The 72,089-nt window shown below is 42.5% G+C and overlaps 1 long non-coding RNA gene and 1 other non-coding gene across 5 annotated transcripts; one reads left to right on the forward strand and one right to left on the reverse strand.

Moving 5' to 3' along the window:
- The first annotated feature begins 40,057 nt into the window (after window positions 1–40,057).
- On the forward strand, window positions 40,058–59,630 carry LOC110300739 (uncharacterized). 4 transcript variants are annotated; one of them, XR_015048742.1, is made up of 5 exons: window positions 40,058–40,264; window positions 40,779–40,931; window positions 50,035–50,106; window positions 50,822–50,876; window positions 59,538–59,630. It is a non-coding gene; the product is annotated as an uncharacterized LOC110300739 (long non-coding RNA). The 4 variants fall into 4 exon arrangements; XR_015048743.1 differs by lacking the exon at window positions 50,035–50,106 and having other exon boundaries at window positions 40,779–40,944; XR_015048741.1 differs by lacking the exon at window positions 50,035–50,106.
- On the reverse strand, window positions 49,756–49,886 carry LOC115031813 (small nucleolar RNA SNORA17). The gene has a single exon (XR_003837474.2). It is a non-coding gene; the product is annotated as a small nucleolar RNA SNORA17 (small nucleolar RNA).
- Window positions 59,631–72,089: the final 12,459 nt, after the last annotated feature.

Consider the following 72,089-nt stretch of genomic DNA (forward strand, 5'->3'; position numbering starts at 1 on the left):
GGATTGAGCCTGGTTACCAGGGTCCAAGAGCCTGATTTTCCTGGTGTCCTCTACCCTCACTGGCTCTCCCATCTTTCCACTTCCTCCTCCTCTTGGGATTCTCTGAGCTCTGAGAGGAGGGATTTGATGGAGACCTCCAATTTATTCTCTCTCTCTCTCTGAGAAACCACCACATTGATTTCCATAGTGGCTGTACAAATCTGTACCCCCCACCACAATGGCGAGTGTTCCCCTTGTTCTTTACCTTCTCCAACACGAGCTGTCACTAAACTAGGTGCATTTGAGTTCACAGAGACTGAAACAGCAAGCATGGGGTCTACATGGGTCTGCATACTCTAACTATTAGCTTAGTACTTTTATGGGACTTCTAACTGTAAGAACAAGTGGGTCTCTGACTCCTGAGCCTGCTCTTGGGAACTTTTTTCTCCTGTTGGGATACTGTGTCCAACTTCGATATGATATTTTTACTTCATCTTATGTTTTATTTAGTCATGTTTGGTTGTTATCTCTTAGAAGCCTGTTCTTTATAATGAGAGACAGAAATGGGGTGGAACTGGAGAGGTGGGGAGGTAGGAAGGAACTGGGAGGAATGAGAAAGAGGGGGAAATTATAATAAGGATACAGTATAAAAGGAAAAACCTATTTTCAATAAAGAAAAAAATAACAAGGATTGAGGATATGTTAGAGGACTCGACTCAAATTACACTCTCCCATTTAGCGCCTCAGCCCCTATCCATGTGAAGATGTGTTTTTTCATATAGAATCCAAAGACTGAAGGACTTCAAAGTAAAGTACCACCATGAACACCACCACCACCACCACTCTCTACCTGTCAGCAGATTCTGACAGAAACATTCACACATCCCTATAAGAAAAACAATCACACTAAAAATTGTTTTCTGCCATCTACTTTGAGAATAAAGCTTCTAATATTTTAGTTTTTCAGGATTCCCATTACAGAAGGTATATACCCTTACTTCCCTGTCACTGGGCTTGTATGTATGTATGCATGTTTGTATGAGTGTCAGTGCACGTGTCTGTGCGGGTTCATGTGGAACCTGGAAGTTGCTCCCAGGTACCTTCCATAATCACCCCACGCCTTGTCTATCAGGCAGGATCTAGTGCGTGAACCCAGAGCTTATGAACATAGGGCAGCCTACCTATACAGCTTGCTCCAAGCATTCCCTCAGTCCTAACGGGACATCATCAAACCCCTCTGCTCAGGACTCAGGGAACTCTGTGGAAGAGGAAGTGGAAAGATTGTAAGAGTCAGAGGGCATAACTGATACCAGGGAACCAGAGTCTTCCAGACACAGCAGGGCTGATACACACATGAACTCACAGAGACTATAGCAGCATAAAACGGGGCCCACACAGGTCCAAGCCAGATGCCATCCTAGAGTTGAGAGGTGGAAAAACATAAGCTCCCATCCCTAACCAAGAAGCTATCTCCAACTGACAACTGCTAGCAAAGGAAAAACAGTTTTCTCCAATGGGGAGTCTCTCTGGGTATATAAACCACAGTCAAGGGCAGACCCCCATGTCTGACAGTAGATGGCCAACACAAAATAAACTCAATGGTATTTTGGAGATTTTTTGTCAGTTCAGTGACTTTGGAAAGGGGAGCATACTGCATGTCCTTTGCTTCTACATTCTCCTCGCCCTTAGAGGACAGCTGTGGCTCATTTGCCACACTGAGGCAAGCATGACCAACATATTCAGGTCACAGCAACATGAACTGGGAGCCACACTTCCTGAAGACAGTCTTCCCCTGCTTCCTCCCTCCATACTTTTATGTGAAAGAGAAACAACTTTGACCCCTATTGAGGCTCTGAGGTTTGTCATTTGAATCCTGCCCCAGACATTACTGAGAACCAGGCCATCAGTCTGGAGTATAGTCTCGACATCATGCCCTGAGTTAGAAAAACAAACCTGGAAATTTTGTGCCCCCCCCCAAAAAAAAAAACTAAACTAAAGGAAAAAGAGAATGAGCAAATCTATATATGTACAAGTGGATCCTGGGGCGCTGCCAAAAACCTTTAGTTGGAAACTCCACTCTGACACCTTCAGAATCCGGCCGTGGTTTACAGTATTGATTTTTCTCTTTTTGCAGCCACAGCAGCTGCTGGTTCATAAAATTGGGATGTAACCTTTTCTTCTTCCACGTGATTTACTCACTCGTGTGTGTTATTACTTGGCAAACAATTTTAGAATATGCAGATACATCTAAACTCTTTGCCCGTTTCTCTCCACCCCGCCCCCCATGCTGATTTCAGGGAACACTTAATGTCATCTGGAATATTTTACATGGAAATGAAGAGAGGGAAGAGAAAGAAATGTCATATAGATATGTGGTTCAGTAGCTTAAAAAGTCATTTCCTTGGCAAGGGGTCACTGGGAATGCTTCACCGAAACTATTTATGGTTGCATAATCAAACAGGATAGAGAAGACATTCAATGCAAGTGCTCTCCTTACTGGCTCTAACCCAAATATTTGACTTTATTCTCACCCCTCCCACTTACAGTCAGGGTTCTCCAGCTCTTTCACAGATTTGGATCCTGTCTGTCTTCATTCACAGTCAGAGGGAACCCTATTTGAAAGACAGAATGTTTGGAATGTGCAAAAAAAGAGGGTGTAATAAATTGAAATTTGAATATCCAATCCAAGCCCCACCCCAAGATGATGGTCTTTGAAGATGGAGTCTTAGAAAGGCCATTAGGTTGACTGAGGTCTGAGGTTGATTTCCTATGATGGGATCAGCCTCCTTGAAGAGGATCTGGACATCACTCTGCTATATGAAAACATAGCAAGAAGGATTCCATGAGACAGGAAGGAAGGTCCCACCACGATCCAAGCAGTGCTCTGGAACATCTGACTTCATCCAGATTCCTCTATGAAGGCTAATATGTTCAGAATGGCAGATCACTCTCAGTGACATGCAATGCCTCTGGTGATGGGTCTGTAAAAACAGACTGGCCTGGAGTCAGCTGAGGTCCCCAGGCACTGGCCAAGAGGGGAAAAACTAGAAGTAAAGAGGCCCACTGTGCAAAGATCTGCTTCTTGCCAGAAGGTAAGTTCTAATGTGTCAATGGAAGATGAAAACAGAGCGGAGATGGGAGAGAAAGGAAACTTTGTTACTCAAACAACATCCCAGGGCCACCTACCCCACTGAAACTACTAGTACCTAACCACCACCATGGGTCTTCCACTTGACCCCAGCTCCCTCTCCTGCCATGGCTGAACCAACAGAACATCTCACTACCTGTTTTATGCTGGATAAATTATTCACTCTTCTTGATCTCAGTTGCTCCATCTATGAAGCATTATCTCCAAAATAGTTGTGAAAATTAAAAGGAAGAGCTATCAAATGTTGCCCATGTGCCTAATGTACAGTCACTTCCCAATAGATGCTTGTTCCCTCTTGCATAGTATTCAAGATGATGTGGAATACGGACAAAACCATGCTGGATGCCTGCTGAAACTATTGGGGGTTATCTTGTGCAGAGCAGATCTGAGGCAAGAAGACTCTTGCAGGCATAACCCTTTCCTGGTGAATCCTCATGAGGTAGAAGACAGAGACAGGCAGCTTCCAGTGATCTCCAAACCCTCATGACTTGGTCTCTTCTCAGTGAGCCTTATTTAGTCCCACCACTGTGAGGAATGACAGTGGGGAGTTTACAAAGATAAAAGATGGCCTGATGCTTCAAAACTGATGATTTAAAATCTGAAACAAGTTATTTCATAGTGGAAGGATTACAACTTTGGCTACCTGAGCTTGCATTCAAATTCTGGACAGCTTTCATCCATTTATGTGTGCAGAAGGTTTTTATTTCTATGTAGTTAAGAAGACTATCTTAACTATCTCACAAAGCCAATAAATTTTAAGGAAAAAAAAGTTAGTAACCCTCATCAATCAATGCCAGGACAATGCTAGAACATGCTTTGACTTCCATCCTATCTTATCTGAGACCAGCTGATCCATCACTAGGAATCTGCTCTTCACCCAACCCAGGCATGACCCAAAGCCTACAGCTCTTTCAGACATGGCTATAGTTTGATGCATCTATTGCTCACAGTCATTCCCCATGGCGATGCCACTCATGAGGTGAGAAAAGTTGTGCGGCTCAGTGATCCCTGGGATTAGTGCTACCCTAAAAGATACCCGCTGCAGCTTCCGGACTCTGTCCTTCACATGAGGATGCACCAGGAAGGCTCTCAGCAGACAGGATTTTGGTTGTCACTTTGATTTTGACTACTCACCCTCCAGAATGCAAGGAACATTTTTGCTGCTCAGAACTAATCCATCCTATCAGCATAGTTTCACCATAGAAGCATAAGTAGATGAAGACAGACAGATATTCACATTTCCATGAGTTCATAGTGTTGGTAAACTTATATCCCAAAGTGTCCCCACCCCACAAAAGAAGATGAAAAGATAGGAAGGACCTTGCATTCAAACCCCAGAGAGGAGGGGAGCTTTTTCTCCTGTCCTTGCAAATTATATTTCTCTCTATTTGTCCAGTTCTATGTTGTTCAATCTCCTATGTAATATCACTTTCTGGGGTTCAAAGGCTCTTCATGGATCAGGCAAGCCTGCACAGGGGCCCTCCAGGCATAAGGCCTGACTGTGCTGGCTGGGAGTGGTTCTCAAGCATCACTGTCAGAGTGTTCTCAGGGCAGAGGGCAAAAAGCAGTGATTGCTGGAGGCCTCAGGGCTCCACTGGGGTTTATTCATGATCGTTAGTAAAGGAGCGATGGCAACCTCAAGAAGCAGTGCACAGGGCACTGAACCAAAGTCTAGAAGAAGTTTGTTCTTCTCTACAGAAAACTTCTCTGAGTCCATGAGGAAACCCATCTCTCAGGCCTGCAATGATTAAATGCTCAAGGAGGGCCACCTGCTTGAACAATGGCAGAAGTCATTATGTGACACAGGGTCTCCTGTACCCCCTCAAACAAGGAGACAGGAAAACTTATTTTAATCAATGAGTTTAAAGCCAAAAACGTGCCCATCAACATTACTAGAAAACCAAGAAATGATCATCCTAAAACTCAGTGTGGTAGTAAAACAGCTGCCTCCGTGTCTGAGATTAATTCATAAAAACTGTCCCACATATGAAGTAGAATAAGAAAAATGTCCACCTTGTAAGACAAGTGGGAGAATTAAGAAATTCAGCAAATACAAAGCTTGGCTCAGGTCTGGCACACAGTAGGCACTCAATAAGGAACAGACAGTGTGATCCTCATTAAAATAAGGTTAATGCTTATATACAAGGGCACAGAAGGAAAACCCTGCTCCTCAGACAGAGCCTATCCACATGCAGTGATACTGACTGCCACATGACATATTAAGGAGACTGCCAGTATTGCACACAAGCCTTTATAATATACTGGATGTGGACAGGGCAGGAAGTGCAGATGACAGAGCATGAAGCTTTAACCATCCTAGGAACCAGGCAGTGTTCCTGTTTTTCCCTGATGGAATGTCAGGTATAAACAGCTGAAGGAAGGGAGGGTGTATATGTCTCTCTACTTCAAGGATGTGGTCCATCATGGAGGACAATGTGGTCCATCATCGGAGGGGGGGAGGAGGTGACAAAACTCATGTTGCCCAAGATACAGCAAGCCAGGAGGAAAAGGTGATCAGTGTTCAACTACTTTGAACTCCCCCTTCTACTCTGTACAGATGCCCAGACCATGGCATGATGTCTCTCATATTCAAAAAGGGTGTTTAGTCAAGGCTTTCTAGAGAAACACACCCACAAACACGCCTAGAGGTCTGTGATTCCAAGTGGTTCTAATTTAAGTCAAGTTGTCAATGAAGACTGACCATCATGCAGGGTTAAACTACTTCACGTCATGCCCTAGGGTATTTACACATGCTGCTTTCTGGACCTGACGGTGTGTTGACCCAGGGCTCATAGTAGGTGAGCAAACATTTTCCACTCCAGTCTTCAGCCTTGTGCAGAACACCTGTTTTTGAGTGACAGAAGCTCATGGAAGACTCTGGAATGCAAAACCAAACAAAACTAGTGCCAGCTCTAGCTGTACCACTTTCTACATAACTCTGAGCACGTCCCTTAACCATTTCCCACCTTAGGGTTCTCTCAGCCACTCATTTGGAAGTAGCCTTACAAACTCCAGTGGAGTCATTTTCAATTGGTGCTAACTTACTGTACTCTACTTACTGTATAACTTAGCTCTACATACTTGTCCTAACTTGTCAGTAGATAGCTATATTTCAGCATTCACAGGATATTCTTACATTGTTATTCTGACATTTGAAACAACAGATTAACATCCTTCAGATGAGAGGACCTTCCCAATTCCACTTTTCTCAGTGTAATATGTACTTAAGAGGCCTTCTCAACACCTTTCAAATTCCCTGAATGCAACATTTGGGTATTCTAATCCTTTCTATTTCACCATATAGTCCACACAACTTCTGACCTTTCCCCTAAAGGACCTTGGAGATTGCTAACACAGAACCCTAGCTTACCTTGTATCTCCCTTAAATGTGTGAATGTCCTCCCTCCTCCCAGTGATGACTGTTGAGCATGGCAGAGTGGTGGCCAGCATGAGAGATAGTGGAATTCAAAGATTGGGGAAAGACAACATAGGAATAAAGTCCTGGCTCTTCTAACTGAGCCCTGTTTTCTTTCTTCATCACATTAACTGTTGACTGGGTAGACTCTGCAAAGGAGCATAAAACCTAACACCCAAGGGTTCCTGGTGCCAACTCAATCGTACATAGATTGGAAACAATATAGAGGGCTCAGAAGAATGTGTGAATCTGCCAGCACCATGTACCTGTTAGATACAAGAGAGGAGAGGATTGGAAACAGCTTGCTGTTGATGTACAAAGTGAGCAACCGCACACACACACACACACACACACACACACACACACACACAGAGAGAGAGACAGACAGACAGACAGACAGACAGACAGACAGACAGACCAAGCCTCGGCAGTCTCACCTCTGGATCAGAGGCTTACATACATCACAGTAGCACACAGACTTGAACTGCACTCTGGCCAAAAACGCTATATAAAGATTAAGTGTGTGACAAAAATTTGTAGCAACATCAGCTAATTGCAAAGTTGAGGAAGAGAAAGTAATTAAAGTTAGAGATGAGCCAGCAAGTAATTCACTTAATTGTAAGCACAGAACATTCCCAATCTGTAATCCTCTCTCCTTTTAGAGAAAAAAAAAATGTGGGGATGTGGGAATATATAGATCTGAACCTGGGTTCTGTCTGTGATCACTTGGGTTGATACAGGCTGCCCACATCACCTGCCACCACAAAGGGCATGCAAGCTTGGGTTGATACAGGCTGCCCACATCACCTGCCACCACAAAGGGCATGCAAAGCAGCATGGCTTGATATATTTTATGCTTGATTTTCAAACTGATCTTTTTTTCCAAAGGTAGTATAGGGATTCTACAAAGTTTGGTTTGAAAGGGAAATACATGACTGGTACTTCATGTAACAGGTAATCAATAAAAATGGCTTGTGAGCCAAGGTGACAAATGCATTACACAAACATAACAGCAAAACCAAAAATCCTCCCACAAGGTAGTGATTCACAGTGCATTTGAAAAAGAGAGGACAGCGGCTCAAACAGCTCACAAGGATGAGCAAAGAAAACTCATACTCCAGTGGCCTCTGTGTAACTGTAGGTCAATTTGTGTTGTTTGCTTTATTTTGCTTTTGAACTGTATATTTCTAGTAGTATCAATAAGAAAGAGAGAGAGACAGAGACAGAGACAGAGAGGGGAGGGGAGGGGAGGGGAGGGGAGGGGAGGGGAGGGGAGGGGAAGGGAGGGGAGGGGAGGGGAAGGGAGGGGAGGGGAGGGGAAGGGAGGGGAAGGGAGGGGAGGGGAGGGGAAGGGAGGGGAGGGGAGGGGAGGGGAGGGGAAGGGAGGGGAGGGGAGGGGAAGGGAGGGGGAGGGGAGGGGAGGGGAGGGGAGGGGAGGGGAGGGGAGGGGAGGGGAGGGGAGGGGAGGGGAGGGGAGGGGAGGGGAGGGGAGGGAAGGGAAGGGAAGGGAAGGGAAGGGAAGGGAAGAGAAGGGAAGAGAAGAGAAGAGAAAGAGGTGGAAGGAAGAAAAAACAGCCAGTGTTATTTCAGCCACTCAATATACAGTTGGGCACCTCTGGCCTCTCTTCCTTACTAGTCTGAAGCTTTCAGTGGCTGTCCTTACAGGACTTTGCTTTCTCATTTTGAAAATCCAGGGACTCTAATGGGAAGAAGCAGGGAACAGGCCTGGCTCTCAGTAGGGAGGTGTGTCATGTGTCCTCTTCCCACTGATGATGCAGAAAGCTCCTCCAAAGTCCAAAACTGGGTGGATGGATTGCATTATTAATTATTCAAGAAGCCTGATCCCCAAACCTCAGGATGTGATCTTACTAGGAAATGGCCCCAATGACTGAAAGAATGCTGAAGTAGCATGGGCTGCAGATCCTGTTGTTTTAATTGTGCATCCAGTAGCAACAGGAAAAAGGGAAGGCAGAGTGTTTAATCTATTAACAATATCTTTATAAGAAATACAAAGGAAGGGATGAGGGATATGGCTTAGTCAGTAAAACACTTGCAGCACAAACACGAGGATCTTGGCTCTCTAGAACCCACATTAATAAACATCTGAACGCCATGGCATGCAACTGTCAACCTAGCACTAGAGAGATACAAAAATGGGAATTCCTGGGACTTTCTGGACAGCCAGTCCAATCAAACTATAAAGCTCCCAGTTCAGTAATAAGGGGTGGGAGGAGAAGAAGAAAAAAACAAGAACAAGAAAAAGAAAAAGAAAAAGAAAAAGAAAAAGAAAAAGAAAAGGAGGAGGAAGAAGAGGAGGAAGAATGCATCTAACAATAATGGCAAAGACAGAGTGATGTTCACACAAGGCAAAGAATGCTAAAATGGACAACATAACACCAAAGGCCAGGGGATTCCTAGGGTAGATTCTCCCTGAGAGTCCTAATAAGGAACCAGCCCTAAGGATACCATGACCTTAGACTTTCAGCCTTCAGAACTGTCACATAACATAGGCCTGTTGATAGTTCCCTTGGTAATTGCCCTTTGTTATAGTAGCCTAAAAAATCAAGCACAGATGATTGATAGATTGATGGATACACATGATGGATAGTTAGATGGATGGATGAATGTATGTATGTATAGATCAAGAATACATGATATATGGATCACGAGTCGGTAGATGGATGATGGATGGGTGAACTCTGAATACAGAATATCTGAGTAGTCAAACATCTGTCCAGGAAAAGTCCCTCTCTCCTATTGAGGGTAGACAAAAACTTCAGTTGTATCTCTAAAGAAGTCTGTGTCCCAGTAGGTCAACACAGTACAGGGAACTGGGTCCATTTCAAAGCAAAGTGTCACTCTCAAAACCCAGTTGGAGAGCTGGTTGGGCTGAGGCAGGGGGCTCCCATATATGACTGACATCCTTGATGGCTGAGGGCAAAGGATACAAGGAATGTGATCTTCATCAGCATGAGACCTGGGGTCACCCTTTCTTCAGAACCACACTGAAGCCTGAGTGTTTCCTTTTCCAGTCTCATAAACTACACTTGGGTGTGAATGTCAGGCCTCACAAAACAATCAGCTTGACACATACATGTGGAGTCAAAAGAATGTATATGAGTGCTCAAATAATCAATCCTATGTGAAGGTTAAATCATGTGAAAACCAGAAACAGACCTCAAATAAAAATGTACAACACTAAATCTATAAGAAAACAAATATTTTCCTAACTACATTCAGACATATTTTTCAATTAACAATACCCTATAAAATAATGACTTAAAGATTAACATTGCTTTCCATTTCACAAATATTCTAAATGTTTCTATTTCCTACTGACAATCATAGAGGAGAAAAATATTAGTGTGAGAAAAGGTGAATACACTGCATTTTTCTTTAATAATACACACTCTAGGGAATGGAGAGTACATCTTCTCCAGGAAAGGAAAGAACACACAAACTGGTTATCCAATGCGAAATGTGGTCAGCTCTGAAAACACACACACACAATAACATTTTACAGACTGAGCAGGTTAAATTTAAGTGTGTGTATATGTGTGTGTGTGTGTGTGTGTGTGTGTGTGTGTGTGTGTGTGTGTATGTGTGTGTGTGTACATAATACATATATGTATGTAATCATTAATCAAATGAGAATATGACTTTGAAAGAGAGCAAGGATGGGTATAGGGATGGAGATGACTTGGAGGGAGAAAAGATATATTATAATATGAAAAATAAAAAGTGTAGTCACATGAGCTTGCTTCTCACATCTAAAGATGACTGACATCTCATTCTGAGTCTTAGCATTATGCCACACCTACTTCAGTTCAGGTCTTGCTGATTATCTTTGGATCCTAAGAATAAAACTCCACTGACTCAGCTCAGACAGTGCAGATCTATCTCCTGACCTCTAAACAGGGAAACACAAAGAGGACGCTGGAGGATGCTGGATCCTCGGGAGACGAGAGAGGGGTGAGCTCAAGCAAGGTAGAAAAGACAAACTCTCAGTAAGTGCATCTTCCCTGAAAAATCTATCAATTTCCACTTCTCCAAGTAATTCCTGCCACAGACCCTCAGCCAAGCTCTGGAGTTCTCCATCCTAGACCTGCAGGAAGCAGGCATCTATTTCCACCATGATTCTTAGAATAGTCTCCATAGAATGTGGCAATGAAATTTGCTATTCTGTGCCTATGCAGAATGTTCCAGCATACTTGGCATATCTGTGTTTCAGTAGTGGCAGAACTATAATTGCTTGGAAATGACAGGTGCTCTGTCCTCCTCACCAAATACTCCATGTGCTGCTGCTTCTTCTTCTTCTTCTTCTTCTTCTTCTTCTTCTTCTTCTTCTTCTTCTTCTTCTTCTTCTTCTTCTTCTTCTTCTTCTTCCCCCCTTCCCCCTTCCCCCTTCCCTACCCCCTTCCCTTCCCCCCTTCCCCCTTCCCCCTCCCCCCTTCCCCCTTTCCCCCTTTCCCCCTTTCCCCCTTTTCCCCCTTTTCCCTTTTTCCCCCTTTCACCCCTTCCCCTTTTCCCCCTTTCCCCCTTTTTCCCCCCTTTCCCCCTTTCCCCCTTTTCCCCCTTCTCCCCTTCTCCCCTTCTCCCCTTCCCCCTTCCCCCTTCTTCCCTTCTCCCCTTCCCCCCTCCCCCCCTTCCCCCCTTCCCCTTCCCCTTCCCCTTCCCCTTCCCCTTCCCCTTCCTTCCCCTTCCTTCCCCTTCCCCTTCTTCCCCTTCCCCTTCTTCCCCTTCTTCCCCTTCCCCTTCTTCCCCTTCTTCCCCTTCCCCTTCCCCTTCCTCTTCCCCTTCCCCTTCCCCTTCCTCTTCCCCTTCCCCTTCTCCTTCTCCTTCTCCTTCTTCTTCCTCCTCTATGTGCACATCACCTCCAGAACAAACGGTTGTTTTAATTGAAATCTTAGGTGCTGCTTCTTTTTTCTAACTCCTCAGACTAAAAATAAGATTCTGCTACATAAAGTAATGATGACCTTGATCAGATTGTTCAACACAATTAAGGGCTGTGATTTTAGACTGGATACACAGAAGATCCACATTTCAATGCAGATGTGAATTAACACAAGACCGTTTAACTGTAGATGGAAAACACATTAGAAGCAGTTAAGGAATATTGACTTCCAAAGGTAATGGCTGCATGAAAACTAGAAGCAGACCTTGAGGGGAACCATACAACACTGAAGATGTGGGATTTCTTCCAGAAGAGCAATGCCATGAAGAAGAGCAACTCCTGGGTACCATTTACTGAAATTTAAACATTGTATTTTTATGTATGCATGAGAGAGACAGGAGAGGAGAGATGGAGAAAGGGAAGGAGAGGAGAAAGGAGGGGTTAGGGAAAGATGTTAAGTACACGTGTATATATGTGGGGTGTGTGTGTGTATATGTGTGTGTGTGTACCTTTTGGGAATTAGCTTTTGCTTTCCACCTTGTTTAGAAGTACAGACTCCCTTGTCTAATCCTGCACAGCATACCCCAGGTTAGCCAGCCTATGAGCTTCCAGATGATTCTCCTGTCTGTGTCTCCCATATGACATTAGGAATGCTGTGATTACAGAATGTGCCACCACATTCAGCGTTTCACATGTGTCCCAGAGATTTAACTCATGTCATATGACTTGTGAGGTAAGTGCCCTCCCCAGCTAAGACATCTCCTCATCCTCTCACTTAATGTGTCTGTCAGTTAAAAATGATGGCATTGTGTATTGTTGGCTATGGCTGGTCTCGTAAATAATGATAAATAGAACACAACCAAGAACAAATGCCACACGGTTCATCCTATTTTGTTCCACCTATTTATGCATGAAGACCAGGATGGATGACTATCTTTGATTAAAAATACAAAAATGGGCATCATCTTGAGTGAGGTAACACAATCACAAAGGAATTCACACAATATGTATTCACTGATAAGTGGATATTAGCCCAAAACTTAGGATACCCAAGATATAAGTTACAATTTGCTAAACGCATGAAACTCAAGAAGAATGAAGACCAAAGTATGGACAATATGCCCCTTCTTAGAATTGGGAACAAAACACCCATGGAAGGAGTTACAGAGACAAAGTTTCGAGCTGTGATGAAAGGATGGACCATCTAGAGACTGCCATATCCAGGGATCCATCCCATAATCAGCTTCTAAACGGTGACACCATTGCATACACTAGCAAGATTTTGCTGAAAGGACCCAAATATAGCTGTCTCTTGTGAGACTATGCCGGGGCCTAGCAAACACAGAAGTGGATGTTCACAGTCAGCTATTGGATGTATCACAGGGCTCCCAATGGAGAAGCTAGAGAAAGTACCCAAGGAGCTAAAGGGATCTGCAACCCTATAGTTGGAACAACATGATGAACTAACCAGTACCCCGGAGCTCTTGTCTCTAGCTGCATATGTATCGAAAGATGGCCTAGTCGGCCATCACTGGAAAGAGAGGCCCATTGGACTTGCAAACTTTATATGCCCCAATATAGGGGAATGCCAGGGCCAAAAGAATGGGAATGGGTGGGTAGGGAAGTTGTGGGGGGGTATGGGGGACTTTTGGGATAGCATTGGAAATGTAATTGAGGAAAATATGTAATAAAAAAATATTTAAAAAAATACAAAAATGGGCTCCTAGAATTTTATAGTTTGCTTGAGCTGTCACACCTGTCTCAGTCACCCCCTGAATTTCCAAGAGAATGCACCGCAACTGTGAGAATGGACCCGTATTGTTTCCTGCAAAATGTAAGCGGGGAACATAAATGCTTGTCAACTGGCTTGTTCTGGCTGGAGCTCAAGTTCCCATCTCTAGTTCAGGAGCAAGTAGAGGCAGGGCAAAGAGAAACACAAACGTAGTGAAGAATCAGAGACCCTGGTTTTCCTGCTCTGACTCTGGTTCCCATGATGACTTGGCACAGACAGGCAATGGGACATGTACACCCATAAGTGGGAACCTTCCTGCTGCTCTCGGCCAACTCCAAGCCATTGATTCCGGTGGTTCTCAGTTTGGAGCAGTGCCAGTGAGCTTAGATATGGAGAAACTGGCCTTCATCAGATTGCCATGCCTCTGTTTGAAATCTAGCAACCCTATCAAGGTCAACAAAGGAAGAGGGCAAACAGGGGAGCTACCCCCACTGCCTACACATGGAGAAAACCCAGCTGTCTAGATCTCACATATGATATTGCTGTACATTCTGCAGCCTGATTCAATCAGCTTTAAGTTGGACTTCTGAACCTCATTATTTACTTTGTTAATCCAGAAGCACACAAAAATCCATTTCTAAATTTTTACAGCCACTTTCATTAAATGGCATTTCATGAACTGTAATTATATTTGCAAAATATTCTTTTATATTTTCATTACATGTTTATATTTATATAACATGTTTTTCTTTATTATATTCATAAGTACAATTTCTAAACATGATCAAGTGTTATTTCTAGTAAGGTATTTCATTGTAGTCAGTGTCTGTAGGAAGCCTAAGCAAGAATGTTCTGGAAAACACACATGGTATACATTCACTTATAAGTAGATATTAGCCCAGAAGCTCAGAACACCCAACATACAATTCACAGACCAAATGAAGCTCAAGAAGCAGGAAGGACATTCCTGCCCTTCTTAGAAGGGGGAACAAAATACCCATGAAAGGAGATACAGAGACAAAGTGTGGAGCAGAGACTGAAGGAAAGGCCATTCAGAGACTGCCCCACCTGGGGATCATCCCATATACAGTCACCAAACCCAGACACTACTGTGGATGCTAGGAAGTGCTTGCTGACAGGAGCCTGATATAGCTGTCTCATGAGAGGCTCTGCCAGTGCCTGACAAATACAGAGGTGGATGCTCTCAGCCAACCATTGGACTTAGCACAAGTTCCCCAATGGAGGAGCTAGAGAAAGGACCAAAGGAGCTGAAGGAACTTGCAGCCTCATAGGAAGAACAACAATATGAACCAACCAGTACCCCCAGAGCCCCTAGGGATGAAACCATCAACCAAAGAGTACACATGGAGGGACTCATGGCTCCAGCTGCATATGTAGCAGAGGATGGCCTAGTCAGTCACCAATGGGAGGAGAGGCCCTTGGTCCTGAGAAGGCTCAATGCCCCAGTGTAGGGAAATGCCAGGACAGGGAAGTGGGAGTGGATGGGGGACAATAGGGGGTTTTCAGATGGGAAACCAGGAAAGGGGATAACATTTGAAATGTAAATAAAGAAAATATCTAATAAAAAAGAAAAAGAATGTTCTGGAAAGAAATTCGCAAGCCTGCCAAGTGGGTCCCAGCAGACCATCTTTTAAAATCTGTTAGGGCCCATCCCAGTCTCCTTGACCCTGGCCCTGCTGCAAGGATACACATCCATATACACTGAGCATCCCTAACCCTACTCCAAACACATAACTGTTCAAAATGCAGGGAGCAATTAGCCACGAGTTGTCCATCCACAATTAACACATTTACACACAACCACCACAATTAAGACTCAGGGAACATCGGTTAAGAAGGAATGGAGAGATGATAGAAGCCAGAGGATGAGGATGTCTGCTTTGAGACAGCACCTCATATATATGGCAAAGAAACCTCAACAATATGGTTGCCTGAACAAGACCTGCATGATGATGCTACCAAATGATTTGTCAATATGGTCTTGATGGAAGCCGGCCCGCAGCTCATATGGACCTCACCTGGGAGGCAAGCCGTGGCTGAAAAGAGAGGGGAACTAGGTGGTGGAGAGAAAAATGGAGCGGGAGCGAAGTCTAGATTCCTGATCAAAGCTCAAATGTTTAATAGAAAACTGTGCTTATGAAGGGAGGGAGACCCATCCCCCACTAATCCATTCTTGGAGCCTGGAACCAGCTGCAGGTGATGTGCAGGATAGGGTGTAGTCTCTGGAATAGCTCAGGGGCCTCTCAGCAGGTAGCAGTGTCTTGAAGGAGAACAGAGGCAGTGGCTGGACAATAGAGTCATCTAGGCAGGAAGGCTCCACCCTAGGTAATCTCCCTAGTGGCAGCAAGGTCAAGGTCTGGATCAGCCTGTTTCAGGCTGGAGGGGTTACATGGTCTGGAGGATCTCTCAAGACTTCTTCTGTGGTGAGGAATTAATGGTTGCTGAAAAGAAGAGACTCAGTCTTGTCCCGGATGGGTTACTGATCCTGGATCCTTGTTCACTGATGGGTTACTCAGTCTCAGCCAGTCGGCTCTAAACATACACGCATACAAGCACACTGAAGGGGCTAGATATATGTATAGGACCTATCCCTCCAGGTCACCCACAATCTTTGATTCAAGGAAAAGATTTACTTTTGTTCCTAGTACAAGATACATGTTTGCAAAGACTCAGGCCATCACTAAGGAGCTCTGCACAGTATTTTAAAATTCTATGACAATGTTTTCCTTTGCCAGTTTTCCCTGAAAGCATAATCCAGAATTTTGATTGACTACTTACAGATAATTACCTATATCGTCTAACACATCAAAAAATTAAAGAGATAAAATACGAGTAAATTGCAAGTTTAATTACAAGGCTTTATGACAAGGGAAAAAATTTCCTATTGAGCATCTGGCAAATTGTGTTTTTCTTTCCCGTGAATCCTCTTTGAGATCTTCCCAAATCTTCTCTTAATCACATGAGCATCTTCAGAGAAAACAGAGATGGGCCCTGGGGTGATGGACTCTGGTACACAACATCCTTTAGCTTGTCTATGATCTTCACATTCTCTTCCTATGCAGGCGTGTTTGCTCTTGTATAATTTTGTTTTCATCTGTCTGAGGTTGAAAATTTTATGGAGTTTTAGTATTCAATTTAAATTATAAAAGGTACTTCTAGGTTTCAAGAAAGAGACTCTCTTTCTTTGGTAAGAAGCCAGCAATGTGCTTTGAACCTCTGATATCAGCTCAGAGTTCAATAGTCACTTACTGATCTTTGATACTGAAAAATGGGCACATAGTAAAGATATCATTAGCAAGCATCTTCATTGTTTCAAAAATAAATGAGAAACAAATTATTCAGACATCACAAAGCATCCAGATGCTGCATCTAAAAACTTGATTGTCACCAAAGCATTAATAGAGATATAAGAACTATCCCATCAGGTTCTAGATCTGGATGAGCGCAAGCCCATGGAAGTGTAGGTAGGCAGATTCATGTGCATTGTCATAAAGAGGTTTTGAATTCTTGTTTAGGACTCTGTCCTCCTCCACCATCCAAATTCCTAAAGCGGGCAAAAGGCTGAGGCTTAGAGTTGAGAAAACTGAATCCAAGGCAGCAGAGAGCTGTGACAGTCAAGTTTAGTGGATGCTTTTAACGCTCTCCTCCTTCACCACCCAAGCTTATCTCTGGGACCTGAAATGTCCAGTTCCTATGCAGCTGCCCCAGGGCTCCCCTAAATTCTAGGGACTTTGATAGGTGTAACAGTAATAGGTGTGATGGAGCACCTGCATATTTCAGGCCCTGATCTACAAGAGTGGACAAAACAGTTAAGTCTGCAGCCCTTATAAGGTTCACAATTTAGAGTAAGAAAGGTGAGCAAGAGACCATGTCCTATGGCAGATTGTGTGGAGAAGGAAGATGGGGAGTGAGAGGCAAAGTGGTCATGGAAGATCTCCACATGGGGTAGCCTTTTAGCAACAATTTGAAGAGGATGACAGTGGTAGATATCAAAGAAGGACCAGGCAACAAAGGTCCTGGGGTAGAAGTCCATCTTGGTTCTTTGCAGAACAACAGAAGCACTGTGCTACAAGAAAAGGAGCCAAGAAGAGGAAATGAGGATTCAGAGTCAGAGACTTTGGGGAAGATTGAGTTTACAGGGTACTTGCCTTTTCTTGCACAGTAAGTACTCTAGCTTTCACTAAGTCACTGGAAAACATTACAACCCATGAGCACAACCTGGCATGGCGTTCAAGTGGGGGCAGACACAGGCAGAAGATGCTCAGCAGAAGGCCAGTGTCACCATGAGGAAACAAAAGCATGGGGACTCCTGGCTGGTTGAATGTGTGGTGGTTAAGGGAGGTAGGGGGTGAGAGGCTAGGGGTATGTGTGGATAGAAAAGAAGGAAGTGGCTGTGGAGATTTGCAGCTTGAATACCAGAAAAATGGTGTTTCCAGCCCAGAAGGGAATTCAGGAAATCAAATTTTGGGAAAATCAGCTAAATGTCCTCAGGGCATTTTGCTAAGAGTCATTTATTCCCTTAATACTCAAATGTATTATACAAAGAATCAGAAATAGTAACACACAATACTGACTTTTAAAAAGGAATTTGTTTGTTTGTTTGTTTGTTTGTTTTGTTTGTTTGTTAGGGGCTGGGTAGAGCACTGAAACAGGATCTCAGTCTACAGTCCACGCTGGCATACAACTCACACTAATCCTCCTGCCTCAGATTTCTTTTTTTTTTAATTTTTAATATTTTTATTACATATTTTCCTCAATTACATTTCCAATGCTGTCCCAAAAGTCCCCCATAGCGCCCCCCACTTCTCTACCCACCCATTCCCATTCTTTTGGCCCTGGCATTCCCCTATATTGGGGCATATAAAGTTTGCAAGTCCAATGGGCCTCTCTTTCCATTGATGGCCGACTAGGCCATCTTTCGATACATATGCAGCTAGAGACAAGAGCTCCAGGGTTCTGGTTAGTACATCATGTTGTTCTGACAATAGGGTTGCAGATCCCTTTAGCTCCTTGGGTACTTTCTCTAGCTTCTCCATTGGGAGCCCTGTGATACATCCAATAGCTGACTGTGAACATCCACTCCTGTGTTTGCTAGGCCCCGGCATCGTCTCACAAGAGACAGCTATATTTGGGTCCTTTCAGCAAAATCTTGCTAGTGTATGCAATGGTGTCAGCGTTTAGAAGCTGATTATGGGATGGATCCCTGGATACGGCAGTCTCTAAATGGTCCATCCTTTCATCACAGCTACGAACTTTGTCTCTGTAACTCCTTCCCTGGGTGTTTTGTTCCCAATTCTAAGAAGGGGCACAGTGTCCACACTTTGGTCTTCATTCTTCTTGAGTTTCATGCGTTTAGCAAATTGTATCTTATATCTTGGGTATCCTAAGTTTTGGGCTAATATCCACTTATCAGTGAATACATATTGTGTGAGTTCTTTTGTGATTGTGTTACTTCACTCAAGATGATGCCCTCCAGGTCCATCCATTTGGCTAGGAATTTCATAAATTCATTCTTTTTAATAGCTGAGTAGTACTCCATTGTGTAAATGTACCATAATTTCTGTATCCATTCCTCTGTTGAGGGACATCTGGGTTCTTTCCAGCTTCTGGCTATTATAAATAGGGCTGCTATGAACATAGTGGAGCATGTGTCCTTTTTACCGGTTGGGACATCTTCTGGATATATGCCCAGGAGAGGTATTGCTGGATCCTCCGGTAGTACTATGTCCAATTTTCTGAGGAACCGCCAGACTGATTTCCAGAGTGGTTGTACAAGCTTGCAATCCCACCAACAATGGAGGAGTGTTCCTCTTTCTCCACATCCTCGCCAGCATCTGCTGTCACCTGAATTTTTGATCTTAGCCATTCTGACTGGTGTGAGGTGGAATCTCAGGGTTGTTTTGATTTGCATTTCCCTGATGATTAAGGATGTTGAACATTTTTTCAGGTGCTTCTCTGCCATTCGTTATTCCTCAGGTGAGAATTCTTTGTTCAGTTCTGAGCCCCATTTTTAATGGGGTTATTTGACTTTCTGGAGTCCACCTTCTTGAGTTCTTTATATATATTGGATATTAGTCCCTTATCTGATTTAGGATAGGTGAAGATCCTTTCCCAATCTGTTGGTGGTTTTTTTGTCTTATTGATGGTGTCTTTAGCCTTGCAGAAGCTTTGTAGTTTCATGAGGTCCCACTTGTCAATTCTCGATCTTACAGCACAAGCCATTGCTGTTCTATTCAAGAATTTTTCCCCTGTGCCCATATCTTCAAGGCTTTTCCCCACTTTCTCCTCTATAAGTTTCAGTGTCTCTGGTTTTATGTGAAGTTCCTTGATCCACTTAAACTTGACCTTAGTACAAGGAGATAGGAATGGATCGATTCACATTCTTCTACATGTTAACAACCAGTTGTGCCAGCACCATTTGTTGAAAACTGCCTCAGATTTCTAAGTGCTGAGATTGAAGTACTGAACTACCACAATAACTTTTTTGAAATTAACTTTTAAAGGGGAAAAGTCTGCCTTTAGCTTAGAACACATGCCCAGTTTTGCATCCTCTGGAAATTTCATCCCAAGAAATCACTTTTGTAGGTACAACCCTGAGTTTCCAAAATTAGCGATATCACAGAGTTCTCTTTTTCATGAGGTACATGTGACTGCAAAGGTTTACTATGTGTATTTGTGTGAGGGCATATATGAATAGCTATTGTTTTGAAGCATATATATTTTATACCTAAGAACAAAATCATTTTGTAAAAGAAGCTGGGGTGGGTGGGCATCAGCCCTCTCTCACCAATCACCAAAGCAGGAGTCAGAAATGCCTTGATTTGGGCATGTTATTTTCTTTATGAAACGGCAGGTTAATCACATTCCATCTTACCACCTAATAAAATTGACCTTTGATCTAGAAAGTGATACCCACACCTCTGATCTAGATGATGCCCCCATATCAATCACCTGAAGCTAACTCAGTTAATGGCCTGTGAAACAGTCTCCAAGAGTATGGGAAAGTTATGGGGCATAATCAATACTGCCTCCGCTATTTTCCTCCTGTTCCCTTGAAGATAACATACACATTTCTTTCAACATACCAAACATTCTTCTTCCTGCAGGTGCTCAACTGACAGAAAGAGAGAATGCTTACCACAGTCAGGTTTTATGTGGCCGTAACTAACCAGTCGATCAATAAGCAGCTTTCCAAGTGACCTGCTTATAGAAATGGCTCCTTGCACCGAGTTCTTCCCATTAGGCAGAGCTTCTGCCTTGGCCTGGGATTCTATGAATTGGATATAAACCCACAGGCAGCTTAATTTTCAAATGGAGAATGTGCAGTAGCTGGTGTCACCAGAGGCAATCTATAAAGCTCTGGTCCTATCACAAAGAACACTTGCAAAATGACCTAGTCAGAAAGCTAATGTTCCCTGTAGTATAGAGAACAGAGAAAATAATGAGCCAAGGCACCCATAAAACAATGTGATGAATACTAGTTTTACCAGGGTTAGTCTCACCTGGACTGGGTTAACTGCATTATCTGTGGACAGTAACCAAAGAGTGAGAAGCTACTGCATCCCTCTAAGCATGACAAACTATCTGCTGGGTTGTAGCAACATTCTAGCTAGGCTGGGTATTGTGGCCTTTGCTCTTCTCAAAGACTTCTCAATGTAAACTGCTGCCACCTCCTTGCTACAGATCATTTCTGGCCGTAGCCACCATGTATGACCTAGCCTGAAATCATGCTGAACAGACTACCACTCTACCAAGAACCAGATGAGGAAAAAGTCTTTGCATGTGATGGTCAGTAAATGTTGACTTGACTGGAAATATTTACTATACCAGTTCCCTCCCAGGTGCTGTAATATAAGCACCAACAAAACTCATTTAAGGAAGGAAGGGTTTCTTTCAGCCCACAGTTCCAAGAGAACAGTCCATGACAGTAGGGAAGGCATGGTTGCAAAAGCTTGAGGCAAAGTAAGGAGTGAATGGTGATAATTGGCTGGCTCTCTCCTCTTTATAAAGTCCAGGTACCCAGTCCATGGTGCCATTCACAGTCAGAGCAGATCTTCATACTTCAATTAACCTAGTCCAGAAACTACCTCACAGACAGGCCCAGACAAGTGTCTTTCAGTGACTCTAGATCTTGTCCAATGGTCACTAATATTGATGATCACATCTCATGAAAGCTATAAGGAGCATTTGAAAATACTAAAGGAAATAGCTCTCTGTTGTCTATACCCTGTCTACATCCAGCAGTCCACTATTCCTGCAGGCTTAGGATTTCATTGGTTGTTGAATTACATATTGATGAGATGGATTGTCCTCTATACCACAAGTATACCAACCCACAGTGGTTACTATGGACACAAAAGTCTCTAGCTATTTTTACTCATTTTTTAAAAACTCAATCTTAGGCTAGGTAGATGGTTCAATGTGTACAATTGGTATACAATCTTAAGGACATAAGTTCAAATCCTCAGAACCTACATAAAAGTGAAATATGGTCACATGTGCCTATAACCCTGGGGTGAGAGTACAGGTAAGAGGGTCTCAGGAGCTTAGTGGCCACAAGTATGACCAAACAATCCAGTTTTAGTGAGAGAAACTCTCTTCTCTGATCTCTGCATACTCACACACACACACACACTTATTCATACAACACATAACCACACAAAAGATTAGTCTTTACTCAAAATACTATGGACGCGCAGCATCCTTTTCTCAGAGTAGTCTTTCAGAAAGTTCCAAGTATCTTAACAAGGATTGGGTCCCATAATTTTATCCACATCAAAGCTGTTGCTAAGCCTTTGTATCCTCTACATTGCCAAAGAAACTCCAATTTATTTACAAGGTACATGGATTGATTCTCATATATCCAGAAATATTAAATACCATGCACTAAAATAAATAGAGCATCTGACCAACAGGCACCCCCAAATCAAGGGTTCCTCTAAACTCCATCCAAGAGGCTACTTAAGCACGTTTAACAATAGTGGCATGATTGCTATAGGAGGAACTAAGTGCTCTCTGATTGGGTGTGAGGTCCATTCTACAAGAGGAAATCCATCACTGTGAACCAGAACAAAAACTTATGGCTTGGAAATTCATAGGTCCTAGGAGGAACCGACTCTTGTTTAGCTAACTTAATATGGTGTCAAATGCTTTCTAACTATGTTTAGGCCCATAGCCAATTGCTGCTCTCATAGAAGTATCTCTTTGCAGTGAAAAACAGTGAATACAGAGTCACGGCTGTTCCAAGATGCCTAGGATAAATGGTGGTTGAATGCTCAGCCCTAAACAAGATCTGCACATGTCCCTTCTAAGGCTCAGGGAACATCAGAAAGAACACAAGAGTTAAACATAGGGAAGAAGACTGTGAAATGCCATCTGGATAAGGCACAGCCATTTATATTATAAACTCACAGCGTGGCAGTTACCTGCACATGTCTGCACAAGGCTAACCATGTCAACAGTCAGTTGTGGATCATGGAGGGGCTAGTGGGGCCTCTTCCCTGGTGAATTGTAGGCTTATTGACAGATTCTAGATAAGGGGAGTCCATGTCTTCATTGTACACTGACTGCTGAACCCATCAGACATCATGGAAACTTCCAAACTCGTGGACACACAGACATCTCTGGTTAGATTCAGTAGAGCATAAAGCAAAACAAATAGACATAAATGGAGGTAAGAGACTTATGGGGAGGGGGAGTGACAAGACTGAGGGGGAGTTGAAAGCTATCAGAATATATTATACACATGTGTGAAATTGTCAAAGAACAAATTTAATTACTAAAAATTAAAGATTAAAAATTTATGAGATAGTAAAGGTTATTCCGTAGGAAAGAAATCTGCATGAAATACCTCAATAGTACCTACAGAGACAGAGAGAGAGAGAGAGAGAGAGAGAGAGAGAGAGAGAGAGAGAGAGAGAGAGAGAGAGAGAGAGAGAGAGAGAGAGAGAGTTGGGGGAATAAAACATAATTTCTTCCTATACAAGCTTTAATCTTTTTGGAACATGCTGTGACTTCTTCAATTACCAGGAAGAGAAGTAGGTCTCATAGCAAGGTAATACCCAGGAGGGACATTTTTCTCTTCAGAAACTAATGAAGGCATTTACCCCCTTGAGGAGCAGTGGCGTGAATAGAACTATCATTGCAGGGAATTTTTAAAGCATTTATGTTCTATTCTGAGCACTGATGGCTTTCAATGTTGATATTATGGTGGCAGTTCCCCACAAAGGCATCTTTTAGTGTTTTTTTCATCTCTTCTCAAGCCACCCTAATGATGCTCTCTGTAGCCCTTCAGCTAGAAGGCCACTGACTCTACAGAGCACCGCAGAATATTCAGGGTACAAGCTAAGTTTCTATGATTTTACAAGGTTCTAGGACACCAATGAACTAAAATATAGGGTTTTTTCTCTTCTGGTTGTCTTAAATAGACAAGTAAATGCCATAAGCCAGGTGCTTCTCACAATGGCTGTGCTGCTTGTCAACCCTGGGGTGTAGCCATTGTGAGACTGCTTACCAAGAACTCTGAGTCCAGTCCTCTGCCAAGCTGCTTTGTAAACTAGGCAAGGATGTTAAGAACAATTCATATTATGTATTAGAAAATCTGTAGTGTTACAGGCAGGCTTACTGTAAAAGAAGCCTCCTTCCTCCTTCCTTCTACAACAAGGAGTGAAGTATCCCAAGAACTATTCTCTCATGGAAAGAGAGTGGCAGGTGGTGAGGTGTTCAGCAGGGCCTTCTAGGTTTTGTGAATAAGCCAACAAGTAGCCTGAATGGCAAGCTCACTGGCCCTCCTTTCTCTGGGCTTTCTGGCTAGCTGACTCACTCTGTCTCACCACAGCCCTTTAATTGGGTGTGTCTTGTCCCTGGCGTTTCCTGTATCTATGCAGAAGGCCCATACCAGGATGGCCAGCCCAGCATGAATACAGCAGAGGTGTTGTGCCTTTCAAAGGAAGAGTCCCTTTAAGCCTTGGATCAGTTACCAGGCCCCATCTCACGTCCTCTAATTTCAGGTTCTACATTTCTTCCCCTCCTCTAGCCTCCTCCTTTTTTAAAGTAACCATATTGTGGGGGATGAAACAGTTTCCTTCTTTAGCCATTTTGTTACACCTTTGGGAGAAATAAGAACCCATGAAGAATGGGACACTAGGGCTTTATCCCTTCTTATTTAGGACATAGTATATATAGATGGACAGGAAAGGCACACATACACCTGAATGCATGAAACATCAGTTTACTGAAAAGCCACAGCTCAGTTTTGAGATTAACATACATGTTTTGGCATTTTAATATGCTTTTCTGTGTTCCCCAAACTTTCCACCATAGATGTTCATTTCCCTTATAATTAGGCAGAGCTATCATAAAAAAAATTTTTTTTAAATGTATCAATTTAGTAGTTTGGCACAGGTAAGTTTTCTGTTCTCCATTACTGAGTCTATATGGAAATATTTATCACACTGTTGTATAACTTTCTACGACAAAACATATCTACTCACTCCAGGCAAAGTGTTGCTAACCAATTCTATCCAAGTATAGTTTGCCAGATGAGAGTTTATGGGAATCAGTATGTGTGAGGGAATTCCCTGCAGAAACATAAAATAAAAAAAATAAAAATAAATAAATAAAAAACCTCTCAAGAAGTTACCATACTCAAGAGCCTGTCCCCAGCCTGAGTGACAACTCACAAAAGCTATACCCCTGGAGTTCATTGCACAACTCACAGGTAGCTCCACTGAAAAGTTCTCCCGCCCACCCATCCAGAGCTTGGGGAGGACTTAAAGGACCTTGTTGGTCCTTTAAGTTGTATGAGCCTCCAACCTCCCTCCCAGAAAGAATGTTTCCATCCAAAATCCATAGCACACAACACACAGCAACTGAGAGTCTTTCTGGCCCCACCAGCTACCCTGCAAACATGTACCGTCTCCTGTGAGCCTACAGAGTAATTCCAACTCTTTCCTGTCTATATGTGAGAAAACCAAGGCTAGCCTTTACTGTCCCTTCCCAGTCACTGGTTGACATGGGAAAGAGCAGCTGATCCTCAGAGTTCTGGAATAATCATTTCAAACATGCAGTGCTTACCATGGGCCAAGTGCTACTCTAAAAGTTTGCATATCTTAACTCATCTAACCATGAGGACAAGCCACAGTCAGGGAGTATCCCTAAAGCTTGAGGCAGGACAGGCAGCTAAAGCCTCTTATCCAAAGGCACAGAATGTGCAGTGGCCCTTAACAGGGTGGCCAGCGCTCTCTGATAACCGTATCACATCTATCTAAAGGACACATAGCAGCAGAGTTATTTGCTTGGAAGAAATGCAAGAATTATGGACATCTTGTTTGCTCGGTCTGTGAGTTGAAATGGTACTGGAGTAAGAGCAGTCCGTATGAAAATCTCCCACCACCATCAAAGCCATTGGCAAGACTAAATATCCACCTGACACTTGAAAATTTCTGGTATCACTAAACCACCATCTGCAAGGACACATGGCTGACCCTTCCTTTAGCTTTCACAATAACTTTGTTTTGAATTCATACAGTCTTACCAGCACAAGCCATCACTGTCCATTCACACCCACACACTCTTCAGATGGTATCAAATTATTCCCAATACTCCAAAGTTGAACCTAGAAAGTCTTACTAGAGTTCTCTGGAAAAATGAGAGATGGTACCAACCTTCTGAAGTACTTTGTGTTTAATGATTTCAGAAGAAATCTCATCCAAGGTCACAGCTCATTCTAAAAAAAAAAAAAAAAAAAAAAAAAAAAAAAAAAAAAAAGTTACCATATCTAGTTGTAATCTCCAAGTAGTTCCACTAAGGGGGAAATGTGCAGGATTTGATTTTCCAGAGACTCAAGAGAAAAAAAAAAGCCTTGGTTGTTCATCTCCTCTAGGAATTCCTCCCCTGCAGACCATCACAGTCCATACTCTGGGTGCTTCATGCCCTTTCCATGAAATTCCAAATTTGGTCCCATCCCTCACTACACCTAAGGGCAAATAACAGGCTAACGACCTCTCTGTTTTTAGAAAGCAGAGAGCAGCAGGTCAGACAACTGGGCGTGGTGGCACACACCTTTAATCCCAGCACTCGGGAGGCAGAGGCAGGCGGATTTCTGAGTTCGAGGCCAGCCTGGTCTACAAAGTGAGTTCCAGGACAGCCAGGGCTATACAGAGAAACCCTGTCTCGAAAGAAAAAAAAAGAAAAGAAAAGAAAAGAAAAGAAAAGAAAAGAAAAGAAAAGAAAAGAAAAGAAAAGAAAAGAAAAGAAAAGAAAAGAAAAATCAACTGGGCTTTTAGCAAGGAATGCAAATGCTTTCAGTCCAGGCGGCCCATCACAACCTCAGTGACAGACGGAAACCATCACAGGTCACAGAGAGCCCTGTCTCATAGGTGTTCAGAATGACATCATCAGGGCAACACACAGTTGGAATTTATAGTGATTACTTGGTAACTGCAGTGCTTCTAGAGGATTCCAAAAACTCCCTTTCAGTTACACACCTTTGTTTACCTTCTAAAGGCTTCAAATATTGAGCAACTCTGCTAATGTGTAAATATGTGAAAAAGAATCACACAGTTGGGGCGTCATGGATGAGGTGTCTGGGGAGAAATGATGGGTTGGCTTCCTGGGTCTGGTTGGCTGTTTCTGCTTTGTTTTAAGACAGGGTCTTGCCATGTAGCCCAGGCTGCCCAGAAACGCAGGACAAACATCTTCTGGACTCAGGTTTCCAAGGCTGGGATCATAGGCACAGGCTCCATGCCCTTTTTACCGGTATTTAATTCAGAGTTCTCTCTTCAGTTTGCAACCTAAAAGAAATCACATGACCCACAGACAGTGGAATCCAGTAATCCTGTCCTTTCTTAGGTAAAAGTGGTTCTGACAGATAACCCCCAAGCAATAGAACGACCCTCCCATGTCTGTGTTTCAAATTATCCAACTGCTTGGCATGCTGAGAACTCATGTTTGGCATTGTTGGTTTTCCTTGAGTTCATGAATCCTGTGGATGCATTGAGTGGCCAGTAGATGGCTGGTATTGTGCCAGCACCTGAGACATAATTGTCAGTGCAGGGATGGGAAAGGTGGCTCAGCAGCTTTAGAGCACTGACGGCTCTTGCAGCGAGCCTGGGTTGAACTCCCAGCACATACATGGCAGCTTACAACCATCTCTGAGTCTAGCTCCAAGGAACCTGACATCCCATCCAAGTAATTGCAGGCAGCAGGCACACACATGGTACATATGGCATACATGCAGGCAAACATTCATACTCATAAAACAATAATAAATAAGTCATATCTTAAAAATAAGTGTAAAGAGCTCACAGTTGTGTGGGAGGTGAACAAGTCCTTCAGGAACACAAAGTGAGACAAACAAATTCTGATGAGGTACTAAGAGACTTTAAAAGAACAAGGGTCCCCAGTCAGGGCTGGTTACAGATACAAACGATGAGGAAGGGACATATAGGGTAGAGGTACAGTACCAGAAAAGCTCAGAGGCATATGCTGGTGAGCTGCCAAGGGACACAGAAGGCAACCTTGTGTCTGTAGGAAAGGTGGGAAATGGGGAAAACAGAGCTAAGAAAAGAACGCTGTTAACTCCTCCCACTTAGGATTCCAGACTTTACTCTGAACCATCAGGTGATTTGAAGCAGGGAAACCGTGATTGGATTGATGTTGGAGAAAGACTCCTCTCTCAGCAGTGGTATGGAGAATAGATGAGAGGGAAGGAGCTGGAGTGGGAGCCAAAGTGAAATCAGAGCATCTGCAGTCTTCGCCACCTTCCTGCAGAGATCTGAAAATGTGTCTCGAATGGAGTCTTCAACTTTCCATGCAAGGATAACAACCTACTGAAAATTATAGCATCTGTAGCCACCAATTCAAACTCCATTATTAGAAACATCCAGGGCAAAATGCATTACCATTTCAAACAAAGAGGTTGCCATTGATACAGGAGGCAGGGCAGGGAACTCATTGATGGCAGACGCTCAAGGTTGCAGTCATAACATCCAAACAACAGTGTTTGCTGTTCAATCAGAATAAATACTCTTCATTTTGTATTAGGAATTACACACTCAATCCTCTGAAAGTGACCCCACAATGCTACTATTCTTGGTGATTCTGTTGACTCACGTGAGATGGATTTCTAGTTCAAATACTTAAATATCACTCTGCCTGCCCTGTTTGTCTTCTCTTTTTGTATTTAAGCAATTAAAATTAATCAGTGATAACTTAGGAATATCACGCTTTCTCTTTTCACCTCCCTGTAATATGTACTTGTAATCATTTCTGTGGCTATGTTTCCACTCACAGGTCTACAGTTTTCAGGTAGGGGTGACATTCATGCTCCCTTATATCCCTGTATCAATTTCGTCTGGGAACCCTACGGTATTGTTCAGGGCTCTCCAGAGAAACAGAGTCCTGTGTCTACATGCAAGCATATAGACATCATAGGAGACTCAGCTCATGTGACGGTAGACACGTCATCATAGCTACACACGTTGCACACTCAACGTGTGTATGATGCAGTTCGAGTCAAAAGGTTTAAGACCTATGGGAATCAGTAGTCTACATCCCAGATACTAGAGATCCAAAGGCAAGACTCATATTTTTGAGAGTGATGGAAGATGACTTCTGACTTCTCTAGTTCAGTCAGAGCACATTCAACCATTCTCCACATTGCAAGAGAAGATGAGTATCACAACTCAAGCTATCTGGGTGCTACTCTTCCTACAAGAGTCACCTTCATAGGCACCATAGCAACAGTATCTATGCATCCCTTGGCTAATACAAATGATGTATGTTAACCATCCCAGCCCCCACTTTCCTCTCCCTTTCTGTAGATTAAAGTGGTTTGACTGCAGTGCTCCCTGCCAGACACTGCCATTTTGAAGAGGTAAAGCTGATCAATTACAGTCAACCTGAGATTTCCAGAGACACTGGGACAGAAATAGTCTCTTCTCTGAGAAAGCCCACAGCAGCAGCATGGGCTGGTGATGACTGTGTGGTTTCTGTGAATGGAGATCATTTATGAAATAATAAAATTCAGAGGTGAAATAAAGTATGCTACGTAGCATCTCTTGAGCACTTGGACTTGACCATCCAATGGTAACCTCTGACCTCATGGATCAGTGCCCTTGCTTTGTCCTCCTGAGCAAGGGATGATTAGGATTTCCTTCCCAGGCAACACCATTTCTGAGTCCTAGAATTTACAACCTTTGAGAAGGAAAAAGAGAGAACTCACACAATTATTCTTGGACTTAAAGAATCATTAGCCTGACCACACTCCTTCTAGAAGGGCATGGGCTTTCCCCAAACCATTGTTAGCATCTCAACATCTTCTCATCTATTCACACCTGCTAGCACTCCCTGTCCTCAAAGGAATATAATAATAATAATAATAATAATAATAATAATAGTCAGATGTCACCTTTCCTTGATCTCAGACAATGGAGATTGTTGCCTTTGGATCTCTAGTCCCTGGGTTGTAGACTATTGACTCCCATAAGTCTTAAACTTCTACAGTTGAACTGCATTACAATGCTGGGTGTGCTGTGTGCCCAGCTCAGTGATGGCATGCTATGGGGCCTCCTACATGTTCATGTGTGTACATCTTTACATGAACAGTCTATTATCATCATTACCATCATTATTATTATTACTATATGTGTGTGTGTGTGTGTGTGTGTGTGTATGTGTGTGTGTGTGTGTTTAGACTCCCTGGCCAGCCAGCCTTCCTATTTGACTAAACAGAGACCAGTAAAAGATCCTGTGTCTCTGACCTCTCAAGACAGATCCCCAAGGTTCTGAAAAATGCTTCTGAAAAATGACATCCAAGGGTTTCTTCGAATTCACACACAGACACACATTTACACACATACATGTACACACATGCACACACATACACAGAAGAAATAAACACATAGATATACACATGCACACACATGTGCACTACAATTGTGGACTCCAGGGCTGTGCTGCCACATTGCCTGAGACCTCACACTACCAGAGATTGTGAGCTTGAGTCATGACCTGGCTATGTGGCTTTTTCTCACTCCTGGACATGTTTTGCCATTTCACATTGAAGGTAATATCTCCAATGAATTAACCTGAGAGGCTTTCATCCTCTGAAGAGAGACACTGCACTTGGATACCACTTTAGGATTCTTCCAGTCTATGGTTTGAAAAGAGCTTGCACAAGAGCTCGTGTCTCTAGCTGCATAAGTAGCAGAAGATGGCCTAATCAGCCATCATTGGGAATAAAGGCTCCTAGATCTTGCAAACTTTATATGCCCCAGTACAGGGGAACGCCAGGGCCAAGAAGTGGAAGTTGGTGGGTAGGGAAGCAGGACTGGAGGAGGGTATAAAGAACTTTCAGGATAGCATTTGAAATGTAAACAAAGAAAGTACCTAATAAAATTTTTAAAAGAAAAAAAAAAAAAAAACAGTGTGGTGTGGTGGTGAATGCCTTTAATCCCAGCACTCTGGAGGCAAATGCAGGAGGATCTCTGAGTTGGAGCAGTGAAGCCCTAAGAGAGGGTAGAAAGGTCTAAGTTCTGCATTGCCTCAGCATAAGGAAGCAAAAGGGTAAAAGTACAGAAGGAAGTGAAGCTCCAGCAGCCACAGAGGGAGGAACTCACAGTCAGAAGTGACCTTGAGAATGGATGTCCTTGGATGAGAGCCTCATCACAGAATTAGAATGAACTGACAGAAGCAGAGAGTCTGGAAGCCTCCACCAGGAGTGGAGGCAGACAAGTCACAGTCAGAGACAGCAAGACCAGCTAACACCAGAGATAACCAGATGGGGAAAAGCAAGTGCAAGAACATAAGCAACAAAAACCAAGGCTAATTGGCATCATCAGAACCCAGTTCTCCCACAACAGAGAAGCCAGATTGCCACAGCACACTAGAAAGGCAAGACTCTGATTTAAAATCACATCTCATGGTGATAATAGAAGACTTTAGAAAGACATAAATAATGCCCTTAAAGATATACAAGAGAACACAGGTAAACAGGTAGAAGACCTTAAAGAGGAAACACAAAAGTCTCTTAAAGTATTACAGGAAAATGCAACCAAACAGGTGAAGGAAATGAACAAAAACATCCAGGATCGAAAAATGGAAATAGAAACAATAAAGAAATTACAACAGAAGACAACACTGAAGATAGAAAACCTAGAAAAGAGATCAGGAGTCATAGATGCAAACATTGACAACAGAATGCAAGAGATAGAAGAGAGAATATGGCAGAAGATACCATAGAAAACATTGACACAACAGTCAAAGCAAATGCAAAAAGCAAAAAGATCCTAACCCAAAACATCCAGGAAATCCAGGACACAATGAGAAGACCAAACCTATGGATAATAGGTATAGAAGAGAGTGAAGATTCCCAATTTAAAGGACTAGTAAATACCTTTTAAAAATTTATAGAAGAAAACTTCCCTAACCTAAAGACAGAGATGCCCATAAACATACAAGAAGCCTACATAACTTCAAATAGACTGAATCAGAAAAGAAATTCCACCCATCACATAATAATCAAAACACCAAATGCACTAAACAAATATTAAAAGCAGTAAAGGAAAAAGGTCAAGTAATATATAAAGCAAACCTATCAGAATTACACCAGACTTTTCACCAGAGACTATGAAAGTTAGAAGATCCTGGACAGATGTCATAAAGACCCTAAGAGAACACATATGCCAGCCCAGACTACTATACCCAGCAAAACTCTCAATTACCCTAGATGAATAAACCAGATATTCCATGACAAAACCAAATTTACACAATATCTTTCTATAAAACCATCCCTACAAAGGATAACAGATGGAAATCACCAACACAAGGAGGGAAACTACACCCTAGAAAAAGCAAGAAACTAATCTTCTTTCCACAAGCCCAAAGAAGATAGCCACAAAACATAAAAACAACATCAAAAATAACAGGAAGCAACAATTATTATTCCTTAATATCTCCTAACATCAGTGGACTCAATTCCCCAATTAAAAGGCATAGACTAACAGACTGGATACATAAACAGGTCCTAGCATATTGCTGCATACAGGAAATGCACCCCAGTGTCAAAGGCAAATACTACCTCAGAGTAAAGGACTGGAAAACAATTTTCCAAGCAAATGACCCCAAGAAACAAGCTGGAGTAGCCAATCTAATATCGGATAAAATCAACTTTCAACCAAAAATCATAAAAAAAAAGAAAGAGAGAGAGAGGGAGGGAGGAAGGAAGGAAGGAAGGAAGGAAGGAAGGAAGGAAGGAAGGAAGGAAGGAAGGAAGGAAGGAAGGAAGGAAGGAAGAACATTTCATACTCATCAAAGGAAAAAACTACCAAGAAGAACTCTCAATTCAGAACATCTGTGATCCAAATTCAACATTCCACATTCAAAAGGAACTTTATTTAAAGCTAAAAGCGCACATTGCACCTCACACAATAATTGTGGGAGACTTCAACACATAACTCTCATCAATGGACAAATCAGGGAAACACAAATGAAACAGAGACACAGTGAAACTAACAGAAGTTATGGATCAAATGGATTTAACAGATATCTAGAAAACATTTCATCCTAAATCAAAAGAATATACCTTCTTCTCAAAATCTCATGGTACCTTCTCCAAAATTGACCATATAGTCACAAAACAGACCTCAACAGATTAAAAAAAAAAAAAAAAAAAAGACTGAAATACTCCCATGCCTCCTATCAGATCACTACAAATAAAGGCTGGTCTTCAATAGCAAAAACAAAACAAAACAAAACCCACATACACAAGGAAGCTGAACAAAACTCTACACAATGATAACTTGTTCAAGGAAAAAATAAAGAAAAAAAATAAAGGTTTTTTAAATTTTAATGAAAATGAAGGTACAACATAACCAAACGTATGGGACACAATGAAAGCTGTCCTAAGGGGAAAACTCATAGCTCTGAGTGCCTCCAAAAAGAAACTGAAGAGAGCATACACTAGCAGTTTAACAGCACAACTGAAAGCCCTAGTCCTTTTTGAAAGAACAAAAAGAAGAAATGCACCCAAGAGGATATGGTGTCAGGAAATAATCAAACTCAGGGCTGAAATCAACCAAGTAGAAACAAAAAGAACTATACAAAGAATCAACAAAACCAGGAGATGGTTCTTTGTGAAAATCAACAACATAGATAAACCATTATCCAGACTAACCAGAGGGCACAGACTATATCCATATTAACAAAATCAGAAATGAAAAGGGAGATATAACAACAGAAACTAAGGAAATTCAAAAACTCATCAGATCCTCCTACAAAAGCCTATACTCAACAAAACTGAAAAATGTGGATGAAATAGACAATTTTCGAGACAGATAACAAATACCAAAGTTAAATCATGATCATATAAACCATCTAAACAGTCCCATAACCCCTAAAGAAATAGAATCAGTCATTAAAAGTCTTCAAAACAAAAACAAAAACAAAAACCGGGGGCCAGATGGTGCAAAATTCTATTAGACCTTCAAAGAAAACCTAATACCAATACTCTTCAAACTATTCCACAAAATAGAAACAGAAGGAACACTATCCAATTCGTACTATGAAGCCACAATTACTCTGATACCAAAACCACACAAATACCCAACAAAGAAAGAGAACTTCCGACCAATTTTCCTTATGAATATCTATGCAAAATTACGTAATAAAATTCTCACAAACCAAGAACACATCAAAACAATCATCCATCACGATTAAGTAGACTTCATCCCAGGAATGCAGGAATGCTTCAATATACAGAAATCCATTAGTGTAATACACTACATAAACACACTCAAAGAAAGAACCACATGACATTAGATGCTGATAAAGAATTTAACAAAATTCAACATCCCTTCATGTTAAAAGTCTTGGAATGATCAGGAATTCAAGGCCCAGACCTAAACATAGTAAAAAAAAAAAAAAAAAAAAAAAAATATATATATATATATATATATATATATATATATATATACAGCAAACCAGTAGGCAACATCAAACTAAATGGAAAGAAACTTGAAGCAATCCCACTAAAATCATGGACTAGACAAGGCTGCCCTCTCTCTCTCCCTATCTAATCAATATAGTACTTAAAGTTCTAACTGAAGCAATTAGACAACAAAAGGAGGTCAAAGGGATACAAATTGGAAAGGAAGAAGTCAAAATATCACTATTTTCCCATGATATGATAGTATACTTATGTGACCTCAAAAACTCCACCAGAGAACTCCTATTGCTGAAAAACAACTTCAGCAAAGTGACCATATATAAAATTATCACAAACAAATCAGTAGCCTTCCTCTACTCAAAGGATAAACAGGCTGAGAAAGAAATTTAAAAAACAACACCCTTTACAATAGTCACAAACAATATAAAGTACCTTGGTGTGACTCTAACCAAACAAGTGAAAGATCTGTATGACAAAAACTTCAAGTCTCGAGGAAAGAAATTAAAGAAGGCCTCAGAAGATGGAAAGATCTCCCAAGCTCATAGATTAGCAGGATTAATATAGTAAAAATAGCCATCTTGCTTAAAGCAACATACAGATGGAATAACAAAAAAAAAAAAATCCAAACAAACTAACAAAACAAGATTGTGAAAACTATTCTTAACAATAAAAGAACTTCTAGGGGAATCAGCATCCTGGACCTCAAACTGTACCACAGAGCAATAGTAATAAAAAATAAAATTAAAAAATACTGCATGGTACTGGCACAGTGACAGACAGGTAGATCAATGATTCCATTGAATTGAAGACCCAGAAATGAACCCACACATCTACAGTCACTTGATCTTTGACAAAGGAGCTAAAACCATCCAGTGGGAAAAAAGGCAGCATTTCCAACAAATGCTGCTGGTTCAACTGGAGGTCAGCATGCAGAAAAATCCAAATTGATCCATTCTTATCTTCTTCTACAAAGCTCAAGTCCAAGTGAATCAAGGACCTCCACATAAAACCAGATACACTGAAACTAATAGGAAAGTGGGGAATAGCCTTGAACACATGGGCACAGAGGAAATTTTCCTGAACAGAATACCATAGCCTATACTCTAAGATCAAGAATTGACAAACGGGACCTCATAAAATTACAAAGTTTCTGTAAGGCAGAGGACACTGTAAATAGGACAAAAAGGCAACTAGAAAATTGGGAAAAGATCTTTACCAACCCTGCATCCAACAGAGAGCTAATATCTAATATATACAAAGAACTCAAGAAGTTAAACTGCAGCCAGGAGTGGTGGCACACGCCTTTAATCCCAGCATTCAGGAGGCAGAGGCAGGTGGATTTCTGAGTTCGAGGCCAGCCTGGTCTACAAAGTGAGCTCCAGGACAGCCAGGGCTATACAGAGAAACCCTGTCTCGAAAAAACAAAACAAAACAAAACAAGAAGTTAGACTGCAGAGAAACAAATAACCCTATTCAAAAATCAGGTACAGAGCTAAAGAAAGAATTCTCAACTGAGGAATACCAAATGGCTAAGAATCATCTGTCAGGGATGATTATTCATCAGGGAAATGCAAATCAAAACAATCCTGAGATTCCACCTCACACCAGTCAGAATGGCTAAGATCAAAAACTCAGAGATAACAACAGATACTGGTGAGGATGTGGAGAAAGAGGAACACCCCTCCACTGCTGGTAGGATTGCAAGCTGGTACAACCACTCTGGAAATGAGTTTGGTGGTTCCTGAGAAAATTGGATATAGTACTACTGGAGGACCCAGCTACACCACTCCTGGGCATATACCCAGAAGATGCTCCAACATGTAATAAGGACACATGCTACATTATGTTCATAGCAGCCTTATTTATAATAGCCAGAAGCTGGAAAGAACCCAGATGTCCCTCAACAGAGGAATAGATACAGAAAATGTGGTACATTTACACAATGGAATACTACTCAGCTATTAAAAACAATGAATTCATGAAATACTTAGGCAAATGGATGGGACTAAAAAATATCATCCTGAGTGAGGTAACCCAATCACAAAAGAACATACATGGTATAGATTCACTTATAAGTGGATATTAGTCCAGAAGCTCAGAACACCCAAGATACAATTCATAGACCAAATGAAGCTCAAGAAAAAGGAAGGATATTTCTGTCCTTCTTAGAAGGGGAAACAAAATACCCATGGAAGGAGATACAGAGACAAAGTGTGGAGCAGAGTCTGAAGAAAAGGCCATCCAGAGACTGCCCTACCTAGGGATCATCCCATATACAGTCACCAAACCCAGACACTATTGGAGATGCCAGGAAGTGTTTGCTGACAGAAGTCTGGTATAGCTGTCTCCTGAGAGGCTCTGCCAGTGCCTGACAAATACAGAGGTGGATGCTCTCAGCCAACCATTGGACTGAGCACAAGTTCCCCAATGGAGGAGCTAGAGAAAGGACCAAAGGAGCTGAAGGAGCTTGCAGCCCCATAGGAGGAACAATAATATAAACCAACCAGTACTCCCAGAGCCCCCAGGGATGAAACCACCAACCAAAGAGCACACATGGAGGTACCCATGACTCCAGCTGCATATGTAGCAGAGGATAGTCTTGTTGGACATCAATAGGAGAAGAAACCCTTGGTCCTGAGAAGGCTTGATGCCCTAGTGAAGGGGAATGCCAGGACAGGGAAGCAGGAGTAAGTAGATTGGTGAGCAGGAGGCGGGGGGTGGGGGGGATGGGATAGGGGTTTTCAGAGGGGAAACAGGGATAACATTTGAAATGTAAATGAAGAAAATATCTAATTTTTAAAAAGGAAGAAGAGAGGAGGGGAGGGGAGGGGAGGGGAGGGGAGGGGAGGGGAGGGGAGGGGAGGGGAGGGGAGGGGAGGGGAGGGGAGGGGAGGGGAGGGGAGGGGAGGGGAGGGGAGGGAAGGGAAGAGAAGAGAAGAGAAGAGAAGAGAAGAGAAGAGAAGAGAAGAGAAGAGAAGAGAAGAGAAGAGAAGAGAAGAGAAGAGAAGAGAAGAGAAGAGAGAAAAGAAAAGGGATTGTACCCCATCAGAAGCAAACTCAAGGACACAATTACAGTTTCTTGACTCTTCTTTTCTAATCAGTTGATTTTTTGAATCCCTGACATAGAGACATAAATGCATGTGCACCAAAGCTATATTTGTTTTCATATATTCTCTTGGGGGGAAAAAGAAGTACTTCAAAAGATATATAGCAACCCCTGCTTTGACATAAAGCCTTAATTTAATATTACTAATTATGGGATTGCATCTCAAATCCAATGAATACATTTAGCTCTCTGTATTGGAGATAAAATCATTTAACATGATTTGACAAGCCTATGCCTCAGCAACTAATTAATTTTGTTACAATCCACCAATCAATATGCACAGACTAATGCTAACTGGTGATGACATCCTGCCTCCACTGCTATCGATATGCTCCACACAGAAATTTCTGGAAGGGATTTCTGCTAATATTGTTCTCAGAGGAAGGACCAAATGCCACAGGACGATAGCAAACTTGAGGCTCAACCTCTGTCCACATATTTGCTTTGCTAATTATGTTCTTCCTGCCTTATTTCTGACAGCCTCTACCCTGTGGCTTCAGTTGGTTAAACCTTTACTTATCAGCTTCGTCCATTACCCTATAGCACAACTCAGAGGGAATAGAGTAAGAAGGGTTCCTAACACTCAGTCAGGAAGCCTGGGAGCAAAGAAGTAACATGAGGACATGCCACAGGAAGGAAAAGGGGCCTTCCACCAAGGAGCCAGCAACCACTCAGAGCAGGAAGTTGAGTTGGCCTGGTGAAAACATGTCCTTTATACACCATTAAAGTTGGGCCATCATCGCTTCTTGGCCTTTTGGCTAAGATCAAGTGTAAAATTGGGCCATCTTCTGGTGGCAAAGCCTTCCCCAGGTAAGGCTCAGAAGGATGTCAAAGACTCCTCTGGTGTAAGTGTGCATGTTGACAGTGTGTACAGAAAGTGTCCTCTATAGCATTCTTCCCTGCTCACCTACACACTGCTCCTTCCAGGATTGGCTAACCCTGCCTCCTTGTTTATCTGTATGTAATAACCCTGCCTCCTTGTTTATCTGTATGTAATAACCCTACCTCCTTGTTCAACCGTGGGCAACAGGCCACCTCCCTATATAATAAACACACTGAGCTTCTGGATACTGAGGCTTCTTCTCCATCAGAGAGCCCAGTCTACCTCCTGCCAGCTCTTCTGTGTTGTCTCTTCATTCCCTTGCCATCCAATTAGGTGAATCCCTGGAACCATGCAAGGACTCAGGTAACATTGGTGCCATGCAGTGTTGCCTGGACACAACAGGACCAATGCACACATAAGATCATACAAGCTATGGCTTCATGCTCAAAACCTGAACAAGGTCAGGCCAGCCCAAATCCCAACATAGATGGAGAAGGAGATCTCAACACCTACACTGGCTGAAGAGCTATTGGCTTTGGATGGCTTCTGGGGTCAGGAGAGTTCTCTTCAGGAATGTGGCCCCTAAGAGGCAGCCCATGTTCCAGTGGATGTCCTTAAACTTGCGCATATACCAGTAACATCAGGCACACTCTAGTTAAATAAAAGTGTTCTTGAATTGGGAGTTCAGATGGCAAAGATCCAGGAGGAGCTGAAGGGGAGGGACTGGGCATGGGGTTGATCAAAATAAATTATATAAATGCATAAAATTCTCAATGTATATGTGTGTGTGAATGAACACACACACATATATATACACATACATACATACATATATACATACATACACATATTTTTAAAACTTTATACACATACACAATCATAAGTTAAAAGAATGAATAACTATAGGGTGATTTTTCTAGCTAAGCCACTTGGCAGTGTCCCTTAATACAGTTCTTCATGGCAGTACAAGTTTCCTGCTTAGGAACAGGAAGTGACTTCTAATCCATCTACTCCTTACAGAGAAGCCTGCAGTGTCTGGACAGAGTCAGTTACACCATCAAATGAACTCCCTCCCTATAAGGCAGACACATAAAAAGCTATACGTTTTAGGGGCTAGTCTATACCCAATATGGTAACCCACCTAGTCCTAAATCAAAACAGGGTGCAAAAACAATAGGTAAGACATAAGTCCTACAGGCAGCTGAGCTGTTTACCAAGTTAGACAATCCACATGACAGTGGCAGCCAGGAACAATTTGCTTAGCTATCTGCTGAAGGAAGATGTTCCAGCTCACTGGTACTTCACTTGCTAGATGCTTGAATGAGCCCCAGAGAAGCAGAAATCAGTGCCACATTATGCATACAAGAAGTTATGCACGAGTCGCTACCCTGACAGCCAGTTGCTGCCCATCATTAGCCAGTTTACTTATCTTTCCTCGCCTACCACTGGTATGCTGTGCAGTGTGTTTTATCTATAACATATCTGTGTGTTTGACATGCTTTTGCAAAGCCTCATGCTCTGGTCTTCCTGCAGACCCTTAGTTAGCAATACCATGAACACATATACCTGTTTGCATAACACAGTATCAGCCAACCAAAGCAAAGTGACAGGCCAGCTGATCTCCTTTCATTCCTGTTGCTGTTACAAAAAGCAACTTAGTGGAGGAAGGGCCGTATTGATTATTACAATTTCAGGTTACTGTACATCACTGTGGGAAAGTCAACACTGGAACTTCAGCTAGTCACATGACATATCCATAATCAAGAGTAGAGAGAAATGAATGTGTGTGGGTTCATTTGCTTGCTCACTTACTAGTCAGCTCATGTAGTTCAGGAAATCCCTGCCTAGGGAATGGTACCACCCACAGTTGACTGGGCCAACCCATGCCAATCAACTTAGGAGAGTCTCCTGTAGACATGCCCCCAAGTCCTAACTGAGACTTCCCAGATAATTCTAGGTTGCTAGGTTGACTGTGAATGCTAACCATCACTCAGGCATTATTATCCACTATAGAATGCCTATGTCACAGACTCTCAGTATGTCACAGTATCAGAAGGTTCCAAGTCTGCCACTCCCTCAGTCTTTCTGTGGACCTATAGTATGCAACACAAACAACTTGATCATATACTTTTCTTGTCGATGTGACTACCTAATGACTTGCAGCAGGTAATTGAGAAAGACCTGACTATCTCACCACAGGTATATTGTGTCTTTGTGTCATTTAATGCTTAAAGAACTTAATTTTCTTCCTTTCATACATCAGAGACAAAAAAATTCTGGTGACTTATTTCAAAAAAGTAAAGGAAGTGAAAGCAAAGAAAATTGAGATGAGCTTGAATCTTAATTATCAGTGTGCCTCCATGCACAGTAGAGCATACGATGATGCTATAACTGCTCTGGGAAGGATACAGGACCATACTTATTTTCTAGCCCAGTTCACATGGGAATACATTTTTTTTCACCTAATTTGGGAGCTCACAAAACAGCTCAACTTGCCTGATTCTTTCTGTCTCTAGTTGAAATTAGTTCTTTATCTAGTAGGTCCTATAACAGAAATTGCCTTATACCTTTCCTGAAATGCTTCTTGGCTTTTGTTTTTGTCTTTCTCAGTATTTGCACAGATAAATGTCAGTGTATAATGCACGTCCTGTGTAAAGACCGTAGACTGGGTCAGAAGGGACATGTGAGATTTCAGCAGAGCTTTTTCAAACAGGCTGGGAAATCACTGTTCTTACCAGGAGGACACATTTGTGTGGAAATCATACAGAGATCCATCCTCCACCCAACCCATCCTCTTCTCATAGAACAGAGCACAAGCATAATGGAAAAGTTCCTGACAGACAGCATCAGAAGAACCACATTAGAGGTCAGGCTTAATGGTAATAATTGTGCTCTTATTTCGATAGTATTAAGTTTACCCAACTGCACTGTCTTTATATGCTCTTATAACATCTTTACCACTGTGTATATTGTAAAGGCAGATTTGTTTCCATGTTGGGTACTGTTTATTATTTTAAACACCACCTGCCATTTCTATGATCCATGTCAGGGGATGAACTACTAAAATAACAAAAGAGGTAACATCTGTTTGATGTGACTGTCAAGTTCCAGGAGGCCTGTGTAGCTACAAATGCTGCCCAACCTGGCTCAGAGCTCAAACTCGAGCCACAAGAATACCAATTCACAGTTGGAACCCCAGAGGTGAAAAGCTACTTGCTTTGTATTAGTTGTTGGACCTCCACTAAGTCATGTGGCATTTCTGAGCTGAGTGTTCCCTTCTGCTAAACTGGAAACAGTAATATCCCACAAAGTACCAATCTCATAAAGGAATAGGAGTGGAGACTGGTAAGCCATTTTTCCAGTAATACAGAAGCCTGGGCAGATATACACAGACCTTTGTTTTGGCTAAACCTGGATGTGTTTATAAAATGAGGAAGGAAAAACAGGTTCAAGATCGGTCATTTCATCAAGCACCCAAATCCAAGAACAGACATTGACCCCATGTGGCCAATTCCACCAGGGGTCAACCTGATGTAAATAAAGCATCTCAACTAAGATAAGACAGTCTCTAAAAACATATGCAAAATAAACAAGGCATAGACATCTGTTTGTAAAGGTTAGCAAAACGTTCCTAAGGGAATAGAAGCTGAGCCAACCTGTTTACATCTTTGACACCCCTGAGGACTCTGGCCATTATTATCCTAGGCCAGCAAATGAGACTAAGTCAAGGTGATTTATACTCTAAAAGTAATATAATTGTGGGGGTGGGGGTGGGAAAGAGCTCAATGTGTGAGAGCACTTGATGCATAAGCATGAGAGTCCACAAGACCTGGGCATGGACACATACACATACAGATATACATACACACACATACACACATACATACATACATATACACATACAGACACACACACATACCTACACACATAAATACACATACACACACATAAATACACATACATACACACACACACATACATACACAGATATACAGATACACACACATACATATACACACATACATATACACATGCATACATACACACACATACATATACACACATGCATACATACATACACATACATACAGACGTACATATAGATAAACATACACACACATGCACACAAACACACACACACACCTGTAGCCCAGGGCTATTGGGGTTGAGACAAGAAGATAATGGGGCTTTCTAGCCACCAGCCTAGCTCCAGGTTGATGAAAGACACTGTCTCGAGGAAATAAAGTTGAAATTTTGAATTTTCAAATGATAGAACACAACATCCAACATCTCCTCTGGAGTCTGTGTATGTACATGGGTGTGCTTATCACCCACAACCACATGCTCATTCATCATGAATGCAGAAAGGTGGCAGGGGGACTGGAGTAATATAATTCATTTATACTAGGAAGCTGATAGGATATTAGTTACAGTGAGATGTAAAATATTGACCAGTGCACAGCTAACTTGTACTGTCTCAGGAGTTCATGTGTCCCTGGGATAAGCAGTTTGCTTGCATGGGAGCCTGTTCTTTCTGCTGCATACAGGATGTGTACTGTACAAGCCAGCACTGGCAACCATGGACTGGAACATTCTTTACATTCTTACTCTCTGGTTCTGCCACCACATGGATCCCTGAGCCATACCAGTCTATGGTTAACTTTGAAAATAACTGCACACATGCATTCTCCACCTCCACTCCACAGTCAGTATAAACAAGGAAAAGACATGAGAGTCTGGGAGATAACAGCCATTTCCCAGGGCTTATGACTATATGGCCAGTTTCATTCAGATGAAATCGAATGCATTCTGATATCGGGATTCCTAATTATTATTAGGAGAATTATTAGTCCGTTCTATGTGACATGCTCATAATCCACCATGGGCTTTGCCCTCCTGGCTTGAGCCGGTGTCATTAAGGCTTCCAGGGGCTCCCAAAACAGCATCAACAACTGAACATCAGGTCTTTGGTATATAAACCTTTGGGGAGAATATGTCATATCAACTCATAACACCATCAAGTTTTGATAATATGCCACTGTGAACACACATCATTTGTGTTCATGACATATACATATGAACATACATACAAATGCATACACACATGCACTCACAAACTCATATACCCACACACATAGCTCATAAACATCATGCACACATGTGCACACACACAAGCACAAAGCACATACAAATGCACATAGCACACACAACACTCACTACATAGCACATAGCATATAAATACATAGGAAATATACATCACATACACAACATATAGAATATACATATACTGATATAACATAGACATATGTACACACACCACACAAATATATAACACACACAACACAAAAAGGCATAACACACACATAAATAATGAACACGCAACACATATATACAACACACACATACACTTATACAGACATGACACATATATACACATAGCATACATACAACATGCACACAGCATACACATGGACACAACACACACACATACCCCTATACAAGCATAGTGCACACATATATAATACACATAACAGCATGCATACACATAGACACAACACACACATATATACCTCTAACATGGGCATGTTCTCTCTTCCCATAGCTATCTATAATGCTCTGTGATGATTCTCATTATGTCTTCCAAAAGTGTGTTCTCAGGGATCTCTTTGCCAGATTGGCATGATCTGTGTATTACCAAAGCCCTGATGGGAGGATCCCCTGAGAAAAAAAAAATTGGCAAACTGAGTACATGTAAAGATAATGAAAGCAGCTGGGCCCCATTTAGCCCTTGCCATTGTACGTTGTTATCGCTCATTGTTCTGGCTTCCTGTGCTAGCGCCATAATTTAACACAAGTTCCGAGCGGGGTTTCACATGGAGGGACTTGAGAGAACAGCAGAAGCATGAGACTAATGGGAAATTAGATTACGCATTCACTATAAGGAAACACTCTGCTCTGGTGCCTCTCACATCCCATTTGTCAGCAGCAGCTCTTCCCTGAGATAACGCAACCGCTTCCCACCAACTAAAGAACCCTTCACCTCATTCATTAGTGTGCCATGTGCTCTAACATCACCAGACCGACTAGTGTGAACCGAAACCATCTGGCCAATAGACGTGGGCTAATAAAATAAACATCAGGATTCATTGTTATAAAAAATTGAGATCGGTCAAATCTATATAGATAGAAAATAAATACAGATACCTAATCAGTAATGAACAGGGTGCCAAGCTGTGGTCCCCACAAACTGCTTATTCTAAAGTTTCTCCTTTCCTATTCAATGTTCACTGTCACAGTCACCATCCCGCCTTTACACAGATATGACCGACAGTCCCCAGGCCGAATGACTCAATGAGCTTCCTCACTCCATTTGAAAACAGCCTCTGGGTCAGCACTGCCCAGCCTGACAAGCTGTGGATGTGCTCAAGATCCTGAGGCACTACAGAGAACCAGGTCAGGCCACGGGCAGAAGGAGCACAGAAAATGACAGACGGGTCCACTTGAGTGGAGGTCACGGGAAGAGTGGTGGGCTAAGCCTCTTCCTATAGAAACTGAAGGATCGCAAACACCAGGAAGCTAGAGGCCTGCAAATATCCATTAGGAACTTAGGTCCTGTCAGAATACAGCTCAGGTCTATGAAAAATAACAGGGTGGGACTAACATTGTGGGAATTCTAGTCAGCATTAACTTTCCTTGTCAGTATCAGAGTTCTGTAATTGTAGAAAATAAGAATGTATCCTTCTAGGGATTGGTTGGAGGAAAATGAGACATTACCTATGGGGTCCTTTGTGCCCTGGTAAAGAGAGTATACAGAAGCACATAGGCATCCAAACCTCCTTGATGAGGAAGAGCGGGTCTCTGTTAGACAGTAGATGTGGATGATAACCCACATATGTCCCTCTAGACTCCAGGCCTAGGAGGAGAGCTATACAATATAACAAAGAAACATCCTGAAGAAGCCACCTAGAGTGCAGCTCACTCAACTCTCTTTACACATACAAATGCATACACATATATACATGCACTCACAAACTCATATACCCATATATACATAGCTCACAAACATCATGCACAAGCATGCACACACACCCAAAGCACATAGCACACGCACATATAGCACACACATGCACACAACACACAGAGACTGCCTCAGAAGGCATGGCTTATAGTTTCAGCGAGAGGGAAAGGGAGAGAGTATGAAAGCCTGATGTCATAAGCACCCATTGCAGCAGGGCACTAGAAAGCGTATTCTTCTAAGGAGTATTCATCTTTAAAAATAGAGCTTCCTTCCTCCCTCCTTCCCTCTCCCTTCCTTTTCCATGTGAGCACACTATGGGAAGACAGTCATCTGCCAATCAGGTAGATCCCTCACCAGATTTGATCATAGACCACCCTCTGATCCTGACCTCCAGCATCCAGAACTGTTAAACCGTTCCTTGTTTGAGCCATGTGGTCTCTATGATGCTCTGCTACACAACCTGGACCAAATGGGACCATCGGGATGGCTATAGCAAACGCATACAGATCACCATGAACTAACAATGAGCCCGTGCTTTGAGCAGTAAGCTCTGTGCACTGTGCAATCATGTGTGGGTCTGGGAACCTTTCCACTTCAGCCTTTTAGTACTGAGGGACCTTGAGTGATTATTTAAATTTTCTCTGCCTTGCTGTCTTATTTTTGAAAAAGGGGTAACAGTGATGTGGATGATGGAGGTGGTGGTGGTGGTGGTGATGGTGGCGGTGGTGGTGGTGGTGGTCAAAATAAGGAGGATGATGATATCCACCTTTCCAGGATGCTGGGAAGCCCTCAATGAGCTCATCTACAAGCACAACTGGAATAGAGGCTGGACACAGGAATGAGTGTTCTCATTAAGAGCCCAGAGCTGAGTAGTAAGAACTTGGGTTGGGATCCAACCAATCCCATGAAACTGAGAGCGGTTCTCCACTTCGTTGAGCTTCGATGCTTCTGCGGTAAAATGAGGCTGTAGATCATCAGGGCTTTTATTTAACCTATAGAACTCTTGTCATTTCCCATCCTAAACTTTCCTGCCTAAAATTGCTATAGATGGAGGCAAAGGCCCAGTTTAGCATATGCCATATTTGCTTTACAGACGAGGTCAGAGCTGAGGAACTTGGAGTGGCTGGCAGGAAGCAAACTCAAGTAAGCCTTCACCTATGGGCAGGGAAATCTCCAGTGTTCAGGGGTTATTGTCAGGAGTTCACACATACAAGTTCACCTAATAGCACAACTCTACACTGCAAGTGATGCATTGCAAATGCTGTGAAAGACACTGAGGCTCAAAGAAGCTTAGAAACGTTCTCATTTCTGGATAACTGATGGGGCCCTACGCCGGGTCCTCACTACTCAGCTTTGGGCTCTCTAGTGTAGTAGCTTGTGCCCAGCCATTATTCCAGGTGGTGCTTGTAGAGCAGCTCATTGTGGTTGTTCCAAGAAAGGCAGATACCATTGCCCCCTTCACCACTGTCTCCATCCTCATCCTCGGCACCTACCTTCTTCCATGCACAAGACAGTGAAGCGGAGAGAGTGTAACTCCCCATTGAAGGCTCCTCGGGATGAAGTAGTGACCTCTCTCATGGGCCACTGTCCTAGACACAGAGACCATCCCAGCGTGGGGTTGGGGGGAAGGTCTGCACTGCACATGATGCCTAACAGGTGCAATGCAGCTCTGAAAGTGACCAGAAGTTCCGGCCTTCCAGTTGTCACTCATTGTGTGTGAAGAGCTACACCACACTAGACACCAGTCTATCTGATGCCCTGAGGTGAGCAAAAAAGGTTAAGAAGACAATATTTTAGTTACTTTCCATTTGTAAAGAATACACGTGAAATTATTTTAGATAATTTTACTCTATACTTCACCCAAGAAGAAAAAAGCATTCTTTACTGTGATCTATTTCTCAAGGTTAAAGAAAATACAATGAGCTGAACACTAGCCTCTAATGATCTAAAAATAACTGTTGCACGCCTGTGTTTTTGTGCAGGTACCACTTCCGATTTATGCATTTGAGTTGCTTAAGTTAAATGAACTGTATTAAATTTAACACCACAAATTAATTTGTAGAAAGTTTTTTTTTTTTCAAGACAGGGTTTCTCTGTGTAACACTGACGTCCTGGAACTCACTTTGTAGACCAGGCTGGCCTCAAACTCAGAAATCTGCCTGCCTCTGCCTCCCGAGCACTGGGATTAAAGGTGTGCGCCACCACGCCCGGCTAATTTGTAGAAACTTTTGATTGGGTCTTTGTGAATTTCACATTAAGCACCCCAATCCCATTCATCTCTCTCTCCCCTCATACCCACACTTGCAACCTCCTGCCCACCAACACAGAGAAAAAAATTCTTCATGGAAGCTGTAGTGTGTCACAGGGTGTCCCATAATACACTCTTTTGTCCACACTTCTTTGCTTGCCAATGTTCATTGCGATGAGTCCATTGGTCTGGTACAAGGCCTCTGGCTTCTGCTATTCTACCAATACAGAAAACTCCCTAGGACTCCTCTCAGATAGCCTGTTGTTGCCATGTGTCATGGATATCCTGTAGTTTGGGATCTGTAGGTCTAACCCCTAACCTCCAGCCATTTTCAATGAGATAGATGTTGGGGTGGGCTGATTCAAAACCCTTGATCTGGACCTGAGAGGTATCTGAGCTGATCAGCAGCCTGCCTTCTCTCCATCTTCCGTGCCTTGGAACCAGCTCACCAGCAACTTAGGCAACCAGGGCCACCTCTACCCTGCTGCCCAGGGAAGGTACAGGGCCCCCTCTCCTGAGTATTTCAGAACTGGGACATGGCCACTTTCCCCACTCTCATGACTCCAGGGCCAACTCTCATACCTGCCTTAGATGGCTTGGGTTGAGAGTATGGGAGGGCATTTCTCCCTTGCCCATGTCAACATGGCAGGCAAGTTGTGGGACCAGCTCTCACATGCTTACACCCTTAGGGCTGGCTCTTACCCTCAGGGCCTCGCTGACTTGCACTCAGGCCGTCAGAGTTAGCTCTATTATGCTGCCCAGGTGAGGTGCATGGCTGCTTTCCCAAGAGCTGCAGCTGATGAAACAGGCCAGCTCTCCTGCTCTCATGACCCCAGGGCCAGGTCTCTAGCCTGCTGCGGATGATAAGGGGTGAGGTGGAGAAAAGAGTATTTCACCCTCTTCCAAGTGGTAGGGTCAGACAAGTGGTAGGGTCAGCTTTCTCATGCTCGTATCCTAGACTCACCCACACTCCCACAGTGTGAGGGGCCTGCTCTCCTGAATACTGCAGTTGCCTAGGAGCAGAGTCAACTCTCCTACTTTCCTGCTCCCTGAGCCAGCTCTCTCACAACTCCCAGGTCAGAGGTAGGGCCCGTTCTGTAAAGCTTACGGGCATCAATATAACTCCAGGTGCTAGCTCAGACCAGGGATGTCCCCCTGGCCTTTGGTGGTAACCGACCCCTGTGCTGCAGGACTACAAACCCAGATAGCCACGTTCCCCTTCCACCCCCCATGGCAGCACAGGCCAGGACTTCACCATGATGCCAGGAGTTATCATCAACTACTCACATCAGGCTATTCCTCACTTCCTTCAAGTCCCCAGTTCTGCCTCTGTTCATTGTGCCAGCATTCCTCTGTATCTCTTTCTCTCCATTTCTCTACTTATTTGCTTCTCTTAGTGGCATCCAGAGTAGCATCTTGGAGTGTCTGGAGTCACCTCATGAATGGTCTCAAGAGTGCTATGCCCTGCTGGGGCATTATGGCACCAGACAGGATTCAGCTTGGACATGGTCTATTCCCTGGGCTGCATGGCACTGAACTGGTGGTCATCTCAGGCTAGCTCCATGTCCGTGGTCCATGGCACCAATCTGGTGGTCCTCTTGCTTGACCCTTGGCAGCTGACCCTATCATGTGTCTCTGCTGTGAAGGCGTGGACAATGGTGAAATACCCTTCTCCCTCCTTTGTCCCTCACCACCTGTGGCATGCTGCAGTCCTGGTCCTAGAGTCCTGAGAGCAGGAGATCTGGCCCTGTCACTCACTAGCTACAGTTGTGTGAGTGTTGAGAGCTTTTGGTGCCACTTACAGGAATCTGGCATTTGTCACTGAGCTCAGGCAAGGAAGTAGGCTCAGGTAAGAATGTCAGAAACAGTGACCATGGGGCTTTGTTTACTGCTTTGCTTGATTGCTGTCTTCTGTGATCTCTTTGCTTACTACTCTGCTTGATTACTATCTTGTGTGATCTTTTTGTTTGCTACTTGGCTTGATTACTTTGTCTTTGATCTAAGAACCGACCATGTATTTTTGGATGTTCCGAGAATGATATAAAAGCAGGCTGGAGAGACATAGAGCTACTTCAGCTTCAGCACTGGCTGGGGTCGGGTTATCATTTTGTCTAATTGTCTTTGTCGTTTCAATCCTCACTCCCTCTCTTGAGACCTGGTTGACGGACTGAGCTGGCTTGGTCAGGAAAGCAAAGGGGTACAAGCTTGCTTCCTACCCAGCCCACCTGAGTGGCCCCTTACAAGGGTTGTCTATCTCAGGCTCACTTTTGCTAGAGTCTTGTGGTCACAGGCAGGGTTCTTCTAGTTTCTGTCTTGCAGTCCTGGAAGCCTTTCTGAACATGCCTGGTGGTTGTCTCAGGCCACCTTGCTGTCCCAGATCCTCACACCAGACTGGTGGTCATCTCGGGCTCATGTTTTTCAGGGACTGTTAGGCTTCTAATCATTGAGATGTCCACAGATCAGAACGCTGGGCAAAGCACAACCTATCTCCTCTCTGCCACCTACTGACACACATGTGACACAGCAATCATACTTACCATGCCTCTAGGGGCAGGGTACAAATTAATTTGGAGATATTAAATCCCTTCTGAATTTGGTAAGTGTCACAGAAACAAAGTCAAATGTTTCTGGAGGGATTGAGCATGTTGACTATAGTTCTTGTATTTCTCTTTTTCTATCCTCCTCTTATTCCGCTCTTGGCAGGCTACCGCGGACAGCAAAGAAAAGGGACGTCGTCCTGAGAGTTCTTTAAAAGACAATTAAACCACTATACTGGTAATGTTCACAGACCAATGTGTACAAGCACTGTTGCTCCATCCCTATATGTATTCCTTTCCTATATGTAGAGTTTCCAGTTATAATTCTGAAACTGACCATGAGGCTGTTTCTGTGTTGCTGACCTTCCTCATACTGATGCATGTTCGTTCTTGTAACTCCCAAGTGGGAAATATCTATTAATATGGCTGTCCTTGTAGTAGAAATATTTGTTATTGGGTAAAGGAAACAATAGCCATTCACTCCTTTCACAGGAGCAGACTGTATAATCCAGTTTGATACTTCGATATGTAAACCGTTACCCCTCCCCCCAAAAAGAAAAGCAGCAATATAAACACCTGAAAGTGAGGAGCTGGAGAGAGGGAGGGAGAGAGAGAGAGAGAGAGAGAGAGAGAGAGAGAGAGTGAGAGAGAGAGAGAGAGAGAGAGAGAGAGAGAGAGAGATTTTACAAAACAAGGATCAAGCAAGACAAAGAAAAGGGCACCACATTGACATTGCCTAGTGAGTGTGTCCTGGTGACATGTGTGCCATCATCACAACAGAATGCCCCAGACCAGAAGGTTCAAGCATGAAGCATCTACTTCTCACAGGACAGGAGGCTAGTGCCTACAAGAGCAAGTTGTTGACTGACTCCACTTTCCGTGAGGATGTACACATCTCCAAACTGTCACGTTGTAGAAGAGAGCAACCTGACCCCTTGGTTTCTTTTCTGCAGGGGACTAATGTCAACAACAAGGTCCAGACTTCATGACCTGATCCTTCCCACCAAGGTATCCTCCTCTAATTTTATCACGTGGGATAAGAGCTCAATCTATTAACTGCAAGCAGGGGACACAGCGTCCAATTTATACTGTGATTTAAAAAAAATGGCCAGGCATGGTGGCGCACGCCTTTAATCCCAGTACTTGGGAGGCAGAGGCAGGTGGATTTCTGAGTTCGAGGGCAGCCTGGTCTACAGAGTGAGTTCTAGGACAGCCAGGGCTATACAGAGAAACCCTGTCTCAAAAAAAAAAAAAAAAAAAAAAAAAGCTATTACTTAAACATACTTTTGTGTAGGTAATCACTTTTTGGGTTTACAAATAACTGGGTTTACAAATAACATATTTCCTGTGCCTAGGCAAAGATAAAATAAAATAAATGCTACATGGAATAAAAGCTACAGAATAGGAATACTATAATATTGAGCAAAAAATGAAGACTTTTATATGTACAAAACATTTCTAGTCTTTTGAAACAAGTTACAGGAGCAGAATATCTTATTGACAGCAAAACAAACTATTGTGATTATAAATTTTCACCATCTTCCATGTCCCTTGCTGCTGTTCCATGTCTGTGCTCAAGAGCATCGTGATTGATTTCTCAGCCCACTGTTCTGTCTTCCTATTTATTCCAGGTTGTGAAAACGGAACTGTGAAAAAGAGAGTGCATATAGAAAAGATGTGTAGTGGTCAGGAAAGTGTGCCTTGGGCGATCAAATTATATGTAACATCATTAGATGTGACGAATCCTTGGATGCTGTCTGCAATTGCTGCATTTCTGGCTTCTCCCCGGGCCTCACCAGGAAGGACTCAGACACATTTGGGCTAAGGACAGTGTGCTGTTTCTTTTGTCAACTCATTAGCAGCTTCTGTGTGCCCATATAAAACATTCATCATGGCCATCTCCCTCTTGTGCTTTTTTTTTTTTTTTCTGTTGAAAAGAATGAAAGTATCAAATGCGCCCAGTGGGATGCATGCTTTTGTGCTTGATAATGCAAAGGAGACAAAGATGGAAAGGTCCTGGACCTCAGTTGTAAAGAACTCTATATTTCATCAGAGAGGAGGAGGTCTGTGGATGTGAATAACCATAGTCCAGGTAGACATAGGTAACAGTCGACAGAGTGGTGAGCATACGGGTTTAAAGTAATCAAGAGCAGCATTGGTGCTGTTTAGAAAGCCCATGCTCAGGGAATTCATGAACTTGTATCCTTTCTGAGGGTATAAGGGACAACTGTAAGAAGGAAGCAGAATTTGAGCTGGCCATTAAAGAATGGGGGTAGTACTGAAAGAAACATTTGCCTTTCTGCATCTGGGTTACCTCACAAACTATGATCTTTACTAGTTCCATCTATTTACCTGCAATGTCTATGATTTCATTTTTCTTTACAGGTAAAATAGTATTCCATCATGTACAGGGACCATTTTCATGACCCATTCCTCAGCCATAGGACATTTAGGTTCCTACGTATTGTGAATTGAGCAGAAATAAACATGGCCTAGCAAGTATCTGTAGAGTAGGATTGCACTCCTATGGGCACATGCCAAGGATTGGTATGCCTGGGTCATATGGTAGACATAGTTTTAGTTTGTTGAGAATTCTCCATACTGGTTTCTACAATGTCTGGACCACTTGCATCCCAGCGGCAGTGGATGAGGGGCCTTTCCCCTACACTCCCTCCAACATCTGTTGTCAGGTGATCATTACCTTTGCCATCTTGACTGGAGTAAGATAAAAATCTCAAGAGTTGTTTTGATTCCCATACCCCTAATTGCTTGAGAGAATGAACTTTTTTTTTTTTTTTGATATTTCTTAGACATTTTTTTCCTTCCTTTGAGGCTTCTAGTTCTACATCTTCAGGTCTGAGTACAAATAATGGAATCACTTCAGAAACCAGAAAAGTAGAAAGGGGTCAGGGTGTGGCAGGGGAACAACAGGGATAGGAATAGCAAGGTGAAAGTGATCTCATGGAAATAAAGGAGTAGGAAAAAAGGAGGGGACTCAAATATAGAGGAGAGGAAGGTAAATATAAAAGAAGGAGGGGGAGCCTAAGATAACAGTAGGATGTCTGAATAGGTCAGAAGGGATCATAACCATCCCTAAAAATGCCTAGGATACATGTAAGTTAGCATGTAAACATATATACATTTCAGTTGAAAGTTTGTCATCTGGGTTAATAATATTCCCTTCAAGAGGCAAAGACTGCCTATCAAAAAAAAAAAAAAAATCCAACCCCAGGCTTGACAAGCCCTCTTTTGAGTTGTTAGCCAGAGTTGTTCAAGAGACTCGCAAACATGATTAAGCTATTGCTGTTGCCATTGGTTGCTGCCTAGGGTGGAAGGTAAGTCTCTATTGCTGAAGGCACCATTCACTTTATATATAGGGTCCAAAAGCATCCAAGTGGAAGTGGCCTAAAAGCCTCTTCCCTGAGTACTAGCTTCATGGTACCAGAAGTCTGTATGCAAGCTTCGAAACAAAATACTGGACACCCAACAGTCCTACCCAGGTATGACACCTATGAATCACATCAATGAACAGCATGTCACCTAAGGGTGCACTATTGGCACACATACATTGACAGTAATAACTCTATAATTAGACATAAGACCATTTATGAACAAGAGGGTAATCATGACTGGTAGCAGAAACCCAGCCAACTACCCAAGGCTACTAAAGTCATAGACCATAAAGAAGAACCTATGACCCCCAGTTTTCTAAAACAGCATAATTCTTAACTATATTCTAGATATTTGTCCCAATACCACAAGGCATGGTCAGCAAAACCTGCATCAGCAAAGCCCAACAATGACCAGCAAAGAATGGCAGGGCAAACAATGACTCTGATACCTAAACCACAAAAAGACCCCACAAAGATAGAGAACTTCAGACCAATATCCCTTATGAATATTGATGCAAAAATCCTCAATAAAGTTCTTGCTAACCGAATCCAAGAACACATCAAAACAATCATCCATCCAGACCAAGTAGGTTTCATCTCAGGGATGCAGGGATGGTCCAATATACAGAAATCCATCAACGTAATCCAGTATATAAACAAACTCAAAGACAAAAACCACATGATCATCTCGTTAGATGCTGAGAAAACATTTGACAAAATCCAACACCCATTCATGATAAAAGTCTTGGAAAGATCAGGAATTCAAGGCCCATACCTAAACATGATAAAAGCAATCTACAGCAAACCAGTAGCCAGCATCAAAGTAAATGGTGAGAAGCTTGAAGCAATCCCACTAAAATCAGGGACTAGACAAGGCTGTCCACTCCCTACCTATTCAACATTGTACTTGAAGTCCTAGCCAGAGCAATTAGACAACAAAAGGAGATCAAGGGGATACAAATTGGAAAGGAAGAAGTCAAAATATCACTTTTTGCAGATGATATGATAGTATATATATATATATATATATATATATATATATATATATATGTGACGCTAAAAATTCCACCAGAGAACTCCTAAGCCTGATAAACAGCCTCAGTGAAGTAGCTGGATATAAAATTAACTCAAACAAATCAATGGCCTTTCTCTACACAAAGGACAAACAGGCTGAGAAAGAAATTAGGGAAACAACACCCTTCTCAATAGTCACAAATAATATAAAATACCTAGGCGTGACTCTAACTAAGGAAGTGAAAGATATGTATGACAAGAACTTCATGTCTCTGAAGAAAGAAATTAAAGATCTCAGAAGATGGAAAGATCTCCCATGCTCATGGATTGGCAGGATCAATATAGTCAAAATGGCTATCTTGCCAAAAGCAATCTACAGATTCAATGCAATCCCCATCAAAACTCCAACTCAATTCTTCAACGAATTAGAAAGGGCAATCAGCAGATTTCATCTGGAATAACAAAAAACCTAGGATAGCAAAAACTCTTCTCAAGGATAAAAGAACCTCTGGTGGAATCACCATGCCCAACCTAAAGCTGTAGTACAGAGCAATTGTGATTAAAAACTGCATGGTACTAGTATAGTAACAGACAAGTAGACCAATGGAACAGAATTGAAGACCCAGAGATGAACCCACACTCCTATGGTCACTTGATCTTTGACAAGGGAGCTAAAACCATCCAGTGGAAAAAAAGACAGCATTTTCAACAAATGGTGCTGGCACAACTGGCTGTTATCATGTAGAAGATTGCGAATTGATCCATTACTATCTCCTTGTACTAAGGTCAAATCTAAGTGGATTAAGGAACTCCACATAAAACCAGAGACACTGAAACTTATAGAGGAGAAAGTAGGGAAAAGCCTCGAAGATATGGGTACAGGGGAAAAATTCCTGAATATAACAGCAATGGCTTGTGCTGTAAGATCAAGAATCGATAAATGGGACCTCATAAAATTGCAAAGCTTCTGGAGGCAAAAGACACTGTCAATAAGACAAAAAGACCACCAACAGATTGGGAAAGGATCTTTACCTATCCCAAATCGGATAGGGGAATAATACCCAATATATATAAAGAACTCAAGAAGGTGGACTCCATAAAATCAAATAACTCCATTAAAAAATGGGGCTCAGAACTGAACAAAGAATTCTCACCCGAGGAATACTGAATGGCAGAGAAGCACCTGAAAAAATGTTCAACATCCTTAATCATCAGGGAAATGCAAATCAAAACAACCCTGAGATTCCACCTCACACCAGTCAGAATGGCTAAGATCAAAAATTCAGGTGACAGCAGATGCTGGCAAGGATGTGGAGAAAGAGGAACACTCCTTCATTGTTGGTGGGATTGCAAGCTTGTACAACCACTCTGGAAATCAGTCTGGCGGTTCCTCAGAAAATTGGACATAGTACTACCGGAGGATACAGCAATACCTCTCCTGGGCATATATCCAGAAGATGTCCCAACCGGTAAGAAGGACACATGCTCCACTATGTTCATAGCAGCCTTATTCATAATAGCCAGAAGCTGGAAAGAACCCAGATGCCCCTAAACAGAGGAATGGATACAGAAAATGTGGTACATTTACACAATGGAGTACTACTCAGCTATTAAAAAGAATGAATTTATGAAATTCCTAGGCAAATGGATGGACCTGGAGGGCATCATCCTGAGTGAGGTAACCCAATCACAAAGGAACTCTCACAATATGTACTCACTGATAAGTGGATATTAGCCCAGAAACTTAGGATACCCAAGATATAAGATACAATTTGCTAAACGCATTAAACTCAAGAGAATGAAGACCAAATTGTGGACACTTTGCCCCTTCTTAGAATAGGGAACAAAACACCCATGGAAGGAGTTACAGAGACAAAATTTGGAGCTGTGACGAAAGGATGGACCATCTAGTGATTGCCATATCCAGAGATCCATCCCATGATCACTTTCCAAATGCTGACACCATTGCATACATTAGCAAGATTTTGCTTAAAGGACCCAGATATAGCTGTCTCTTGTGAGACTATGCCAGGGCCTAGCAAACACAGAAATGGATGCTCACAGTCAGCTAGTGAATGGATCACAGGGCTCCCAATGGAGGAGCTAGAGAAAGCACCCAAGGAACTAAAGGGAACTGCAACCCTATAGGTAGAACAACAATATGAACTAACCAGTACCCCGGAGCTCTTGTCTCTAGCTGCATATTTATCAAAAGATGGCCTAATAGGCCATAACTTGAAAGAGAGGCCCATTGGACTTGCAAACTTTATATGCCCTAGTACAGGGGAATGCCAGGGCCGAAATGTGGGAGTGGGTGGGTAGGGGAGTTGGGGGGGGGTATGGGGGACTTTTGGTATAGCATTGGAAATGTAAATGAGCTAAATACCTAATAAAAAGTGGAAAAAAAAGAAAATATCTAATAAAATAAAAAAGAAACTAAAAAAAAAATCTCAGGAAAATTATTCAAATGGAGAAAATTACTTAAAATACCTTTTCTGGAAGTGTAATGAAGCCTAAGTTGATGTGATGCAGACCTAGAGGACCTGCTTGGCTGTGGAATGCCACATGTTCTTAAGTTTTGTGGAGAACAAAGCAAAGACAAAGTAAGAACCCATCAAGGTTATGGAGGGGTTACATGCAAAGGTGTAAACTCCGTAAGAGTCTTATCTCTATGTTTATTTATTACCACCTTATAATATCCCAGGGTATGGATAATGCAATCCCACTGTATATGGGAACTGGTCACAAGATTCTTCAAAACAATCAAATCCAGAAAGAACTAGGATGCACTGGAAGAAGCCTGGTCATGAGTATGGCAAAACCAGGGAGTCCCTACAAGCAGGGCCACAGAAAGGTTGCCTATAGATAGCAATGAGACCGTATCCTAGGTGGAATGTCCCTGCTTAATCTCAATCTATAATACTATCAAAGACACCAGACAGGACCCATCTGCGGATGGCGCCAGGCTCCACATACATTGTAATAATGCTTTTGTGTACTCATAGTACTCTGGGAAACTGGAAAAAAGAGCCCGATTTCTCAAGGACACATGCAGTAGTTGTAACTCCAGACAGCTACACTCAAATCAAGCTGGATCCCCATAACCAGTCATGAGAAAGAGAAAGCCCCAGAGGAGGGCTTCCCTTCCCAAAAGAGAAGGGGAAGGTGGAATGGGGGAGGATTCCCATCATGGGGCACTGTGAGGAGAGGAAGAGCTGATATGGTCTTGTAAAGTGAATAAATAAATAAATAAATAAAAATAAATTTAATAAAAAAAAAAGAATGGCAGGGCAAACCAATACCATACAGCATCATCCACTGTCTTTTGGGTTATATTTATACTCTTTCCAACGTCACATGTTCTTGCAAGTGTGCACTCTAGCAAACCATCACATGCCCTTTTCCCAGGCTGCTTCCAGAAAAACACCACATGACACAACTGAGTCACCAAAGAAACCAGAAATTTCCACTTCAGCCTACGATGTTCCTCTACTCTTTGCTTGTTCTTTATATAATGTTATTTTATTTTGTTTTGTTTTTTCTTTTTCCTTTTTTTTTCTTATTTAACTTTTTTTATTAGATAATTTTTTAATATTTTTATTAGGTATTTTCCTCATTTATATTTCCAATGCTATCCCAAAAGTCCCCCATACCCTCCCCCCCACTCCCCTATCCACCCACTCCCACTTTTTGGCCCTGGCGTTCCCATTAGATATTTTCTTTATATACATTTCAAATGCTATCCTGAAAGTTCCCTATACCCTCCCTCCACCCTGCTCCCCTACCCACCCACTCCCGCTTCTTGGCCCTGGCATTCCCCTGTACTGAGGCATATAAAGTTTGCAATACCAAGGGGCCTCTCTTCCCAGTGATGGCTGACTAGGCCATCTTCTGCTACATATGTAGCTAGAGATATGAGCTCTGGGGTTACTGATTAGTTCTAAGATGGAACACAGGGCCCCCAATGGAGAAGCTAGAGAAAGCACCCAAGGAGCTGAAGGGGTCTGCAAACCTATAGGTGTTTTGGTTTTTCAAGATAGGGTTTCTATGTGTGCTCCTAGGTGTACTAGAACTTGCTCTGTAGACCAGGCTGAACCAGGCTACTTTGGACTCAGAGATTCCCCTTGTCTCTGCTTCCCAAGTATTGGGATGAAAGGCATACAGCACCATATCCTGCTCCATATACAATTTTTTTAAATGTCCAATACTAAAATATGAAATTAAGAATATCACATGTTATAAGAAAGGTCCTTCCCTCATGGACACTTTTGCCAAAGCTATGGGATAATCGTGTACAAAACTGGCACAAGATCCATGATCTGTGCTCTAGTCTATCAGTTTTCCAAAAATGTGCCCTACCAAATAGCACAATGCATAGGCCCGGATGGCCATGGCAATCTTGATAACAGAAAAAAAAAAAAAAAAAAAAAAAAAAAAAAAAAAAACCTGGCATATGTAACAATACGATTAAAATGAGTGTGAGACTATACCCTAGCTGAGGAGCTATTGGTGATCAATGTGGGGAGGGAACATGGCTGCTGATGGGGGACCCATGCTCAGACAGACAGCACTAATTGGACTCAGTGGGTTTCAAAAAGAAAAACAAAATGAGAAGCTTTTGGGAAGATACAGGGGGAGTGGGAAGGAGAACTGGGTATAAAATCAAAATGTGTGTGTGTGTGTGTGTGTTGTATACATACAACATAGTCAAATATAAGTAAAATTTTAATTTTAATTTGAAAACTAGTAGTTTTTTTAAGGAATTAAATAAGTGGTGTAGCTCTCTAGTAATGACACAGGAAAATATTCTCAAATCATTTTAAGCAGAAAATCAATGTCTAGAGCTATGCAAAAAAAAAAAAAAAATTCTCCAGTTTTGAATATAAATCATGCGTACACACAGACATTCTGTTAACAGAATTTTTATATATGAAATATATATGAGGAAGAGAATCACAGAGAATGCCCTGTAGACAACTGCACGCATAGATGCCTGTGAGTTGTGAGGCATGCTTACATCCTAGAAGCCAGTTCAACTATAGTACCTGGTCCGGACAGATGTTCTGAATTGATTGAATGCTAGATTGTTTTCTGTTATCTTCTTTCTTCTATAGTTTCTCATAATGATTCCAGTATAGTCAGAAAATTGAACGGTCATAAAAATGTGTCTGGATCTGTGTCAGAGCTGGGATGTTAAATTTCGTTTGCTTCTGTCCTGGGCAAATGTAAGTGATTTCTTTTTTTTTTTTTTTTTTTTGAAAAGCTAGCCTCTGAGGATGCTGAAATGAGCCCATCTCCAGGAGCAGAAACAAGGGTAATCATGCGAAAATAAAAGAAAGATGCTAAGTGCCAGCTTCTGATCCTCCTCAGCTTCCCTGTAACGGGCTTGCTTTGATGTAAGCAGCGACTGTGAGTCTGGCTCGATTGGAGAAGCCCAGGACAAGCAGGACCTGTGGTCCTTGTTCTCTCTCCTGTGGTGAGAGAGAGATGTCCCTTTCACAGCAGGCGGGCAGGCAAGGCTGTAATCCAGGGTGCAGATGCTGTTATCAGCCCAAGACTTTGCCGAGATTGAGGTTATGACCAAATTAAACCCTCTCAAGGAATAGACTTCCATTCTCAATGGTGATAATAGCTTTTCTACCTTTCTCAGTGTTTCTTGTTTTTCCTAATGTTTTCTGCAGTAGAAACACCACAAAGAATCAAAGAATCTTCCTCCCAAGTCCTCCACTTCAATAAAGAGGGCAAATTAGTTACTTTACATGGCTGTGACCAAAACACCCAACAGAACAATTAAGGAGAGACAGTGATTATTTTGCCTCGCAATCCACACTGAGTCACTGGAGCCCACACTTGTGAGCAGAACCTCACGGTGAACACCATAGGTATTGGGGGATAGCTGAGCACTCTGTGATGGATAGGAAGCAGGGAAAGAGGAAAGTGTCAGGAACAAGATGCACTGTAGACTCCCCTCACCCCCACTGACACACTCTCTCTATCTGGGTTCCACCTCTCAAAGTTCCCAGAACCTTCTAGAACATTGCCACCAGCTGGATGTGAAGAGTTCCTGGAGAGACATTTCCTATTTAAACCACAAAATGTCATGGCAAATTCACTATGCCCTCACATCCTGAGTTTCGTGGGACCAACATGGTGGGGGCTCCATATCCCCAGGGGCATGGAGAGTGATATGGTCCCTCCACTTCCTCCCTGTGTGTATTTCTAACACAGTCAGTGTCACAGTCATGTGTGGCTTCTGGTCAGAATGTAGACTCAAAGGAAGCACAGCTCTGAAAAGAGATCTCCATCTTCCACAAGTGTCCAACCTCACTGGTTCTGTGGTGATTCATTTTATGTGAGTCAAGTTGGCTTGACTATAGCACCCAAATAATCAAAGTTTATTCTGGGTGACTCTGTAAGAGTGTTTCCTTGAGAGTTAAACTGATGTGCTTTGGATAAAGTAGAGTGCAGACAATGATGTACATTGTCTATATCCAGCCAGAAAGCTGAATACACAAAACAACCAGGCCTTCTCAAGCAAGAAGGAATGCTCCACCAGAGTCTTAAACTTCAAGTGAAGGGTCAGGTCTCATTCTCCAGCCCAGCATCGACATGTGGGCTTATCAGCTTCTATAACCATGTGTCTGAACCACAGAGTATCTATCAATAGATCTATCTACCTATCATCTATCTATCTGTCTATCTATCTATATCTACCATCTATCGTCTATTTATTCATCTTCTCCCTCTGTCTCTCTATACATACATACATACATACATACATACATACATACATACATACATACTACTCTCTTGCCCTCTCTGCATTTTTATGCATTATATATACATATATATGTAACACACACACACTGGGTGTGGAAAATCCTGGTTGATACTACCTATCACATATGCTTTCTAGATTTTCTTGCCTGAGTTTGGAGCAACTTCTGCAAACCCCAAGCTTAGATTGTCACTCCATTAGCACCTCTGTACAGACTTTGTGGCTTCTGGGCAGCTCACCCCTGGCTGGTTCCTTCAGCCACTGCCTCTCGATCCCATGTCTACCTTCAGCTATGCCGTGCTTTATCCAGCATATTATCTCACAGAAGCAGGAGGAATCACTAAGAGACAAAAGGACTATTCCTGGTAGTAAACTTGCTTGCTGTTGTACACAATTTCCCTGTTGTCCCCACAGCCTGTCTCCCATCCAATACCCTTCTCTTTCTGCTTTTTGTTTGGACCCAAGGAGACTGCGGAAGCATCTGTAAGTTGATAGCTTACTCTGCAGATCTGGCTGCCCTTTGGTACCCTACTTCAGCAATGCAGAAAAGCAGAACAGACAATGAAGGGCATTCTGCTATACCTGCCAGAGATGTGGGGTCAGAGGAAAAGGACTTCCACAGTAATGACTCTGGGTACCTTTACATTAGAATTATGTTGCACTGACATTTGGTATACTCATATCAGAAAAGTTTGCTGGCTGGCTGGCTGCTCAGGTGGTTGGTTAGTTCGTTGTTACCTCTGCACTTGGACAGATATAATAATAACTGAATAACTTTCTTTGGGGTGAGCAAAGTGTCAATATGTCGTGTGCTATAATGGAGCTGAGAAACCGCAAATGGGCTACCTATGGTGGTAGGATGCAGACACAAGGGACTAGACATCCACAAAGCAGGTGTGGTGGCCTGAATGAAAAGTCTCTGATAGGCTCAGGTATTGAACACTTGATCGCTAACTGGTGGTACTGTTTGGGGTGGTTTGGGAGGCATGACCTTGCAGCAGGAAGTAGATCACTTCCTGGGCAGGTTCTGAGATTAGGTAACCTCACCCGACTGACACTTCAGTGTCTATGCACCATGCTTCTGGATTAGATGTGATCTCTCAGCTTCCTACTCTGGTCATTTTGCATTCTTGCTCTGTTGCCGTGCCTCCCAACCAAGATAGACTCACATCCCTCTGGAAATACAATCCCAAATAAACTTGTCTTTCTTAATTACATAAAAGTAACTAATGTGGGGGGTCATTCTGCCAGCACTTAAAACACATAGGGGAGAAATGCAGCATTTAAATGAAACATTTTATTTGAGAAAATAATTTTCTCGATTTTGTTTTGGCTCATTCAATTAAAGATATACATTGAGTATCACCTGTCATATAACCAAAAAGAAATGTACCTTTCCTGTGTCTTAATCCACATCATATATCCAGTCTTAAAGAATATAATTAGACAGTTATCATCATCTTAATCAAATACTGGGTTACTTAGGCAAGACATGGGGAGGGGAGAAATTTGTTCAAAGACTAACATCCTCCCCTGACAAGAACCTCAACTTTCAGGGAATGGGATGTATACAGCACAGAAAATTTCACCAGATCCTGCATAAACAAATGGATATTCTATGGCTGAATTAGGCCCTTCAAAATCCTGGCATCCATTACAGATCTGAATCTGCTAAAGTGTGTACCATGTGAAGATCCTTCCTCCAGCCCTGAGGTCAATAGATTGGGAAAAGGCCACATGAAGCTGGTAATGAAGTAGACTCAACACAATGCTCAAGTACACGTAATAAAAATTCATTACCTGACATAACATTTTCCCTGGGGCTCCTATGGGCTCTAAAGGGCAGGTTTGCACGTAATTAAATATCAAGGAGGTGTATAAGGGACTCTAAAGGTCTCTTCCTCAGCCTCTCCCCCACCCCCAGCTTATGACTGTTTGGATAAGATTATGTCTCAGAAACAACCACCTTCCCCCCCCCCCCATATTCTTTTCTCTACAGTAAGGAAAGACCATCAAACAAAAACAGACATAGTAGGGTGAGAAGCCTCAGAACAGGGAGTGTTGTAGGGTTCCGTAAGACTACCTTAATGTAGCTCTCAGCATACTGACTGAACTCCAAGCGTGGCTCACTCAGAACACCGCTGGGAGTGCCCTTATCTTGCTGCTGTACCCAGCATACCTCTTGGCTTCTCCTCCATGGCTTACCCAGTGCTTGCCTTCTTCTTGTGATGCTCTTACCGATGTTTCCTTCCTTCCATGTCCCTCACTGTGGTTTCAGGCTCTATGCCCTGGCTCAGCTCCCAGCTGATTTGTGTGCTGCGAGAAGCCAGCCCTGCCTTTCAGAAGCCCCTTTCTGAACTCCAAAGTCTCCAACTTGTCTGGAAGGCCTAAGAAGATGTCTAGTTCAGGCTTTAAATGCTACATCTGCAGAAAAAAAAAAGTGCAATGGCTAGAAACTCAGCTCTCAAGGATTCCCGGGGCTCCAACCATAAATACTGTACCCCAACTCAAGTTTGTGAGAATACATAAATGAAGGTACTCCAGAGTGATAAGTCACATAGTCCATAGAGTTGAAAAAGGATGTACTATCGGAGTTGGCACCAACTCCGTGGAAGCAGGCAAGTGACTACTGCAGTGTGGACTGCCAGCCTAGAGACCTCTCCCAGTGGTACAGAGGAGCCCAAAGGCTGGCCATGGAGGGGCCCCCTCCTGCTCAAAGACACAGCTTGTTCTGTTTGAGCCCTTGACTTAAATGATTCTCATCTACATTCTAGTGGACAACTCACTTTATTCAGAGTCTCCTTCTGACTTAAAGGCTAATAGCATCCAAATTCCCCTTGAAGTTGCTACCTAAATTAAACACAACACACCATAATACTGTGGATCTGTAATTAAATTATAATAAAGGTTTTAAAAAATGGAGGGCTCTTTGATCTTATGGCAAGCCTTAATGGCTTTATGTGCATCGTACATAAAACCCTGTCTTAAATAATGTAATGAGATGCCTCTCATTGTCATCGGAATCACATGCACATATGCATGATTAAAAATAATACAGATAAATCTTTTTAAAAGAATGCAATTAAATAGCCACATATTTGCAGTCCAATGAAGTGTTTTCATTCAGAAGATCTGTTTAAAATATCTGTGAGCCACCAAGAAGAAAGCAGGCAGCCTTGTCTTTGGATATAGCAATTGAGCAGGCATGCTACAAAAACAATTCTATAAATAGAAAAGAAGCAGCATAATGTCACCCCCTACCTGCTCACCAGGGTTTATGCTAAGAAAATACTGCCAACTCTGAGTCCAGGGGTTTAGTTATAGTTTAAATGCATATAGCTAGTTTGGGGTGGGGGGGGGCAGTGTTTGGTGTCTGTATGAACATCAGCACTATCATCTACCCTGTGGCAGGAATTCACCTCCCTTCAAGGAACGCAGGGAGAAGGACTGAAAGGGCAAGTGTGTCAATGTCAGATGTTTCTGTGGAAATATTCATAGGCAACACCAATCTTCCTCAAAAAACAGAAACAACCAATGCACAGCAGCAGAAGAGGGGAATAAACTGCAGCGTATTCCCATGAGAGAAAAAAAAGCAAGAGTACAAGTCCACGCAGCATGTGGGTGAGTTGTTTAAGCACATTTGAGTCAAAGAAGCCAACAGTGAATAGCCTCCAGGTCTCCACTTAGAAAATGTTCAAGGGCTGGTGAGATGGCTCAGTGGATAAGAGCACCCAACTGCTCTTCCAAAGGTCTGAAGTTCAAATCCCAGCAACCACATGGTGGCTCACAACCACCCATAATGAGATCTGATGCCCTCTTCTGGAGTGTCTGAAGACAGCTACAGTGTACTTACATATAATAAATAAATAAATAAATAAATAAATAAATAAATAAATAAATAAATCTTTTTTAAAAAAAAGAAAATGCTCAAAAAACAGGGTATTACAAGTCCTTGAGAAAGCCCACCTCAGGGACAAAGAGGGCTGGAGGAGCCTCTGCAATCCCAAAAGTTTTTTGTTTTGTTTTGTTTTCTGATTTAGTCCAGGGTTTCATAAAATACAGCAAACTCTACACTAGAATATTTTTCATGAGTGCATGTTCTCCTTCTGTTTTTTGTTTTTTGTTTTTGTTTTGGTTTGGTTTTGGTTAGTTGGTTTTTTGTTTGTTTGGTTGGTTGGTTGGTTGGTTTTTTTCGAGACAAGGTTTCTCTGTGTAGCTCTGGCTGTCCTGGAACTCACTTTGTAGACCAGGCTGGCCTCGAACTCAGAAATCTGCCTGCCTCTGCCTCCCAAGTGCTGGGATTAAAGGCGTGTGCCACCATGCCCGGCTTTCTACTTCTGTTTTTAATAAAATTATCGATGCACATGTTTTTGAAGAATGTGGGGGTTATATGGATGTTTCTAAATAACAACATCAAAAAGAAGAAGAGGAAGAAGAGGGAGAAGAAGAGGGAGAAGAAGAGGAGGAAGGAGGGAGGAGGAGGAGGAGGAGGAGGGGGAGAAGAAATTGTCCTCAGTTCAAGACAGAGCCTCACAATGCTTCCTGAACCCACACAATCCACTGCAAAGCAGTTACAAAGCAAAGCCAATTTTTAAAACTTTGCATAGAAACCGGAGGTGAGTTTAGAGCTAAAACTTGTTGATTCTGTTGAGAGATGCTGACAGGTGAGTTGAGGCACCTCAATTTCACTCTGTTATCTTTATTTTAATAAGGGAGCAAAACAGAATTAATAATTCAGGAACAAATTTTCCTGAGAACAAGAAAGTCTGCGATGGCTTTAATTTTTAAATGTGAGTCTCCCAATCATTTCCCTGCCTGATGCTAAAAACTTCTACTTACTTCTGTGACTTGTTTGGGCACCAAACCCCAGAGGAAAGAAAAGGAGGCAGTTGGGTACAAACCCCAGCGGAAGGAGGTGGGGCTTTTTAAAATTCCAGAAAGTCTCTTGGAAATCTAAATGACTGATGGAGTTCAGAAAGCCATTGTATTTTGTTTGTCTTAATACAATATCACCTATTCTTTTCTATTGAAAATTATATACTACATGAAATGTACCATCTTAGCCACATTTGAGAGCACAGTACAAAGGCAAATCGAACATTCTGGTTACATAACTGTATTCATCATCTATCCCAGAATTTTTTTTTCATGTGGCAAAAGTCAAAATCTATACCCATTAAATACTGACTCCCCATGCCCCATCCCTCAGACCCTGACAAATCCAATCCTAGTTTATCTCGATAAATTTGAACATGCCAGCTATCTCATATAACTAGAATCCTATATGTCTGTCTTCTTGAGATTAGCTTGTTTTGATCTGCATATAGCCCTCAAGGCTCACCCAAATTGTAATATTTGTCAGAATTCACCCCCTTTGAAGGCTGAATAATATTCCTTTTTATGGACAGACCCTTCTTTGTCTATCCACTACCTATGTGTAGATATTTAGACTGATTTCACCTTTTCACTAGTCTATCATACTTTAAATTTGATATTCTCAGTGATGAAATAAAAACAGAGGTTTGAAAATATAGCTCAATACTATGACACCTAAGGCTCTAAGTTATGTCTTTAGTACTGTACCACACTAAAAAGAAGGAAAAAAGAGGAAAAGGAGGAGAAGGATGAGGAGGAAGTGGTGGCAGAGGCAGTGATGAGATTGGTAGGAGCGGTGGTGGCAGTGGTGGTGGCAGCAGTGGTGGTAACAGTGGAAGAGGAATAGGAAAGGAAAGGAAAGGAAAGGAAAGGAAAGGAAAGGAAAGGAAAGGAAAGGAAAGGAAAGGAAAGGAAAGGAAAGGAAAGGAAAGGAAAGGAAAGGAAAGGAAAGGAAAGGAAAGAAGGAAGAGGAGAGGAAGAGGGGAGGGGGAGGGGGAGGGGAGAGAGAGAGAGAGAGAAAGAGAGAGAGAAAGAGAGAAAGAGAAAGAGAAAGAGAAAGAGAAAGAGAAAGAGAAAGAGAAAGAGAAAGAGAAAGAAAGAGAAGAGAAGAAAAGAAGGCCACATTTTATTTTACACACCTTCCATCCAATGGCAGGTGTCTGCCCTGAGACATAGCTGAGCTCCCTAGCCATTTGACTCATAGAACAAAACAAAATGTTATCTGTTCAGACTTCAAAAGCAGATGGTTTTGTCCTCTACTTACTGGAGGACAAGGTACTTGAGAGTCATGGTAGATGCTCTTCCTTCTGTCCTAGTTGATGCCAGCCTCCCCTCCATTTCTACCAAGGCAGAAGTATGGAAAGAAAGCCACATGGGCGCTTCAAACCTGTTCTCCCATCAGATTTAGAAGGAAAGACAGACAGTCTATCTGGAGAACAAGAATTACCAAGATAGCCTGTGCTCATAATAAAATCATTGAGCCGGTAAGTTTTGAGGTGCAATGTGACAGAAAAATAGACAACCAGAATGACTTTGACAGTCAATCTTCAGAAACTTCCCTGGATTCTCCCACAGAGGAAAAAGACAGCAGTTCTTTTTTTTTTTTTTTTTTTTTTTTTTTTGGTTTTTCGAGACAGGGTTTCTCTGTGTAGCCCTGGCTGTCCTGGCACTCACTTTGTAGACCAGGCTGGCCTCGAACTCAGAAATCCGCCTGCCTCTGCCTCCCGAGTGCTGGGATTAAAGGCGTGCGCCACCACGCCCGGCCAGACAGCAGTTCTTAACATCCCAAAGATGGCAGGAAGGCCATTCCTAGGACCAGATTGTGCAATGTCTATCTGGTCAACCCCAGAGAGGCAGAGGAGAAAGGAGTCTACAGGACACATGTGGATATTTTGATGCCATGGGCCTGCATTTGTTAGCTTATTGGATAGCATTGTGTTGAATGTGTATAGTTGATAAGTACTGTACTAGGATTTGGATGACAGGTGATTGTGTCACATTCCTGTGCTCAGTGTTGTCACCTCTGTTCTCACCAATGCTTCCCGCTCTGCCACTTCACTATGCTGAAATCAGTCATCATGCCCACAGTGTTTTTCTGAAACCCACCATAAGCTGAGAGCCATCCTCCTGCTTAAAAGGGGAAAAGTCTGAAAGGAGAAAAGGACACAGCTGAGCAACACTTAGAGCTAGTATTTTGTGGCATCTTCTAATGAACGGTTTCATTCGCTTTGATTCAAATCTACTAAATGTTTCCCAGGGTGTTTGGAATTCATGAGACAGCAACAGAAACTCACTGTTAACTTCTTAGCCTAAGACAACAGAGTGAATTCAAAGACAAAAGCAAGCAGAATACAGATATCTCTTAGGGACAAAAGTCTTAACTTTGTACAAGACACAGAAAAGTCGATTGTTCTAACAGGGCTGTGTCTACCCGCCAAGCTTGGTGTGATCACGTTCCCATGCTCAGACTTGCTTTATTTGTTTTGGAAGGAAAACAAGTGAAGGGTTGCCCCCAGGGAGGGAGGAGGTCTTGTAACTCAGGTAGAGTGGTCTCTGAACTCACAGGACCATATCTACCCATCCTGGCCTTCCCTTAGTCTGTCACTGTGCCAAGACCACCTCAATATGTGGACTCAGTCTCTCCTGTCACTGCACCATGATATCAGAGCTACACACTGTGGAAACCAATTTCAATCAAGGAGTGGATGTCCAGCATCAGCCTTGGGTACACGAAGTGTCAGTAGGACTCTAGGAACCCCTGATCTCCCACACACCTACAAAACTGCAGCCTTCTCCTCTTTCCTAATATGTGTGTGTAAATGTGCTGCAGATGTCTCTCTCAGTTCTCATGTATTAAAACAGGGATGCTGTCATCCACTAAGTTCCTTTTAATCCACTCCACACCTTAATAATGACTTGGTGCTCTCAGAATGCCCACAATGTACCTATAAATTTGGGAATGATTTGGAGGTGAAAGAGATGCAGAGACAGAACTTCTTGGTTCAGATGACAGGGTATCATTAATGTTGGGCACTCACATGCAGTGGGGGTCTCAGAGGTTCCCAAGGGTTGTAAGCAGACCTATGCCACTTGGTCTACATGCTGTGAACCATGGAGAGCTCAATAAAAAATTACCATTGATCCTTGTATGACTACAATTCAAGGTGCTTCTGACCTCGGGCAGGAGGAGAGGAATGTTTTCCCACCCTGGTCCTGTGTGTGTTGGATGCTGGCACAGGGCCCTGCTCCCTGTGTTCTGTTTAGGTCCTAAAGGGACCGGCTGCTTTGCCACCCCAAGCTTCTTCATCCAAACTATTGCAAAGTAAAACATGAAATAAAGTGTGACTATTGAATCAGTCAGGGTTCTCCTGAGAAACAAAGCTACGGGACAAAGACTGGGCAGAAAGACATCTATTCTGAGAGACTGGTGAATATTATGACTGAGCCTAGGCAAAGAAATAGCTAAGTCCTAGCTAGAGTCTAAGAGAGCAGATATCGCAGTTTAATACAAGCCCAAAAGCCACAGAACCAGGGAGGCCAAGTTTATGTGTGACTCCAAATAATAAGGCTAAAATCTGGGTTTGCTGATGCCTACGTACAGGGAGAGTGGCCATCCCAGCTTAAGCGGTGGGTGGGAATTTTCCCTCCCTCTTCTTCTTCTATTTGAGCCCTTAGCAGATTGGAAGAGGCCCAAACACATGAGTGGCAGAAAATATTAACCCAGCCCACCAACTAAAACTGATGTCTTCTCAAAATCCCCTCAGACACATGCAGAATTGTGTTTCACATTATCTGAGTCAAATTAACTCCATCTCAAGCAAATGAATTACAGGATTACTGTTTGCATCTATTCTACATAAATATTTCCATATGCTTAAATCACCTGTAGCTGGCTTTTCATACCTGAGACACGGCAGATGCTATATAAATAGTCTTCTGCCTTATTGCTGAGGGTGCAGAGACGGAAATTACAGCTATCCATTGTCAGGACCGACATAATCCCTAAACTTTTTTGAATCAAAGATTGCATTGTTGGCATCCACTTCTTTAACGTTCAGATATATGTGAGTTCAGTGGGGTCCTGCAAAACCAAATGGGGTCAGCATAGGCCCTCCGTGTCTACTCCTCAGTCTTGGGACAATGCCTCTTTATCTCTGCCATCAAGTGGCACGATTTCCAGTCAGAGCTGAGTCTCGATGAGTCCATCTGGAAAAGGTAGGGAAGCGAAACCTCTCCCTTTCCAACACTGAGTAGTTGGAGCGAACAGGAGGCCTAATTGGGGCTGCAGCATCAGCCCTACAAACACTTGCCAGGAGAGGTTTGTAAGACTTGGATTCCTGGTGATAGGCACTTCTTAACTACATACATGGCACCGAGCTCTGGGAAATGGCTTCTGTCTCTTTCCCAAATAAATGTTTATTGTGAGTCATGCCCACATTAATGTGAAGATATTTCTCCATCACACATCCAAAACCCATGACTGTCCTTAAATAAGAATTCTTGCTTTTATCAATTCCATGCATCTTGGGGAGAAATGTGTCTTTTTATTTAGCTTCTTGGTTGCTAATCAATTGCTAATTATCTTTAACCATAGTGACAACCTTCCTAGAATTTTTTTTCTTTTTTTTCTTTTTCTTTTTTTTTTTTTTTTTTTTTTTTTTGCGACATGGATTCATGGCCTTTTTTTTTTTTTTTAAACTGAGTCAGTTTCATGCATTGGAAGGAGTAGGCCCATGTATTATTCACTCCACATAAATGCATGTGCTCTTATTTGAAATTTTTCAAAGATCTTAGGAAGAATCATGGAGGAGAAGTGCAATCTGACAAAGACAAGTCCTGGGACAAGAAAATTATATACAGTGGAAATGGAGAAAAATGGAGCAATCTGTGTGAAATGAAGTCAGGAAGGATGCAAGAACCAGAAGGAAGGAGAAAACTAGCCGATGCCTCTCATGTGCACATGGCTCCCCTGTGGCAGACCCCTGACCCCAGTGAGCACTAATGAAGTACAAACTCATATGAGGAGGATCCCTTCTCTGACCTCCCACATCATGAGCAAAGCCAACCTACCCCAGGCATTAAGAACTACATTTGCCAGAGCTATAGGAAGGATGAGTGAAAATAAGCATCCGCCCACGGGCTTCTGTCCATCAACTTCCACCTACTTCCCACTTGGCCATCTAAGGAAGGTAGAGAAGGCCAGTGTCTCCTCCAAACAGAAGCAAACCCATGTCATCAAGAAGCAAATGAGAGAAGACCCCCAAATCAGAATTGCTTGATTTTTATGGAGTAAAATGAGGAGAGAGAGGGACACTGAGCTGAACTGTCCTTCAGGCACCAGCTTTTTTTAGAGCTTCAGTCCCCACAAAGTGAAGTATCTTCTCTTAAGGGTCCCAAGTAAAAGGAGATCCTGTGCTGTATGGTGAAGATACAGGTTTAGTTAATAGGTGACCTATGCTATTTGCCTTAATATGCTTTCTATTGCTAGGTTAAACACCATGACCAAATGCAGGTTAGGGAGGAAAGAGTGTATTGAACTTACGTGTCCTGATCATAGTCCATCATAGAGAGAAGCCAAAGCAGGAGCTGAAGCAAAGAATGTAGAGGAAAACGCTTATGGCCTTGCTCAGCTTACTTTTTATACAACCCAGAACTATCACCCAGGAGTGGCGTCACCCACAATGAACTGTGCCCTCTTACATCAATCATTAATCAAGAAAATGTCCCTATAAGCTTGCCTATGAGCCAGTCTGATGGAAGTATTTTCTCAGTAGAGGTTCCCTCATCCCAGATGACTCTAGCTAGTGTCAACTTGACATATAAATAAACAAACAAACAATCAATCAGCATGCAATTTAAGAGAGGTATGGGAGAAGGGCACCATATGAGTGAAGCTAAGTGGCAGAAGTATCTCTTTTCTTAGGTAGGGAGTGGAACTTGGCTAATGTGTGGCCTGCAAGATATGATCATGGCCAAGATGTCTTGAGCAGGTGGTAGGTAATATGTGTGGCCCTGCCCTGATCACAGATTTCTTTGCCTAGAGCCCAAAAGCTCTGGGTGTTCTAACAATAGTCCAAACACCAAACCACAAAAGCTCCGAAATTAATTAAAGAATGTATCTGGAATTTGCCCCCAGTTGTAAGCAAAGAGCTCAGTAACCCT

Source organism: Mus caroli, unplaced genomic scaffold (genome assembly GCF_978045245.1).
Source record: "Mus caroli unplaced genomic scaffold, Mus_caroli_1 scaffold_10, whole genome shotgun sequence".
Classification (NCBI taxonomy): domain Eukaryota; kingdom Metazoa; phylum Chordata; class Mammalia; order Rodentia; family Muridae; genus Mus; species Mus caroli.